This window comes from Schistocerca cancellata, chromosome 8, assembly GCF_023864275.1.
Source record: "Schistocerca cancellata isolate TAMUIC-IGC-003103 chromosome 8, iqSchCanc2.1, whole genome shotgun sequence".
Lineage (NCBI taxonomy): Eukaryota > Metazoa > Arthropoda > Insecta > Orthoptera > Acrididae > Schistocerca > Schistocerca cancellata.
The window spans coordinates 491,864,184-491,936,272 of record NC_064633.1 but is presented as its reverse complement, the minus strand read 5'-3'; positions in this window follow the sequence as shown (position 1 = coordinate 491,936,272).

Sequence of the window (72,089 nt, the reverse complement as noted above, 5' to 3'; positions counted from 1 at the left end):
CTTTAATCAACATGTAAACGTCTCTACAGATATTTGGATCTAGGTTATGACATGTTCGATATGCCTGACATCATTGACGATGATGTAGCGCAGACGAATAGCGAAATTTTGCATCACCCGCTGAATTGTCGGAACGTCGATGCTGTCGATGACCTCCTGCATGGCTGTTTTCAACTCGGCAATGTTCTTGGGGTTATTGCTGTATACCTTGTTTTTAACAGAGCCCCAAGAAAAGGAGTCGCATGTGTTCAGATCCCGAGGACAAGGCGACCAATCCAGGACCATGTCAGTGGCCACTGGGTACCCCAGAGCCAGAATGCGGTCCCCAAAGTGACCCTCCAGGACATCAAACACTCTCCTGCTTCAATGGGGTCGTGCTCCGTCTTGCATGAATCACGTCTTGTTGAAATCAGGGGTACTTTGGATAATGGGGATGAAATAATCTTCCAAAACCTTCACGTACCGTTCGGTAGTCACCGTGCCTTCAAGAAATATTGCAGCGCTTATTCCGTGACTGGACATTGCACACCACACAGTCACCCGTTGAGGGTGAAGAGACTTCTCGATCGCGAAATGCGGATGCTCTGTCCCCCAAATGCGCCAATTTTGCTTATTGACGAACCCATCCAAATGAAAGTTGGCTTCGTCGTTAAACCAAACCATGCATGCGCATACTAATTGCCATCATGCCCCGCTGCCAACCGCCCAGTTTGAACGTTCTAACGCAAATCGTTCAGAAGTTATGATGATATTATTTCATATGATTCAATAATTGTCACCTTGTATCCAGGGGTCAGAACATCCTCATGAACTTGTACAATACCAAAGAGATTCCGCAAAATTAAACCTTTCCTGCGCCGTGTCCCGACGTTACTAACTAATTGACGTCAAGTGTACGAACCTTTTTTTTCCCGCTGAAGGTACCGTAACAAGGGTGGGCTATCTGGATATGTTGTAAGAACGATTCTTTCCCCAATTAGGGGGTGAACCTGAGAACTTTATTTGAATACAAGATGGAGCCCCTCCCCACTGATATCTCTTTGTAAAAGAGTGGTTGAACGTCGAATTCTCTGACCGTTGGATTGGCCGTAACGGTCAATGCGACAGAGCTCTTTTATATTGGTCTCCACGTTCACTTGACCTCACGCCATGCGCTTATTTTCCTTTGGGACTTTACAAACGATCGTGCCTACCTCTCGCCACTACCCAATCATTTGCCAGAGTTGAGACACAGAGTTGAAGAGGCTGTTGCTTTACTCCGGACGTGTTAATCAAAGTGTGGGATTTTAGGATGTATGTGTGTCCATAACTAAAGATACACATATTGAAAATTTATAAGAAAATCCGGGTTAGTTTATATTCAGTTTCATTTATTATTTGTGGTAAATACTCTAAATTAAATTGTTGTGATATACCATTGAAACTGGAACATTTTTATGGACAACCTGTACTTCGAACATCTTAATACATACATCAGTTTCAAAAAGGAATATCTTTACTACTTTAGCATACAAAAAACCCAAAAACGAAAATTTCGTCATTTTATGGATCCGGGTCCCCTTAAAAGACTGAGGCCGAAAAAGATAGCTTCGTGTAAGGATATACTTTTCTGGTTGTAAAAGTGTCTTTTTAACGACTGTTCCCGGGAAAAAGACATCAGTAAAAGAACTACGACAGCTCGGCGTGTTGCTGCGAGAGGCGAAGCCTTGTCTCCCGAGTTAATGGCACACAAGAATGGGCTTGCCAGCACGTGTCTTGAGTTGTGTCATCCCTGACACAGATGTGGAAATAACCTTCTGAGAATGCTAACCACAGCAGAGCGAAGCGGTCACGTGATGAATCCGCTACAAGCTTTGTTCGCCTCCAACACAAGCCAGTGGTCATTATTTCAACAACATTTCGACTGGCTTGGGCCGTGTTCTATTTCCATCTATCCTGTGTCAATTGCCTCATCTACGGATGATAATTATTAGACACAATATCCTTAATACGAGACGGTCTGTTATTGTTGCAGTCAATAATTCGTGCACTTAGGTCCTTCAAAGGAAAATGAAACCGTTGTAATCGAATGTGGAGACTCTGGGGTATTCGTCACAATGAATTAGTAGACGGTTTACCATGATACAACTAAACCGGCACATAGACAGCTTCCGGATTCTGACTGTTTCTAAACTTCCAACATACTTGTAATGAGAGCTGAAGTGGCAAACAGAGAAGACGATAAGCAGTCGACGTACGCTTCAGTCCTGTGTATCTTACCAACAGAACCATAGTTTAGCTGGAGATGTCTTCCGAGCAGACATGTGATGTCAGTTATTGTAATATGTTCGATGAATGCATGTCACTCTGCTCTCCTGTGTAAAATCAGTGTGACAAGACTCTCCCACATGCAGTGCACAACCAGAAGACAATGGAGATCTCAAGTATGTTTAATACTGATCCGCCAAATATGGAAGATTAGGGTGTAACCTCCCGTCGACGTATATATTATCAGAGGCGGAAGTTAAGCTTGGAATGGGGAAGGAAATCGGCTGTGCCCTTCGAAGAAACACCCTGTTATTTTCATCGAGTAACGTAACGAAATCTGGGCGGCCCGACACGGATTTGAAGCACCGCTCTCTCGAATATGAGTCCATCGTCTTACTTCTGGGCCACCTCGCTTGTTGCACTAAATTCAAGTGTGCACAAAAGGAGGCAACACTAAAAACGCAACACATTACCATATCTAATATGGTGCAGGAAACCCGCTGGCATTCATAACAGCTTCCAGTCGTCTCGGAATGAATAAATACAGCTCCTACAGAGTTTTCAGTGGAATCATGTACCATTCTTCCTGCAAAATAGTTTGCAATTCGGCTAACGATGATGGAGGTGGATAGCGATCATGTCATCTCTCCAAAGTAGGCGACAAAGGCCCAATAATATTGTGATGTGGTGGACAGGGGAGATGTGACGATTCACCCTCGCCCTAAAAAAACACTCCTGGACTGTACGAGTTGCGTGAACAAGAGCCCTGTCGTGCTGGAGCTCAGCGTCACCATTGGGGAATAAACATTGCTGCATGGGACGACCTGACCAGCAAACGTGGTCACGTAATCATTGGCAGTAATGCGGCCTTCCATGACACCCACGAATACCACGGAATGGCTGCCCAAATCATAACTTCCTTTCGGAGTATGCTGATGCATTAGCTCCATACCTGACAATCATATACAACCGTTCGCTCGACGAAAGATCTGTACCCAAAGACTGGAAAGTTGCACAGGTCACACCGATATTCAAGAAAAGCAGTAGGAGTAATCCACTAAATTACAGGCCCATATCGTTAACGACGATATGCAGCAGGATTTTAGAACATACATTGTGTTCGAACATTATGAATTACCTCGAAGAAAACGGTCTATTGACACACAGTCACGGGTTTAGAAAACATCGTTCTCGTGAAACACAACTAGCTCTTTATTCACATGAAGTGCTGAGTGCTATTGACAAGGGATTTCAGATCTATTCCGTGTCTCCGGATTTCCGGGAGGCTTTGGACACTTACCACACAAGCGGCTCGTAGTGAAATTGCGTGCTTATGGAATATCGTCTCAGTTATGTGACTGGATTTGTGATTTCCTGTCAGAGAGGTCACAGTTCGTAGTAACTGACGGAAAGTCATCGAGTAAAACAGAAGCGATTTCTGGCGTTCCCCAAGGTAATGTTATAGGTCCTTTGCTGTTCCTTATCTATATAAACGATTTGGGAGACAATCTGAGCAGCTGTCTTCGGTTGTTTGCAGATGACGCTGTCGTTTATTGACTAATAAAGTCATCAGAAGATCAAAACAAACTGAAAAAGATTTAGAAGAAATATCGGAATGGTGCGAAAAGTGGCAGTTGACCTTAAATAACGAAAAGTGTGAGGTCATCCACATGAGTGCTAAAAGGACTTCGTCAAACTTCAGTTACACGATAAATCAGTCTAATCTAAAAGCCGTAAATTCAATTAAATACCTAGGTATTACAATTACGAACAACTTAAATGGGAAGGAACACAGAAAATGTTGTGGGGAAGGCTAACCAAAGACTGTGTTTTATTGGCACGACACTTAGAAAATGTAACAGACCTACTAAGGAGACTGCCTACACTACGCTTGTGCGTCCTCTTTTAGAATACTGCTGCGCGATGTGGGATACTTACTAGACAAGACTAACGGAGTACATCGAAAAAGTTCAAAGAAAGGCAGCACGTTTTGTATTATCACGAAATATGGGAGAGAGTGTCACAGAAATGATACAGGATTTGGGATGGACACCACTAAAAGAAAGGCTTTTTCGTTGCGACAGAATCTTCCCACGAAATTCCAATCAGCAACTTTCTCCTCCGAATGCGAAAATATTTTGTTGACACTGACTTGCATAGGGAGGAACTATCACCAAGATAAAATAAGGGAAATCAGAGATCGTACGGAAGGATATAGGTGTTCATTCTTTCCGCGTATATACGAGATTGGAATAATAGAGAATTGTGAAGATGTTTCGATGAACCCTCTGCCAGGCACTTATATGTGATTTGCAGAGTATCCATGTAGATGTAGATGTAGATAACCGAACCCCCTCCATGTTTCATTCTTGGGATGAAACTTGGCCAGAAGTTGAAACAGTGTGCAGCAAGTTCATCCGACCAAATGACTTCCATCCATTGCTCCATACTCCAGATTTTATGGCTTTGGCATCACGTTTTCCTGTTGCGGAGATTGACATCACTGATTAGTAGTTTTGGAAATCCAACTCACCTTGCAATTTTGTGTTCGTGGAGCTCTTTTCATGTCGTTTTGATGCTAACAGGGTTCGCGTGTGCGACATTCAGTTCTACAGTGACTTTTTCAGATGTCATCCTCTTATTTTTTGTCAGAATTCCCTTCAGTGATCGTCGTCTCTCACGATCAATCAATAAACACTTTCCTTCGCGTTCTGACTTAGTGGTTGATGTTTTCCCGCTTTTCTTGTATACGCTTTAAATATTCGATGCAATGCCTCTTGGAACATGCTATATATGCTTTCACTGATCAAATATTAAATGCAATGAATAATCGAACATCACCCATTGGGATATTTTGTGATCTCTCAAAGGCTTTTGATTGCGTGAATCATGAAATTTTTCTAGATAAGCTTAAGTATTGTGGCATGAGTGGGACAGTGCACGAATGGTTTAATTCATACTTAACTGAAAGAATGCAAAAGATTGAAATAAACAGTACAGATAGTCTACAGAAACCAGCAGAGTCCTCTAACTGGGGAGGTATCAAGAATGGTGTCCCACAGGGTTCAGTCTTGGGTCCCTTATTGGTCTTAATATATACCAACGACTTGCCACTCTATATTCATGAAGATGCAAAGTTAGTTCTTTTTGCTGATGATACAAATATAGTAATCACAGCCAAGAAGCAAGAATCAGCTGAGGAAATTGCAAATAATGTCTTTCAGAAAATTATTAAGTGGTTCTCTGCAAATGGACTCTCACTAAATTTTGAGAAAACACAGTTTATACAATTCTGTACAGTAAATGGCATAACACCATTGATAAATATAGACTATGAACGGAAGTCTGTTGCTAAGGTAGAATACTCAAAATTTCTGGGTGTGTACACTGATGAGAATTTGAATTGGAAGAAACACATCGATGATCTGCTGAAACGGTTAGGTTCAGCTACTTATACTATTAGGGTTATTGCAAATTTTGGTGATAAACATATCAGTAAATTAGCCTACTATGCCTATTTTCATTCACTGCTTTCATATGGCATCATATTTTGGGGCAATTCGTCATTAAGAGAGAAAGTATTCATTGCACAAAAGCGTGTAAGCAGAATATGAGCTGGAGCCCACCCAAGATCACATTGTAGACATTTATTTAAGGAACTCGGGATATTCACAGCACCTTCGCAATTTATTCACTTATGAAATTTGTCATTAATAACCCATCCCAATTCAAAGATAACAGCGAAGTGTATAGCTACACTACTAGAAGAAAGGATGATATTCACTATTCTGGATTAAATCTCACTTTGGCACAGAAAGGGGTGAATTATGCTGCCACAAAAATCTTTGGTCATTTGCCAAATAATATTAAAAGTCTGACAGATAGCCATCCAACATTTAAAAGCAAATTAAAAGAATTTCTGAATGACAGCTCCTTCTACTCAATAGATGAATTCTTAGATATGAAGCAGTAACTGTAAAAAAATTAATTAATTATTTTGTGTAAAGAAACCTTATGTTAAAGTGACACGTTCCACATCATTACGAAATGTCGTATTCATGATCTGTGGAACGAGGATTCATGTATGTATGTACACCTAACACTTCGGTTTCCTTGGTTACAAAAGCACCCACCATATGAACACCAACAATATACAAATGTTCGAATAAACGTAGCTTCGACATAATGCACTCACAACAACACAGAATACTGTTCTGATCACGACTGATGGGGAAAACACAGCAAAATTTGGGTTACTCTACCACTGAACATAGTAATCATAATGAGACAGAACGATATCAATATTAATCATGAAATAACATGTTCGTGCAAGAAGCTCATACGAACCTCTGACCTATGCACTATATTGATCTGATGGAAATATATTTTCCTGGATACATATTGAGTCTCAACTTTATCTTTGATCAGAATGACCTTCCTACTCAGTAGCTATAGAGTCCATGAAACATTTAAACAAGTGGATGTAGTTAAGTGATCAAGTTAACGTAAAATATGATGCCGTATGTGAAAGTCAAACTTTCAAAGGTTTTTTTACAGTGTTTATAAATGTTCTAGGTATCCACCTGTCGGCACATGGCACACATATGTTGGCAGTCCAGTTCTACCCTGCAAGATCTAGCCTATCAGGAGTGACAGTAAGAGCAGCTGCTGTGATGTGGTGTCGCACATCTTCGAGATATTTTGCAGAGGTCGAACATAAACGCTGTTCTTTATGTAACCCAGTGGGTCAGTTGTACTGAGTGATTCCAATACTAGGCTTTGAGCCGTGACGTCATGTGATGTCATGAGCTTACGATGCGAAGCATGTAAACGACCTGTTATTAAATACGATCTGTCGGTTGCTTAGTAACTGGCGCAAGCTATGCTGTTTATTCCGAACATGTCACGCTTTCCGAGGGTGTGGTGTGGAAGCAATCTAAGAACACAGTTCACCTAAATTGCTGCGAGTGAAGTGAGAAGCAATTATATTTGCAATCTTGTTTCTCACAAATATTTGCTGATTTTTTCCGAATGTGGCGCTATTTTCTATGGTGAGGTTGGATAGTAAACAAAGAGCTAAGCTTCATTGTTGCTAATGAAACGCGTAGCAGTTATATTTATAATCCTCGTTCTCACAAATATTTGACTGTTTCTTTCTTATATGGCATGATTTCTTTTAGGATTCATGTTTTTGGTATCGCTCTGTCTACTTGAGCCATACAGCTCATTTCAAGTTTTGGATTCCACGGTTTTGCGAATTATCGTCAGGTGTGTAGTGTCATCTCTTTTAGGAATCTTTTTTGGTTTCACTTTGTCTGCTTCAGCTGTATACAGGGTACTTACAATTAAAGTGCAGCTACGCAAGGAGGTCCAGTGTGGACTGTAATTATCGTATGGCGGCGAAACTTGGTAGATATTCTAATGCGTTAATATGGTACTGATTTACGCTGAAAAAAATAGTTCCAGTTTTGGCCATCAGGTGCAAATTTGGCACTGTGAATGCAAGAAATTTGTATAGAAATGTTTCCATATGTAATGAGTTAGGAACCGGACGAGGGCAGAAAAGGTCAAACGAGTGAGAAAGGAATAATGTGATTTTATTATTAACCACACAATATGTTGACTATCAGCACTGGAGATGTCGGCGAGATTGCTTCATCCGTAAAATTACGTAATCAACAATCGTTCGCAGCAGTTCCAGTGAAATCTGAGCAATGTGATCTTGTATATTGGCCTTTAGATCAAGTGGAGACCGAACGTATCCCTGGTAAAAGCGTTCTTTCAGATATCCCCAGAGCCAAAAGTCACATAGATTCAGATCAGGTGATTTTGCACTCTACGCGTCTGCAAAACCTATGGAGACAGAACTTTCGTGGAAGATTCCATTAAGAATATCATTCACTGGGCGAGCTATACGAGGTGTTTCCTCATCTTGCATGAAAATAGTAGTTTCCACACACTTGCGCTCTTCCAAAGCAGGAATCTCGTGCTGTAGAAGAAAGTCTCGATAACGTGCAGCTATCACCGTACACCTGACCAACTCTCTGGGTGTATTCTCTTCGAAGACGAACGGACTGATAGTAAAGGCGTTTGTGAATCCACACCACAGCGAGTGCAATGGCTCGCGGTTCAATAGTACTCCAAATTTGGCAGTGCTGTGTCTTTATTGCACCCTATAGCGGTAAATTGTACCTTCTTACAGCATAGAATATTTCCTGGCCACATGTCACCAACGTCGATCCATACCAGAGACCGAAGAGCAAATTCAGAACTGTAATTGCTGCCGTTCACATAAAACAGTCTCTCTTCTCGATAGCAATGCTGTTCACTCAACGTTATGGTTAGTCAAATTACAGCGTGAATGTCGTACCGTGTCAGCCGTGAATAGTTGCACTTTAATTATAACTACCCAGTAGGTCAATTCAAGTTGGCACTTCCAAGTTTCGTTATTTTTCGTGGTTCTTAGCTTTATATTGTTAGTTTCTCTGTTGCGTTTCCTATATTTTACTATTACAATGATTCTGGCGTTCCTACGTTACATGTTAGTTTTTTCCCATCCAGGACTCCATTTTACCGCGGTTATTCCATTAGTTTCTATATTTATTGTTAAGAATTTCTGCGATACTATAATTCGTGATTACATTTCAATGCCGTGGAAGCGTGTACGAGCCGGCCGTTGTGGCCGAGCGGTTCTAGGCGCTTCAGTCCGGAACCGCGCGACCACTACGGTCGCAGGATCGAATCCTGCCTCGGGAATCGATGTGTGTGATGTCCTTAGGTTAGTTAGGTTTAATTAGTTCTAAGTCTACGGGACTGATGACCTCAGATGTGAAGTCCCATAGTGCTCAGAACCATTTGAACCATTTTGAAGCGTTTAGGAGTGTTGGTCGCCCTTTCGAAACCTTGTGTCTGTTGCATCTTCGCACACTGTAATTTATCCGAAAAAGTCGCGAGGCGCTAAGTCTGGCAACCGTGGTGGTCACTCGATTAGCGCCTGATTCAGCGGCCGCAACTCGGGGTACAAGTCTAGATCAGGGCCAGTGGCGTACGTACTTAACGTGTTTCGTTCAGTAATGTTAGCAGAGCTCACCATGAGATATGATGGGAAGGAAAGAAGGTATGTCAGTAGCTGGGTCAACGCAGCCAGTCAGAGAGCGGCGGGCAGACTACGTGTTTGGAAGGAATATTGGCACATTCTCACGTCAATACATCAGAACTTCCGAAATCGTAATTTAATATAATATTTTGACAACCATCGTTATTAATTTAATTTAAGCTGTGCTATTAGGTTCCAGTCTAGCCATAACCTCGTATGTTGTTGTGGTCTTCAGTCCTGAGACTGGTTTGATGCAGCTCTCCATGCTACTCTATCCTGTGCAAGCCTCTTCATCTCCCAGTACCTACCGCAACCTACATCCTTCTGAATCTGCTTAGTGTATTGATCTCTTGGTCTCCCCCTACGATTTTTACCCTCCACGCTGCCCTCCAATGCTAAATTTGTGATCCCTTGATGCCTCAGAACATGTCCTACCAACCGATCCCTTCTTCTAGTCAAGTTGTGCCACAAACTTCTCTTCTCCCCAATCCTATTCAATACCTCCTCATTAGTTACGTGATCTACCCACCTTATCTTCAGCATTCTTCTGTAGCACCACATTTCGAAAGCTTCTATTCTCTTCTTGTCCAAACTGGTTATCGTCCATGTTTCACTTCCATACATGGCTACACTCCATACAAATACTTTCAGAAACGACTTCTTGACACTTAAATCTATACTCGATGTTAACAAATTTCTCTTCTTCAGAAACGCTTTCCTTGTCATTGCCAATCTACACTTTATATCTTCTCTACTTCGACCATCATCAGTTCCCTCAGCATCACCCGACTTCCTCCTTTCAAGACACTGTCCATTCCGTTCAACTGCTCTTCCAAGTCCTTTGCTGTCTCTGACACAATTACAATGTCATCGGGGAACCGCAAAGTTTTTACTTCTTCTCCATGAATTTTAATACCTACTCCGAATTTTTCTTTTGTTTCCTTTACTGCTTGCTCAATATACAGATTGAATAACATCGGGGAGAGGCTACAACCCTGTCTCACTCCTTTCCCAACCACTGCTTCCCTTTCATGTCCCTCGACTCTTATAACTGCCTCTGGTTTCTGTACAAATTGTAAATAGCCTTTCGCTCCCTGTATTTTACCCCTGCCACCTTCAGAATTTGAAAGAGAGTATTCCAGTTAACGTTGTCAAAAGCTTTCTCTAATCCGTGGCATATTCGAGAGAAATAAATGTGTTTGACAACAGAGATTATTAATTAAATTTTTCCGAGAAGAACTGTCGTATAACAACATAACCTAGCCCTCGGGTTCTTACAAATCAGTCTGTCACCACACCTAGGTATTTAGCTGTCACATTCTTTGACTTCGCCAACTTACAACCTAACTGTCACGTTCAAACCGAACCTAAACCTGGGGCTAAGCTACAGATAGTTTGTCACCACAACCAGATCTTTCCGGTTTCACATTTGTTGACTTCGCCAACTCACAACCAAACTGTCACACTGTGACCTAACCACAACCTCTTAGTTCTTGAATACTCGGAAAAAAAGTCAAATATTTGTGACAACGTAGTTTATATATTTAATTGCGGCTCGTTTCACTCGCAGCATTTTTATCTGTGCTTTTAGGTCTCAACGTAATACAACCTCGTAATTCGTGTCATTCGACAAAATACTGGCAAATATTTACAACAGCGAAACAGAGAATGGTCTCGATTTCGGCGCTAGATATTCATTGCCTCGTATCTCACCTCTCATCGTTCACGTGAAGGTATTATGGTTCAAATGGCTCTGAACACGATGGGACTTAACTTCTGAGGTCATCAGTCCCCTAGAACTTAGAACTACTTAAATCTAACCAACCTAAGGACATCACGCACAACCATGCCCGAGGCAGGATTCGAACCTGCGACCGTAGCGGTCGCGCGGTGAAGGTATTATCCAATTTGGTACGCGAACCTTACGCGTTGTCGACATATGGACAGTAGAGAAACATCGCCGTGACAGCTGCTGGTCCTGATCCAAACTTTACACCAACAAGGCCTATCCATCGGCGTGCCAGCATCTCATCAGGTAATATCGTACACAGTTGCGGAAGTGTGGAAATGCCACATCTTCTTGAAAGATGAAATTCCCGGACTATCAGTTTCAAGTTATGGTTCAAGATGGATCATATCATTGATAGTTCTTTCAGCGAAACGACATGCCCACTGACAGTCTTCTTGGAATGGCACAAGAACACATTAACTTTCTCAGACTCCCGGACGCGTTTGACTTTTGCATGTAGGTTCTCTGCCTCTCATATGCGTGTGTTGTGTCGATTGACCTTTCCCGGCAGATGAAAACTGGCTTCTCACTGAAAATTAATTGTCTTGCGAAGTCGTCATTTTCAAGATGGTTCATCATGCCAATTCACAACTGCAGACGGCGCAATTTGTCGTCATGAGTTACGGATTTCAGGAGCTGCAATTTATACGGGTTCACTCTTAAATGCTGGCGAAGGATTTTCCACGCCGTTGGCTGAGGGCTGTTCAGTTCTGCACTAACTCGATAGGCAGCCTTTGGAGGCATTCGCAACATCACATCCCTCAACGGTCCACTGTCTGTTCTGACAAGCGAGATCAGTCCGAGCGCTTTGCTTCGCACAACCATCCTCGAATTTCTTGTACTGCTTCACTACGCTGTTGCGAACTGCTGGTGTCTTATGAAACTTGCCATGGACAACTCCTTGGACCCGCACTACCGATTGTCAAATGGAAAATTATAGCACGCAAAACACTATCTCTGCCTAGATTACCGCCATTGTCAGCATATATGGTCGGTGGCAAACCTGAACCCTTGAGAGTTTGTCTTTTACTTACTGTGTGATTTGTGACGTTATGTGAACGCTGTAAACAAGATCGATATCTGTTTGTGAAGTTATCGATTACGAGTAAGGTAAGCGAAATTACATGTAATGAAGTCATTCGACGATATTCATGCCTGGTCGTTTTTGTTGCCAACGGTATTTTAACCAAAATCCATTTCGTTTATATTTTGTCGTCGTAGTTGTCATCGTTGTAAAGAAAATCAATATCTGGCTCCGTGACAGTCGCGCCTTCGATGTACAGGGTGAGTCAGTGGCCCCTACCGATGTCGTTTTATGCAACTCGCAATATTATAACCGGCCTTCAAAAACCACTAGCGAGATTTTCATATTCTCTTACTCTCTACACGCAAACTATTAGTCCTGTAGTAAAAATGAACAGGACCTTTTTATATGAAATTTTACGCAATTAAATTTTGTACTTGGGTACGTTTTCGCTGAAGGTCACGGTTTTCAAGTTATTCAAGTTCCTTCAAACGCACACGCACCACCACGCTCATCCCTCACCAGTCGTGATTTCTACTGTGTTGTTCGTGGAAATCCCACTATAACTGCACAGAAAATTCTGACTACACGAGCTATTCCCCATATCGACCTTTTTTGGTCTCTTTTGATTGGGCTATTATGCCACCAGCATTATCTGCTACTTCGTTAACATTATTAATTTAAGCGTGCCAGTGGGTGTCATTAAAGAAAATCGACTTTTGAAAACGTTACACTAAAACTAATTACGTCGACCATTCCATCGAAACGTAACCGTTACAAGCACTGTAGTTTCGTAATCAGAAGGCCTGACGAATTTTACAATCTGTAAGTGCTCGATTAAGCCGGTGGCCAATCAGTGAAGACCAAAATTGGCAGAACGTGGGAAATAATTCATGCAGTCACAAATTTTTGTACAGTGGTAGGAGGAAGTGCCATGAGCAATATACTGGATATTCTGACCGGTTGGAGCTGAGAGTGGAACAGGGGGTGCCTTTGGAGCTCACCTTTGTATGTTCGCCTTGAGTAACCCCTCTACCTCAACATATAATACTACTTTGTCTAATGTCTCTAATTTTATTCCGTAGCATCTCACTTACAGTGACTCCATTTTCTTCTGTCTTGCTTTTCCCCTTCCACTTTTCACGTCCGTACATACATACAATGTTGTGCTTCAAACTTACGAGCTTAAATTAACTTCTATTTTTATTTTTATAGAAATATTTGTTAGCAACAGACTTCTTAGCCGCTGCCAGTCCGGTCATTCTTTGTCAAATTGCTCACATTGATTTTTACAAAACATATTTCTGTTCACTGCAAACGAATAATTATCTTTCTCTTATGTAAAAGAATCGTGAACGAAAAACAATGTGAACACATGTTGTTTGCAGCCACTAACACTACGTGTGTTAAAAAGTAAGCGGAATTTTTTAATTTCGCATTTTGCTTAGTCCGATTCGCACGACTTTTTCGTTGTTGCGTCGGCAATCGTGGCTGAAAAATTTCTGTACAGTGTTAGCCATACTGAATATTTAGTTTGTTGTGAACTGTAAAAAATGTAACGTGTGGTTTAATAGTACAGGCGGTCACTTATTTTGTACAAAAATGGATCAGAAAATTTGTATTAAATTTTGCTGCAGGCCTAAGAACGAAGTAAAGTTTCAGAAATCTAAATATTGCTTTTAGTAAGTCTGTTACGAGTGAAACAAGGATTTATGAGTGGTATAAGCGGGGCTATGATGACCATGAAGGCACTGAAAATAACGAGCGCCCTTGGAAGGCCCAACACATCAACCGACGAAATCGTCGAGAAAATCAAAGAAATAACAATGAATGAATGACCACAATCAGAGAAGTCACTGATGATGTTGATAATGTAGAAATATCAACTGGCAAGCAGCACGAAAATTTTTTCGGTTGTTATTGGTAGAAAAAGTGTGACAGAAATTTTTTTTCCAAAATTGTTAAATTTCGAACAGAAACAGTGACGAACACAAGTCATTCATAATTCGCTAGCTGAAGTCAGCAACCATGCAGAACTACTGAAACTTGCCATAAAAAGTGATGAAACATGTCTTTACGGATATCACATCGAATCTAAGGCCTAATCGTCCCCGTGGACGCATTGTGGATCGCCGAGCCCGAAAAGAAGCGACGTGTCCGGCCAAACGTGGAAGTTAAGCTCCCTGTGTTCTTAGATTTTAATGGCACAGTGTACAAGTTCTTGCGGCAAGATCATGCTAGCAGTAAGGAGTACTACTTAAAAGTTCAATGCCGTTTGCGTGAAGTTGTTAAAAGACTGGATTCGTGGCGAAACGATTCATGGGTTCTACGTCATAGTAATACTTGCACTTCGCTTCATGCTTGTGACATTTTGGCAAAAAAAAAAAAAAAAAAAAGAGAGAGAAAGAAAGAATACTGTAATGATTCTCCAGTCTCCATATTCTACATATAAGGCCCAAAGTGACTTTTTGTGTTCCCAGAATTAAAGAAAAACTTAAAGGGCTGTCATTATACAAGCACAGATTGGATTAAAAACGCATCGCTTAGAGAGCCAAAAACTATCTCAAAGATCGAGTTCCAGCAGTGTTTAGGGGGCCAGAATAAGAGCTGACATGAAAGTATATTATATAATAGGGATTATTTTGTAGGTGACGAGATTGATGTACACTGCTCAGCAAAGATTTCGAATACTATCGTAAAATGTAGAGGTCTTATTGACCAGTTAGAGCCCACATACTTGACGGCGTTTTACTACTGGCATGCTTTGTGGTCGTTTCCCAGTCATGTAAACATACCGCTGCCACAGCGGCACACTGCGAGCAGTCCAGCATCAACAACAGCTTCATTCAGTTTGTGTTCAGGACTGGAGTAACATGCCACGTAGAGGCATGTACACTTTGATGTAGTCAGAATAGTGGCTTTACTTTCAGCGTGCTATACACAGGAAGATGTTGCCGATCGGTTACATCTCATTCAAAGTGGTGTGTCTAAGGTGTCGAGAAAGTACGGAGAGATGTCCGCAGCTCGTGGTCGTGCGGTAGCGTTCTCGCTTCCCACGCTCAGGTTCCCGGGTTCGATTCCCGCGGGGTCAGGGATTTTCTCTGCCTCGTGATGACTGGGTGTTGTGTGATGTCCTTAGGTTAGTTAGGTTTAAGTAGTTCTAAGTTCTAGGGGACTGATGACCATATATGTTAAGTCCCATAGTGCTCAGAGCCAAAGTACGGAGAGACGAGAAATGGAACGATAGACCACGCAGTTGTCGTCCTCGTATGACAACACCAATGCAGGATCGTTTCCTTCAACTGTCGGCTCTCAGGTGGCCAACGTCAGCTGCCATAAATATTGGAAATGACTTCTCCCGGAAAACAGGGATTCATATCTTAGAGCAGACAGTGCGAAGAAGATTGCATCAGAATGCTCTTCATTTCCGGAGACCAATGGGAAGTTTTGCACTGAACCAACGGAACCGACGCAATCGAAGGACCTGGGGTGTTGCACATCAACATTGGACCATTGCAGAATGGAGTAATGTCATGTTTTCTGATGAGACCAGGATTTGCAGAATTGAGTAATGTCATGTTTGCTTTTGAGACCAGGATTGGTTTGCGACCGGACACTAGACACGTTAGGGTTTGGAGAAGACCTAGACAATAACAGGAATGTCGGCACTTTGAGGAATCCCATCCGTTTCTTTTTTAAAGAAAGTCCTTCCGTTTGCAGGTGGATGTGTAATGTTCTGGGCGGCAATAATGATGGGACGGTGGACCCCTCTAATTCCCATCTATGGCAATTTGAATGGTCACCGATACCTCCAAGAGGTCCTACAAGGCCCTACAGATATGAAATCTGAGACAACTTCACTCTAGACAATGACAATACAAGACCGCACCGTACTATAGCAGTGTCTCGGTATCTTCAAAGATGCAAAATCAACTGAATGCATTGGCCAGCACATTCCCCAGACATGAATGCAATTGAACATGCATGGGACCTGCTGAAGGTGGCCACTGTACAGCGTCCGAATCCACCTGACAATTTTCAGGACCTCAGTGAAGCTGCCATCGAGGAGTGGGACCTCACACCCCAAGATAATCTTGATGATCTCATTCATAACATGACCCACAGAGTGGAAGATCTCATCCGTGTGAAGGGAGGACATACTCGACACTAAGACTGATAATCACCATCATGGAGATAAAGATTTTCACTGTTTTTGTTTTCAAGATGTACGCTTAGGAGTGAGCGTGGTTTATTTTATAATGATTTTTTGTTACCAAGCAAATTCCTTTTTGTTTTCAGAATGAATTATGTTTCCTTTGTTAATAAAGTATTGTACAAACCTCAGTGGGTGTAGTATAAGAAGTCGTTGTAGTGAACTCTAAGATACTCCAAACCTCCGTTGAGATGTGTAGATGATGAAATGAAATCCTTTCCAGGAAAGAAAAATTCCGATTACTTTTTTAACACACTCCATTTAGTTCTGCTACAATATTTTATGTTGACCGATACATCGATTTCCTTATGGTCGCTGCCTGTCTTTCCATTCCTAGTTGCCTACCAGAATAGGGGTCCTATAAGAACTGGCGCTATTCCTTACAATTTTTCTTCCTACATCCGTCGTCACAACCATGTCGAAAAAAAATCGTGATTGCCGGCCGGTGAGGCCGAACGGTTCTAGGCGCTACCGTCTGGAATCGCGCGACCGCTACGGTCGCAGGTTCGAATCCTGCCTCGGGCATGGATGTGTGTGATGTCCTTCGGTTGGTTAGGTTTAAGAAGTTCTAAGTTCCAGGGGACTGCTGACCTCAGAAGTTAAGTCCTATAGTGCTCGGAGCCATTTGAACCATTTGAACAAATCGTGATTACTTTTGAATTCGTCCCACTTCTCCGCCTTTCTATCACGGAAAGTCTCTAAAACTTTTACCCTTTCTTCATTCATCTAACTGCTCTCTGTTTCCGGCATCTCCTTCGTTATTAAAATTCGCATATAGGAATGTACTTTGCAAGGTTCCAAGGTTCTCTTCTGCGACTTATCTAGATGTGACGTTTAACAATCATGTAGAGCTGTGCTTATTTCGCAGCATTTTCCCTAGTTGCATCATCAGTAGTCCGCTTAGTACACTTCATACTGTATGTGTGTTATTTTACTTTCTATTTCTAACTACAATTATAGTTCATAATTTTGTTTTGAACAGCAGAATATTTCGTTTTTTTCTTCAAGAGCCTAGATCTGTTATCTATTTATTTACTCGTTCGGCACTTACAAGGGCAATGATCACATAATGTATTACGACAGTGCTAAAGGAAAAGGATGGCAAGGGGGGGGGGGGGGGGTGAGAAAATTAGAGTAGATGAAAATGAATGGTTTTATGGAGTTGCCATCAACCAAAATATTAAGTGAGCTAAGTATTGAATGTGACGATTTTAGTCTGTCCAAATCAACACTCCTTTCCCACATTAATTCTTCCATCACTTACCCCCCTCCGTGTTACTACGAATTACGAATACTGTCTCCATTTGTACTGTAAATGCAGGATATGCGAGCGAGACAGTCGTTTTCTGCCGCTTCAAGGCAGAACACATGATCAGCCTGAAAAAAAATGCATGGTTGATCGCATACAGCTAATTCAACAGTAATATCAAAAAGGCGGGAAATTGGTTGGATATCTTATGCTATGCGTCTCCTACAAGGTCATCTGTTGCCAACGTAAACATTCCTGCCGATTAGCAACTCAGTTTCCTACCATACTGTCTTTTGTTTTGAATTTACGTTTATGTGACTTTTGGCTCACGTGTATGTAAGCGCGGCAGCGACAACTGGGGAGTCATTCTAGGTAGGTACGATACGGGCCGAAAGTGACGAAATCTGAGCGAATCTGAGAAAGGGCACGTTGTTATGGCCCGGCGTGTCGGAAATGGCGTAGCTAGCTGGTCGGCTGTTCGTGCGCTGCTCTCGTGAGCGCCTGTGTGAAGTGGTTGCAGGAGAGCGAAGCCACGGGTAGGCGACGAAATGTTGGACGTCCACGTCTCGTCACAGAACGTCCAAATCGGAAGCTTGCCCGATCCGCAAAACAGTGCACTGGATTTCACGTGACAATACAAAAAGATGTTCCGTGTAAAGATCAATTACAGAATACAATGCTTGTGCAGGTATAAGTATTTCGGAACACATTTCGCAGATCACATTGTTGATCATTGGACTCAGCAGCAGATGACCCGTGCGTATTCCAATATTGACCCAATGGCATCGTCAGTTACGACTGCAATATGCACAAGACAACCGAGGTTGTATCGTGGATCAACGGTAACGTGTCGCTTGGTCTGATGAATCCCGTTTCTTGTTACATCAGGTCGACTGATCGTGTTCAGATACGCCGTTATCCAAGCGAGCGGCTGGTCGTAATATTCACTGCACAACACAAGCAGACTAATGGGGTCAATCTTATGCTAAGCGAGATATTCACCTGGCCTTCATCTGAATCTACATTCATACTCCACAAGCCACCCAACGGTGTGTGGCGGAGGGCACTTTACGTGCCACTGTCATTACCTCCCTTTCCTGATCGAGTCGCGTATAGTTCGCGGGAAGAACTACTGCGGAAAGCCTCCGTGCGCGCTCGAATCTCTCTAATTTTACATTCGTAATCTCCTCGGGAGGTATAAGTAGGGGGAAGCAATATATTCGATACCTCATCCAGAAACGCACCCTCTCGAAACCTGGACAGCAAGCTATACAGCGATGCAGAGCGCCTTTCTTGCAGAGTCTGCCACTTGAGTTTGCTAAACATCTCCGTAACGCTATCACGCTTACCAAATAACCCTGTGACGAAACGCGCCGCTCTTCTTTGGATCTTCTCTATCTCCTCTTTCAACCCGACCTGGTACGGATCCCACACTGATGAGCAATACTCAAGTATAGGTCGAACGAGTGTTTTGTAAGCCACCTCCTTTGTTGATGGACTACATTTTCTAAGGACTCTCCCAATGAATCTCAACCTGGCACCCGCCTTACCAACAATTAATTTTATATGATCATTCCACTTCAAATCGTTCCGCACGCATACTCCCAGATATTTTACAGAAGTAACTGCTACCAGTGTTTGTTCCGCTATCATATAATCATGCAGTATAGGATCCTTCTTTCTATGTATTCGCAATACATTACATTTGTCTATGTTAAGGGTCAGTTGCCACTCCCTGCACCAAGTGCCTATCCGCTGCAGATTTTCCTGCATTTCGCTGCAATTTTCTAATGCTGCAACCTCTCTGTATACTACAGCATCATCCGCTAAAAGCCACATGGAACTTCCGACACTATCTACTAGGTCATTTATAAATATTGTGAAAAGCAATGGTCCCATAACACTCCCCTGTGGCACGTCAGAGGTTATGGCTCTGAGCACTATGGGACTTAACTTCTGAGGTCATCAGTCCCCTAGAACTTAGAACTACTTAAACCTAACTAACTTAAGGACATCACACACATCCATGCCCGAGGCAGGATTCGAACCTGCGATCGTAGCAGTCGCGCGGTTCCGGACTGCGCGCCTACGTCAGAGGTTACTTTAACGTCTGTAGACGTCTCTCCATTGAGAACAACGTGCTGTGTTCTGTTTGATAAAAACACTTCAATCCAGGCACATAGCTGGTGTGATATTCCGTAGGCTCTTACTTTGTTTATCAGGTAACAGTGCGGAACTCTATCGAACGCCTTCCGAAAGTCAAGGAAAGTGGCATCTACCTGGGATCCGTGGGATCTGTGGTAGTAATCGACGGCGCCATGATAGTTGTGATCTACGTGTTCCGTATTGCGGGCTGTCTACATCCCTTCAATCTTGATGTCTTCTCCGTCAGAGATGGCATCTTCCAGCATGATGATGCCCCTGTCAGAAGCCCGAATCCTGCTACAGGTGTTTCAGGAGGAAGATAGTGAACTTATGTTGATGTCTTCGCCTCCAAATTTGATGATCTGACCCATATGGAACACATCTGGGACATTATACGGTGCCAGCTTAGCCACAAATCACCGGTCTGTAGTTTACAACTGCGTTACCTGTGAGTAGTCGTCATGTGCCACATTCCTCAGAAAACTTGCCAAGGTCTTGTCGAAACCCTGCCATATAGAATAGCCATTGTATAGCTTTCCAAAGACGGAGCAAGAGGCTATTATGTAGATGGTAATAATGTTTTGGTTCATCAACTTGTAGTAGACTAAGCGCAGATATTCCAAAGATTGGAATATCTCAAACAGAGAATCGAGGACGTGGAGTGTAAATGCTATTCTGAGATGAATGGGATGGCACGGAGAGGAAGGCGTGGCGGGCCACATCAAACCTCTCTGAAAGTTGATAAAAAATCAAGCAGGTATAACAGCAGCCATCGAAGCTGCTAGTGTCATAACAGGTCGCGGTGAAGCTCATACAAAACTGTAACCGAGATGCTCGTGGAAGTCAAATGGGAGTCTCCAGAAGAAAGACAACGCTGTTCTCGTGGGTAATTTTAGAGAACCAATATTCTAGGAAGGCTATGTGGAAATTCTGATGCCACCATCGTACACCCCTTTTAGACGGAGAAATATAGTTGGCCATTTCCGCCATTCAGTGGAAAAGGACAGAAAATTACTGATACTGATACGCCACGAATGTAGAATGTCTTGCCTGGTAGTCCGGAACCGCCCTGCTGCTACGGTCGCAGGTTCGAATCCTGCCTCGGGCGTGGATGTGTGTGATGTCCTTAGGTTAGTTAAGTTTAAGTAGTTCTAAGTCTAGGGGACTGATGCCCTCAGATGTTAAGTCCCATAGTGCTCAGAGCCATTTGAACCATTTTCTTGCCTCGTATACACTGATCAGCCAGACCATTATGACCACCGACCTACAATCGATATAGCAACGTCACCTGGCGAGGGATGACTGGTAGTAAAACACACGAACGGTCCATATAGTATCAGTGAGCGAGCTTTCCGTGTGTAGAATGCGGAAGGCGCGCGATGTGTCTGAGTTTGACCGAGGGTAGACTGTGACGGCTCGAAGGCTGGGAACGAGCAGTTTGGAAACTACGCGGCTTGTCGGGTTTTCGAGCAGTGCTGTGGTGAGTGTCTTAAACACGCGGCGAAACCAAGGTGAAACCACGTCCAAACGTCGTGGGGTTGGGGGTCCACCCCCCTTTGCAGACGTCGGACATCGTATGTTGGGCAGACTGGTAAAACAGAACAGGCGGCGAACTGTGGCAGAACTAACGTCAGACATCAATGCTGGGCAGAGTACAAGTGCGTCGGAACACACAGAGTACCTAACACTCCTAATGAAGGGCCTCCGCACCCTACGACCCATGCACTTGCCAAAGTTAACACCACGACTCCGGCAACTACGACTGAAATGGGCACGTGACCATCGGCACTGGACGTTGGCGCAGAGGCAGAGCGTTGCGTGGTCTGCATGGTCTGATGATCCCCGATACCTTCTTCATCATGCCGATGGGAGGGCGCAAATCCGTCGTCTTTCAAGGGAACAGCTCCTTGACACCTGTATTGCGGGACGGGCCCAAGCTGGCTGCGGCTCTATAATGCTCTGGGGAACATTCACGTAGACATCCCTGGTTCCAGTGGAGCTCATGCAAAGTACCATGATGACCAAGGAGCATCGTACACTGGTTGCAGACCACATACACCCCTTTGTGTCGATTATGTTTCCAGACAGCAGTGGCATTTTTCAACAAGATAATGCCCCATGTCACGAGACCAGGACTGTGATGGTTCGAGAAACACAGTGACGTGTTCCAGTTGATGTGCTCGCCCCCCCCCCCCCCCTCACGAACTTGCGAGATCTGAACCCGATCGAACGCGTCTGGGATGTGATTGAACGAGGCGTCAGAGCTAATCAACCCCCCTTTCCGGAATTTACGGGGATTAGGTGGTTTGTGTGTGCAGATGTGGTGCTAACTCCTTCTAGCGACCTACCAAGGCCTCAATGCTTCCATGCCATGACGCGTCGCCGCTGTTATCCGTGCCAAATGTGGACATACCGGGTATTAGGTAGGTGGTCATAATGTTCTGACTGATCAGTGTACATGTAAATTTAAATGTAGGTGTAAGATGAACCCCGGAATAATTTCTCGAATAGGCTAACCCACATGGACAAGCTTTCAACTGTAGTCATCGTTCCGGGTCTTCCTAAGCTGTTAAAAATCATCAGACGCACTGCCGCGTACATGTGATTATTGAACTAATATTGCCAATAAATGAAACTAGAAGCAGTGTTAGGCCTGTCGAGATGAGCGAAATGATACACGTCATAAAAGGAGACTGGCCTTTATATTCGACTCAGGGCTTCAGTAAGCCAATTGCTTCTGGATGAGAAGTGAGCAGACACGGTGCAAGATGACGACTACCGGCTTGCATGGACAAGTTAATGGGCGTGCTATTAATAAGCAACCGTTAGCGGAAGTGTGCAGCTGTCGAGAGGGTTGCGACAGAGGACATGGGGCCCGGTGTGACCTTGTGTTAGCTGTTTGTGCACAATCTCGGAGAAGATCTGTGGTAGCGTTTGGTCGTTCTGACAATACTAATACCAGACGCGAAATGAAGCATGGAGCTACAGCACAACATTTCGTCCCCTGATGTGTGCCCTGGAGCAGAGGAGAGAGGAAGGAAGGAAGGAAGGTTATGGTTTAACGTATCGTCGACGTTTGCGTCATTAAAGACAGGTTTCTATCCTTCACCGAATCCTCTTCTTCATATCTTGTAATATGGTGGCGTGAGTGCCAGCCGAGAGAAGTTGTTGTTGAGCAAAAATGGTTCAAATGGCTCTAAGCACTATGGGACTTAACACCTAAGGTCATCGGTGCCCTAGACTTAGAACTAAGTAAACCTAACTAACCTAAGGACATCACACACATCCATGCCCGAGGCAGGACTCGAACCTCCGACAGTAGCAGCAGCGCGGTTTCGGGCTGAAGCCCCTAGAACCGCTCGGCCACAGCGTGTTGTTGAGCATTTGCGATGCAAACTCCAGAGCACTGCCGATGATAAGTCAGAGTTGTTGGGTTTTTGAATGCTCAGAAGTTGAAATTTACCGCCAAGCAAAGGAAGTCTATGGTAATATAATAATGAACGAAAGAAATGTAAGAAAATGGCATGAAATGTTCAACGATGGAGGAGCAAATGTGGATCACGAAACTCAGAGCGGAATTCTATCACTCGCGTTATCACAAATGATTTGAAGTACCAAGCGAAGAGCGAGAGCAAGCGAGACAGCTGTTAAAGAAGTCCAAAAAATTGTCAGGCAGGAAGCGTTTTGGTTTAATAGACTGTCGGCAGTCTTCTACGGCACGTAGGCTTATGGACAGATGTGACAAAAGTTACAATAACAGAGTAGATTATGTACAGGAATAACGCAAGTTTCAGTTTTGTACGTGACATACTTTTTGTTAGTAAAGTACATTTCTTGAATTTCTTAAAGTCTAATGGTCACTTACTTTCTAGATTACTTTTGTATATTAATGGTTCCAAATGTATACATCACGACCACACCACAAGTAACGTTGTGTATATTTGTCTGAAACCGGAAATAAACAGCATCGAAAAACAAAATCCCGTTGGAATACACAAGGTGAACGAGAAACTCCATCGACAAACTTTCATAGCTGATACAATGGATCAAAACAGAAGAAAAATGTCTATTTGTAGTGGACAGGGCTTAAGAGCTATGACCAGTTGTCCATTTTCCCTACTGTGAAACAAATCTGGCCGGCCTGTTGCCGTGCGGTTCTAGGCGCTTCAGCCTGGAACCGCGTGACCGCTACGGCCGCAGGTTCGAATCCTGCCTCGGGCATGGATGTGTGTGATGTCCTTAGGTTAGTAAGGTTTAAGTAGTTCTAAGTTCTAGGGGACTGATGACCACAGATGTTAAGTCTCATAGTGCTCAGAGCCATTTGAACCATTTCTTTTAAACAAATCTCTTCTCGTGAAAGCTCTTTGCTTTCCACATTCTGAGAGGTGACAGGATGGGCCGAAACAAGAAAGAACCCAGAAAACATGGAATCAGAACTGAACTATTTAAGTGCTATGAGCACTTGTTCAACTTCGCTGCTGTGAAGCACATTATTGTAGTAAATAAGTGCTCATAGCTCTTAAGGTATGCATTTCAGAGTTCATGTTCATTGGACATTTTTTTCTTGTTTTCGCCCACACTACCTCCTCCCAAAATAATGAAAGCAAAGCTTTTTACAGATTCAAAATGTGATTCTGGTTAAAGGTAAGTAACAAAGGTGGGTCCCGGCTCCCTTCAGATCACCGAAGTTAATCGATGCCAGATGCCTGTATTTGAACGGTAACCAAACGAATACGTCATGTGCAGTTGGCGATTCTCCCTTTGCCTTTCCCGCAAAGGCGAGGAGGGATGGTGGAGTAAAGTTCCTGATCACTAGACTTTACGCCGGCGCCATGGAATAAAATCCAAAACACCCCGCAGTGAGGGCATGTGATACCCTTGGTGGTGATCCATCCGTTGGATGAGAACCTTAAGTTTGACGCCCCCCTTGCTGCTATTCGAGAGGAGCAGGCTACACGCCGACACCGGGTTTCATTCTCTCCCTTCTCTCATCATCGTACAACGCAAAAGTGACACCACACTACAGAACACCCATTACAGTCACCTACTCATCCAATTAACACAAATCTCTCGCAATTTGCGAAGGGAAGATGCCAGTGTGCGCCAAGGACAGGAAAAACCTTACGAATGAGGATGGTGAACCTGCCAGTCATGCCGCACGACTTTACTTTTAAAGGTGGGCCTAAAATTGTAATCGGATGCTTTTATAGACCACCAGTGTCAGGAACTGCAGTGTCAGAGTGCTCCACAGACAAGGAGGAGGGAATCACAAGTAGGTTTTCTAGTCATGCTGTTGTAATTGACGGAGACCTCAACATGCCATCTATAGACTGGGAGTGTCATCCAATTAAAACTAGTTCCAGAGACAGTACTCCGTGTGATATTTTGCTGAATGATTTGTTTGAAAATTTCTTATTACTTTGGGCGCCGACGTGAGGACAATGTCTTAGACCTTTCAGTTACAACCCGAACGTTTCGAATCAGTTAACGTCGAGCAGAGAAACAGTGACCATATATGAATGATAGCATCAATGACTACAGCTATTAACCTTCTGTCAGGCACTTAAGTGTAAATTGCACATTAGTTATTACAAGGAATGTTAAAACCGTGGGAGAATGTTTTTGGTTACCAAGAGAGACACAAGACAAACTGCAGAGTATCTAAGCAGTAATCATCAAATATTCTGCTCTGAGGAGGAAAGCTTGAACCACAAATGGGTAAAACTCAAAAGCATTGCCAATATGCCTATACAAATAAGTGCCTAGCGAGGTTGTGAGAGACGGCAAAGATTCGCCGTAATTAAGTATGCGTATTAGAAGGTCGCTGCGAAAGCATATACAGATTCATCTCTGACGAATAGAAGCTAAATGTAGCCAACATGAGCATGAGGAGAGAGATGTGGGAAGCATTCAGTGAATTTCTAAGCAAAATGTTGACAAACTATATGACTAAAAATTATAAGAAGTTTTACTCTTATGTAAAGCCAGCATGCGGATCGAAATCACAATTTTCAATTGCTCAGTGACCATAATGGCTCAGAAACAGAAGATGACAGAGAGATAGCCGGAATACTGAATTCGTTCTTCGGTAATTATTTCACCGCGGAAAACGGTGACTTGATTCATCCTTTCAGTCACCGCAGTGATGCGCAGGGATGGAAGATATTAAGAGCTGTAGAATTATAGAACATGTTTTATGCGCACGCATAGTGCCGTTCTTGCAGAACTAAAATTCACTCTATAAAAATAAACATGGTTTCTGCAAAAAGATATGTTGCGAAACTCAGCTTGTAACCTCCCCCTCACTTACCGACCTTAATGACAGTGAAAAATGAAACCGCGTGTACCTAATGGGAGTTTTGGAAAAGCAATCGTCACCGAAGTTAACCTGTCGGTAAAGAGGGAGGAAAGGGTTACATCTAAATGAAAGGAAATGTGCTAATGAAACTGGTGGAAATTAATTTTGAAAAGGGGTAAAGTTAATAAAGAAAGTAAATGTGCAGCCGTTACGTTAACAATTAACTAGCGGTAATTAGGTATTTGAGATTTGGGGGAAATCACGGTCGCCAGTCCTAAGGACAATTACTATAGTAACTGAAAAAGAAAGGTTATTACACATATAATTAGCACTAGAAGCGTGGCAACTGAAGGTTGACACGTGTAGTGTGAAAACTGAAAGTTTGTCAGAAGTAATAAATTTCGCTACACTCTGACTTAATTTAGCAAAAGAATTAATAAAACCGGAAAATCGAAAGTTAATTTAGTGACTGAAGTTAATAGTGAGCTTTCTTTCCGAAGCACATCGAAATTCAGTAAAATACGGTTAGTCTTGGACTACCTCAACAATCATTTCAAAAACTACTTGAATCTACGCAATTTAGAAATAAGAGATTTAACTTTGAACTTGAATTAAATGATTCTGAACAATTAACAATAGTAAAATTTAGTACGTACCAAGCTGAGCTGCAGTCACAGGTAAGCTAAAATACGGTAACAAAGCTCGCACTCTTAATTCGTGCTTGTGTAATCTGAATATTGTAGCCAGCTATTAATGCCATAATTGAACTTTGAAATTAAAGCAGTGAAAACGAGTTAGCTGTATTACTTTAATGCTGGCGTTTGAATTTCAACGACACTCGGGTTCATTTCGGAAAAGGAAGGGACTCTGCTTGGTAATGCAATTGGGACAATGAGCAACAAAAGTTCATGCTAAGTTGCTGTAATTATAGTGTCGAAAATGGAACAGTTTGAAAAGCTGAGGTCTGCCATACAGTTCTAAAACTTTACGTGCGTCCAGTCTTCCTCGTCGGTTGATTGAAGGTTTGAAGCCGTCGGTCGAGGAGGTGGCGACAGTCACTCATTGCCGGCCGTCGCTGTTGCAGAAGCTGGATGTTGGCGCGCCTTCTTCTCGACACGGTCACCAGACGAAACGGGCTCTTGATGTGCGCTAGTTAATGTTTCCCGTCCGCGACACCATGTCAGAAACTATCATCGCAAGTCGAGCGCAATTACATGCTGCCAAACCCCGAAAGCGCGGCAACTCGCGGGAGCGTCACACAACACACCTGCTCCACTCGCTACTCCAGCCACCCTCTCTCTCTCAGCTCAGCCCGCGCTCCACGCGGCAGAGTTAACACTACCAAAGATCCTACACACTTTGATTCTTCACACGACCTATCGATGTAATCGTTCGATAGCAGTTTTCCCTAGGCAAGACCCAGCGTAAAAATACAAATAATATTTACGAAACAAACCAATTATACATCGACATAAATGTATAAATATATATATACAAACAGTAAAACAATTACAATATACAAAGAGACAGAAATGTCATATCTTGAGGTAACAAAGCAAGGAAAAAAAATAGTACAATAGATGGAAACAGGAGGATATGCATTTCCGGCGTTACACGTGCCCCACATTGTCTGAGGATGTTCGTGTAACGTAAACAGACTCAGAAAATGTCCCAAAAAGGAAACAGCGGAAATGCATACGCCCAAAACATAAAAAAAGATTTAGCATTCGTCTAATTAATCATAAACCAATTTTTATACAATAATAATTGAGTGGAGATACTCCTAATCTTATTCCACTATGTCATCTTGCACAAAGTAAAACAGGTTGACAACATATCAAAATTCATAAAAAACATAGAAAATGGTTTAGCTATTCCAAAATCATTAAAATTCGTAACACTATAAGAAATGGAATACTATTTGCAAAATTGATCAGAGTACATGGTCATAAAAAACAGGTATATCAAAATACGCAAACTAATAATTAATTACATAGAATACACATTTTTATGTAACCTTTTCATAATTAATATTCTCGTCATGTCCAATTAACGCTAAACAAGAAAATAATATACAGCAGATGAAATGAAACATAAATATTGACAGCAGAATTCTTTCACATCAGCTGTCCGGGAAGAAAAACAACTCCACCTTCCGTACTCGCAAGTACAAAGGATGCCGACAGCGGCACAAGAGCCGACAGCGGCTTCGCCTCGCAAGTATTGTTGCGCCCGCCTGTGCGGCACGCTTGATCTCACTCGCCCTTGTAACGGCGTTTCCAGAACGTCCGTTTCACTGAATTCTTTCGGAAAAACTCAACTCCCGAGTAATCTCAAGGAGTCCATAAACACTATCACAGCGGATAACTCAACACTGTCCATCATGACACGCATGTACTAGCCTGAAACTTAAAACAGCGTCTAAGTACATCGGCAATGACTAATAAAAACACACATTCATGAAATATTACAGCAAGTTACAATATCATATTTACATTCCTTAATCTACTGTGACTCAGCTGAAAACTTAAACTAGCAGCTTGGATTTTTCAGATGATTACTAATCAGCTACTCTTAAATCATTTAGTCAAAATTAATTACTTATTAATTACAACTTCTTTAATGACCTCTAGGTCAGGCAAAAGCATCGTAACATGGCATATCCTTAAATCTTACACTCTATATTTACATACTGTACAAGTTACCCATTGTGTGGTATTAATCGATCCTAGGTTGGTACAATTTCAAGTCTACAATATTCCGTATACCTAATCGTTTTCCAGAGCTTGGATACTCTAAGCAATAAGCATTTGTGTGAGGTATACCAATGACTTTATATGGTCCATTATAAACAAACTTAAATTTAGAGATTTCATTGTCTATCTCGCTCGATTTCTCATGAGCTTTTACAAGTACTAAGTCTCCGATTGCAAACTTAGCAAAACGCGTTTTAGCGTCATGACGACGTATGCGAGCATCGGCTTTTAGCTTCATTACTTCTCGCAAACGATCTTTTTTCACACCAATACTAATGTCAATCCGTGGAGGGAATTTGATTATCTCTTCCACTAAACTTTTACTTCTGTCATCCAACAGGATTTCCTCTGGAGAAAATCCCGTCGATTCATGTCTCAAGGTGTTCATAATTCTCTCAAATACTGCTACGTATTTGCCCCATGCCCTATGATTGTGATGGCAATAGGTACGGCAAAGTCGGCCTAGCTCGCGCATATACCTCTCAGCAGGATTTCCAGCCGGACAGTAAGCTGAAATATGGATCAATTTGACCCCATTACTTTCCATGCCTTCATTCCACAACTTAGAAGTAAATTGTGCCCCATTGTCTGATAGAATCGCCTTGGGCTTACCAATATGAACAAAATAATCGTTCACAAGCTTGCTATAGACCGCTTTGGCCGTAGCTTTCCTAATCGGGTATAGTTTGATGAACTTGGAAAATGCTTCTAGCACTACTAAAATGTAGGCAAAGTTTCCTGATGACTTGGGCAAAGGTCCGTACAAGTCCACGCACAGTAATTCAAAGGTGTCGTTAGGCCTTATACTTTGCATAGGACCACGACTCGTACAGTTGGTAACCTTCACCTTCTGACATAAATCGCAAGTTTTCACTCTGTCATTAACGCGTTTTAACATGTTGTTAAAATGCACTACTTCACTCAGCTTTTCCGTACATTTCTTAGGTCCACAGTGACCATACGCCAAATGGTAGTAGTCTATTATTTCCGTGACGTATTTGGTGGGCCAGCATACCCGCCAAATATTACTATCTTCACCCTTACGTATGTACAAGATATGATTGTATATCTTGTAATACTTTCTTAATTTCTCTCCTTCTGAACTCCTTTCGTCATATCGGGTTTTCACCATATTTAAACAACCGTCCTCGTTCTGATGACGACGTAGATTCTTACAGATGTTCACTACTAATTTACGTCCCTCAACTTCTTTAAAATAGTATAATTTGACCACTCCATCTGACTCATCTTTCAATACATCTTGATTAGACTCGGGCAACCGCGACAGCGCATCCGCTACGCAATTGTCGGTCCCTTTTACGTAACAGATGTCATAGTTAAATTGCTGTAAATACAGCGACCACCTAGTCAGTCTTTCGTGAAGTAGTTTACAATCCTTCAGATAAGTGAGTGCCTTATGGTCCGTATGAATAATCACCTTACGGGCCCATAGGTAACCTTTGAACTTCTTGAATCCCCACACGATAGCGAGACACTCTTTCTCAGAAATCGTGTAGTTTCGCTCACTTTTTGATAAAGTTCGACTCGCGAACGCTATCGTCCGGTGTTCCTTGTCCTCTCCTTCACCAACTTCTTGGAACAGTTCTACCCCCACCCTGTAATTCGACGAATCCGTTCCCAGATGGAAGGGTAGCGATAAATCAGGATGAAATAGTATGTTAGATCTTACCAACTCGTCTTTTAATCTCTCGAAAGCGGCCTGACACCCGTCAGTCCACACAAACGGAACGTTTTTGCGTAAGAGGTTATTCAAATTTTCATCATTAAACACTTGTCCTTTTACAAATTTACGATAAAATCCTGTTAACCCTAGAAAACTTTTTAACTGTTTCCTAGACTTGGGTGGAGGACAATTCCTTATTGCCTCTAGTTTCTCTGGGTCCTTCGTAATACCAGCAGTGGTAATTACATGCCCTAAAAATTTCAGTTCCTGCTTCACAAATTCGCATTTCTTTAACTTTAGAGTCATTCCGCCACGGCGCAATGCTCTAAGAACTTCATCTAACAGGTCACAATGGTCATGCCAAGTGGCATTGGCCAACAATAGGTCGTCAACATATACAGTTAATCTTGAACTCAAAGCCGGTCCTAGCACTTTATCTAGGGCCCTGATGAATACGGACACAGATATATTAAGTCCAAACGGCAGTACTCTATACTGATAACACCTGCCCGCAAACAAGAAGGCGGTGTATGGCCTAGATTCTTCTTCGAGTTCTATTTGCCAGTAACTAGCCGTCAGATCGAGGCTAGTCATGAACTTAACGTCATGAAAACGTTGCAAAATCTCCTCCATACTCTCTGGTCTGTCTGTTTCGCGTTGAACGACCCTATTCAACGTGCGTGCGTCAATCACAATACGCACATTACCATCCCGTTTTGCTACAATGACCAAACCGTTATTGTATGGACTCGTACTTCTTTCAATCACTCCCCATTCGATCATCTTATCTATCTCCCGTTGCACTGCTTCCTTTTTGGACAGCGGTATAGCATACGGTCTCACGAAGAATGGTTCGTGCGGAATTACATGCAACTTGCATTTATATCCTTCCACAAGTCCCGGTTTGTCTGAAAACACCCTCTTATTCCTCATTATCACTTCATACAGGCCTCGTCTTTGTTCGTGTGTTACGTTTGACACACCGTCTACAATACTTTCCAATTCACTTTCTACACTATTGTCAATGCCGGGATTCCTCACATTACAGTAGTTCAAATTCATACCTATGTCAATAGCATCCGGCCAGTTAACAATGTGTATAGGCTGGTATTGCCTATGCACACCGTCTCCTGCCTCGTCAAAACTAACTACTATTGTTTTATCTTGTGACGTACATGTCAAAGTTTTGCTTTCGCAATTAATCACTGCACGGTACTTTAATAGCCAATCTAACCCGATAATTACTTCCGTAGTCAAGTCTGGCACGACGACAAACTCTTGTTGAAATCGTGCCCCACATATCTCGAAGGAGTTCTGCGACATAAACAAAAGTTGGTAGGCGTGTTTCTACATCTGAAAGATGATGTATCATCAAATTTCGCGCCGTCGCATAAAAGTGGCGCTTGTAGGTTCACGCTGCAACGGTCTTGACCGTAACTTACCTTTGATGCTGGACGTGGTGAGTCGATGATAGTCAAGAATGACTTTAAGGCGACAAAGAAGCTACTATCAGCACCTCACAGAATTTGAACGAGTTCATGTAATAGGGATAGGATAATCTGGATGTTCCTTCTGTAGTACCGCAGAAAGACTTGCTAGGGTTGTAGCCACTGTACTTGAGTCCTGTCTGCGGTGGTCACGGGAATGTATGGTCGCAAGAAGACAGGGCTCCGGATGGCCACATGACGCTACCGAGAGGGAAGACCATCGCGTTCGGCGTATAGCTCTGGCGCATCGTACTGCATCTACAGCAGCTATCTGAGCAGCAGTTGGCACCACAGTGACACAACGAACTGTTAGAAATCGATTACTTTAAGGATAGCACCGAGCCGGACGCCCTGTAGCTTGCATTTCATTGGCCCCAAATCACCGCCATTTGCGACTTCAATGGTGTTACGCGAGAACTCATTGGAGGACAGTGTGGAGGTCTGTTGTGTTTGCTGCTGAAAGCTGGTTTTGCCCGGTGCCAGTGATGGCCGTGTGTTGGTTGGGAGGAGTCCAGTTTAGAACCTACAACCAACCTGTCTACGTGCTAGACACACTGGATATACCCCTGGAGTTATGGTCTGTTGTTCGATTTCGTATGTCGGAGATTCGACATGTTGTGCTGCCATTCACTAAAAACATTCGAGTGGTGTTTCCCGACAGGATAACGCTCGCCGACATACCGCTGTTCTAGCTCAACGTGCTCTACAGAGTGTCGACGTGTTGCCTTGGTCTGCTCGATAACCAGACCTGACTTGAGAACATATGGGACATCACCGGACGACAACTGCAGCGGCATACACAAACAACATTAACTGCCCCTGTATTGACCGATCAAGTGCAACAGGTATGTAACTATATCTCACAAACTGACATCCTACACCTGTAAAACAGGATGCACACGGTTTGCATGCTTGCATTCAGCATTCTGGCCATTACACCGGTTATTAATTTACTGACATTTCATGATTGCAATGGCTTATCTGGCTCTTACGTTTACCTGTGATCTTGCAATGTTAGCCACTTAAATGTGTTACCTAGACAAATGTATTCCGGAAATTTAATTACTCTACTTAAATGTGTTGCCTAGACAAATGTATTCCGGAAATTTAATTACTCTACATTAATTATTTTTTGGTTTTACGTTTCTTTTCCCTCTGTGTAGGAGGGTCCGCCCCCGGTAGCTGAGTGGTCAGCGCGACAGAAAGTCAATCCTAAGGGCCCGGGTTCGATTCCTGGGTCGGAGATTTTCTCCGCTCAGCGACTGGGTGTTGTGTTGTCCTAATCATCATCATTTCATCCCCGTCGACGCGCAAGTCGCCAAAGTCGCGCCAAATCGAAAAACTTGCACACGGCGAACGGTCTACTCGACAAGAGGTTCAAAATGGTTCAAATGGCTCTGAGCACTATGGGACTTAACTTCTTAGAACTACTGAAACCTAACTAACCTAAGGACATCACACACATCCATGCCCGAGGCAGGATTCCAACCTGCGACCGTAGCGGTCGCGTAGTTCCAGACTGTAGCGCCTAGAACCGCTAGGCCACCGCGGACGGTTCGACGGGAGGCCCTAGTCACACGACATTTACATTTTTTACTGTAGAAGGAAACTCAAAATTCATTCGGAGAATATTAAGCAAATGCAGTTCATCCACAGAAGAAGTGTCTTTCAACGCACTCGTTTTACCAGTTCTTGAGTATTGCTCATCGTCCTGGGAGCCTTACGAAGTCAGATTAATGGAAGGTATAGAGAAGATCCAACGAAGATCGGCCCGTTTCGTCACGGGGTCGTTTATTTGGCGCGAGAGCGTTACAGAGATGCTCACCAAACTCCAGTAGCAGAATCTAAACGAAGGCGTTGTGGGTCTCGAAGAGGTTTACTGTTGAAATTTCTCGAGCTTACCTTCTAAGAAGAGTCGGGCAACATATTACATCGTCCCACACATGTATCGCAACACAATTACGATGAGAAAATCAGCAAAATTAAATGTCATACGGAACTTTACAGAATGGAACTGGGAAGGGTTGAACAGATAGTGGAACCAGAATTACCCTCCATGACACACCGCAACTTGGCTAGCGAAATATAGATGTAAATTGAGATATATTTTAAAACGCTTCTCATAAAATTCCATCACCCGTTTCATCGAATCACTGTCGAAAACTAGTTCTTAAAGTCCAAAAAGAATATTTTAGCATTGGACACGAGGTGGACACTATAAAGGCAATGGCAAAATAATTTACCGTCAGATATTTTAAAATGGTTACATTGCGATCATAAAATAATTTATCGTTTGATTTTTTAAAATAGATACATTGCTATCACCAAAACACCACAAATCTCTTTTTGATCCTGAATAGAGCTGTTATGATTTCCCTTTGGGAATGAATCTGTATAATTTATTTTTGTGTTTGAACGACTTGGAGTAACTCCCCTGCATGGAAAAGTACGTTAACACTGCATGATTTACTAAATCCCCGTTTCCGCAACAGCGAGAGATAATTATAATTTTTTGTGGTAAGTCTGTGAGAGTGCTGATCAACATTTATAGCACGTGTTGTCTTACAATTTATCACACTTTAGTGTATCAGTTACAAAATTAATCAATGTTTCATGAAAGTTTTTTGAAACTTCCACGGAAACCCGACGATTGTTCACATTTTTACATTCACAGTCTAAGGGGAAAAAAATCAGTTGTTTAAAGCAATTACACTGTGAATTTTTATTTCTTCATACTGCCATTTGGTAGAGCCACATACTGAAATAGTGAGATTGAGCGTATGGTGGCACATAGGCGAACTACTTTGAGGTGGTAAAGCGAACTGCAGACAAAAATGTTTTGTGGATGGTGTAGTCACCTCAAGTGATATTATGTGAAATAATTTGACTGTTGTGAACTTCACTGTTAAAGAATACTTTCAAGACAAAAATAATCACAAGATATTTCAACCTACGGATAGTATTGATGGATCAAGTGTCGGTCGGGGACTGTTGCCATAAAGATGAGTTTTCGAGTATATACCACGTGTGGAATAAAATTAAGAAGAATGTTAATTGTTGTGAGACACGTCTTCAGTGGATACATGGACGCTGAGGAAAGATAACAAAAATAATCGTATAGAGTGAGATTAACAAAGTCATATATGACTTCAATGGACATCGAGTAACTTCACAGCTGTGTCAGACACGAGTTGTGTACAAGTACGGAATTAACTGCTGCTGAATGCATAAGGCGAATTGAAATATATAGAAGTTTCAATGTTGAAGACAAAATCGCTTGCAAAAGTCATCTTCAAACTGGGAATGTTAGGGGTAGCCCTCTTTGAAGGCACGAAAAAGGGGTGATTTTCGTGATTTTTTAAGTAAAATAAAAGTAATGCTAAAACTGATGACGTAGTTTTTTTCCATACACTTTTGTCTTTAAGAAATAATTTTTGTGCCCACATCGCACGCCACGCTCCCTGTAACCGCTGCACGAGGGGGAAGAACCCCTTTCAGCCGGAACATCGGCCTTCGGCGGGAATTCCTGAAGTCCTCGTACTGGACCTGTAACAAAATAATTTATTATAAGTCATTTTCAATTTATTTTTTATCACCAGACATAGGATAATTGAAAAATATTATGTTGTAACAAAATGGTGACGTGTTGAAACAAGTGTCATTTTCTTCGCCCACAAAATCGAGACAAAAGCATGCATCGAAAACAGACTTTTGAAGATATCGCAAAACGGCTACGTACGCTGATAGAGAATTCAGTTTAGAGTGCCGGCATCAACTTCCGATCAAAATCGTATGTACCGTTCTCAAAATATGTTCTCCAATCCGAAAAATTCTGTTTCGAGAATAAGGTATTTCAAGTTTTGCGTTACATTTTTTTCTAGTTACGTTAAACCTCTAATGAGCGACACCTGGACTATACAGAAATTCCTCTATATCCAAAAGTAGGTACTCTTCTATTTTCATCTGGCTATGGTGATTCTACGGGCCTCTTTGGAAGATTCTGTCATCCTCTGCTCTGCTTGCTCAATAAGCTTTTCGTCCGCTTTTGTGCAGAAGTTGTAACAGGCTTTTCCGATATCAAGTTTGAGCACGTTCATACCTTCCATACTGTCTGTTAGGTGGCTGTTGAAATCACATATGCACTATTTTTTCCTGCTGTGAATGGTTTTCGGAGACACTTTTTCACAAATCGCCTTGTAATTCGATAGTGGAGACGGTGGCAAACGTGGGATGAACACGACAATAAAGCAGATATCCCAGAAAACATTTCGAACAAAAAAACAAAGAAAATGGATTTCTTGAAACTTTCAACGAACAGTATTTTCAGATTTTTACGGATGAATAGTTAATTGAAGCAGAAAACATTTTACATCAACACTTGTCTTTTACAAGCTTCCTGAATTCTTTTTTGCATGTTCGTTTTGGACTGTGCTTGTAGTTGGTTCAGTAGCGCCTGTATATTGATAATGATTTCTATTGTAGTTATTTCACTTTTTATAGAGGTCACTTCCAGCTTCACTAGTTCTGGACTTATGACGTTTTCTATTGGTGTAGTTTATTTGTGATCAGTCATTTACACATTGAGGTGACAAAAGTCATAGGATAACTCCAAACATCACATCGGACCTCCTTTTGCCTGGTGCAGTACAGCAACTCCACGTGACGTTGGAAGTGCCCTGTAGACATATAACCATCCATAAATGTGAAAGTGTTGACCCGCCAGGCTAGCTGAGAGCACTAATGCACTGTTTCCTGCACTCAGATAGGTGTTCCGGCCCTGCATCGAATCCGCCCGACGGATTAACGACGTCGGCCTGTGTGCAGGATAGCGTGGATGTGGTTTTTAGGCGGTTTTCCACATCCCGCTAGGTGAATACCGGTCTGGTCCCCATGTCCCGCCTCAGTTACGTGGCTCGCAGACATCTGAATATGTTCGCACTTTTCCATGGATTACACTAATCGCAGACAGTTGGGGTGCACTCATTCCGTCCCAGGGGGGTTCGGGGTAGCGGCAGGAAGGGCATCCGGCCACCCCTTAAACTAACCTTGCCAAATCCGATTAACCATGCCGACCCTGCATGACGCGGGAAAAAGGCACCAGTGATAGACAGATAGATAGGAATGCAAAAGTTTTGTCAGTTCAGGATTTTATGCACGAAATGACCTCTCGATATGTCCCATGAATTTTGGATGTGATTGATCTCAGGTGATCTGGGTGGCCAAATCATTTGCTCGAATTGTCCAGAATGTTTTTCAAAGCAGTCGCGAACAGTTGTGTCACATATAAAAATTACATCGTTGTTTCGGAACATGAAATCCATGAATGGCAGCACATGCTCTCAAGTAACCGAACATAACCATTTCCAGTCAATGATGGGTTCCGCTCGGCCAGTAGATCCCGTCCATGTAAACACAGCCCACACCATTATGGAGCCACCATCAGCTTTCACATGCCTTGTTGGCAACTTGGGACTATGGCTTCGTGGGGTCTATGCCACACTCGAACCCTAGCAGTTGAAATCGGGACTCACACGACCAGACCAGGTCATGATTTTCCAGTCGTCTAGGATCCAACTGATGTTGTTGCGATCCCAGGAGAGGCGCTGCAGGGCCATGTGGTGTGGTTAGTAAATGCAATTGCGTCGACTGTCTGCTGCCATAAACCATTAAAGCTATAACTCACCACACTGCTCTAACCGATACGTTCGTCGTGCGTCCCACATTGATTTCTGCAGTTATTTCACGCAGTCTTTCTTCTCTGTTAACACTGACAACTCTAAGCATACGTCGCTGCTATCGGTCGTTAAATGAAGGCCGTCGCCCACTGCATTATCTGTGGTAAGAGGTCATGCCTGAAATTTGGTATTCTCGGATCACTCCTGACTCTGTGGATCCTGCAGTATTGAATTCCCGTGCCTCTAGCTCCAACTACCACTGTATGTTCAAAGTCTGTTATTTCCCGCCGTGTGGCCATAATCATGTGGGAAACCTTTTCACATGAATCACCTGAGTATAAATGACAGCTGCACCAATGCACTGCCCTTCCTACCGCCGACTGCAAAAAATGCACATCGTTATGCAATGACTTGTCACCTAAGTGTATATACAACTATGCTATTCATAGGAGTGATTCGGTCGCCTCACTAACTGTGAAACGTCCCCTTAGAAAAATTATACAAGACTGTGCTTAAACTGACACACAATATTTTTAGCGCAACGCAATCTGACTTTCAAAATTCCCTAAAAAAGAATGGCCCTGACTAACATTAATCTATACCTTTCACAAATCACTTACCTCACAAAAATCTTCATTACTCGAACTACTGCAATACAGCGAGCGCCACTACTGCCAGCTAAATAAAAGATTCAAACTACGGAAGGCACTAACTACTGATACGGATAGTTAGCAAATGAAAGATTTTAATAGAGAACAAACAATGTATTTACCTTAATAGTCATAATATATGATATCCAGTATTACAAACTTCGAAACTCCTCCATCTCTCTCCCCACATCCACCACTGCCGGCGGCTCACCTCCAACTGCGCAACGCTACGCGCTGTTAACATCCAGCTGCCGCTGCCCAACACTACAATGGCAGACAACAATGCAAACTAGCCACAGACTGCACACAGCACAGCCAGTGATTTTCGTACAGAGCGCTACGTAACGTTGCCAATAAGAAAACATAAACAGCCTACTTACATAGAGAAAACATAAACAGCCTACTTACATAGCCCCCATGCTCCCCACAAAAAAATTTTACAAATTGTTTTGGGCAGTGGCCAATAATGATTTGAAAAAATTTTTCATAATTACAATAACAAAGATATCAAATGCACACACTTATTGATACAATGTTGGTCAAAAGCTAAAATTTTCTCACATTCCATAAAGACAGTCCAGATTGTTCATCACAGTAAAATTTCAGTGTTTTTTGTTTCAAAGTCTGAGCAGTAAAAGAAAATCGCCTCACTAACTGGACTAGTGAACCTTTAACGAAGTTTGCTGGTATATCCTTAAACTATTTGGACAATATATTTTTAATGTATACCTACAAAAACCAGTTAAAATCTTGATTTCGCTGTAGCTAGTATCGATAGTTTACGCATTACATGACAGACTAAAGTTGTGTATAGAATATATTCATTTTTGGTGAACCCAACTTTAAACTTTAAAGTCTGCCAGATAACGTCAAAAACTTTCGAAACTAGTGGGAGCCCAATAAATATTTTTGCCACTTTTTGATGGTTTACATAGAATGGGAAATCTGGTGGAATGCACCCTCGGGGAGGATCAGTTTGTTTTCTGAAGAACTGTAAGAATAGGCGAGGCAATACTGACTATACATATCACTTGTCTTAGGAGACAGAATGAAGAAAGGCAAACATACTTTCATATCATTTGCAGATTAAGAGAAATATTTTGTCGATGTTGACTGGAGCACACTGAAATTCTGAAGGTAGCAGCGATAAAATAAAAAGACCAAATGATTCCCTACAATTTGTACAGCAACCGGACATCAGTTATACTTGTCGAATACCATGAAAGTAAAACTTTAGCTAAGACGAGGGTGACAGGGTTATATTCTGTCCCCGATATTATTCAATCTGTGTATTGAGCAAGCAGTAGAGGAAAACAAAGATTAATTTCGGAACGGAATTATAGTTAAGAGAGCGCATCATAAAGATAAGTAAAACAAGGGTAATGGAATGTAGTCGGATGGTGATGGAATTATATTATGAAACGAGACACTAATAGTAGTAGATGAGTTTTGCTATTTATGCAGCAAAATAAAAGAAGCCCCAAGTAAAGAGGATGTAAAATACAGACTGACAATAGAGAAAAAGTGTTTCTGAATCAGAGAGATTTGTTAACATCGAATATCCAGGGTGTTTGGAAATTCCCGTTACAATCTTCTAGTACTTGTAGACGGGAGTGAATACATAATATTTTGAATAGGAACCCATGTCCGCAAATGTACTACTTCCGAACCACAGCCGTTTTAAAACCTGTTTGCTAGGTAGGGTTGCAACAGGGTAGTCATGGTGAGTAATGGTTACCTCGGATTGGCTTATGTCATATGACGTCCATCCCACCTCTCTCATTTGATTGGAACCTCATTTACATATCTGTAAGTATCAGAGAGGGTATGGAGTTTTGGAGGTAGTATGGATGTAGTTATTGCTCATCCACGATATACCAGACGGTGCTGGGAGCAACATCCATTGGACCCGGATTTGGTCGTGTACTCCTTGATGGGTTCTCTTCAGCATGATGCAGTACGACCTCTTCCAGTCCGGGTGTGCGGCATCTTCTTGGAGCACCACAGTGAGGCCTGCTGACGGCGAAGGTACTCCTTTCTCGAAGCTGCTGCGTAATTGTGGCGAAAAAGGTACGCATTGGAGTCGGACTTCGTGAATAACGATTTTGATAAAGGCGACGACCCTTCCATTACCGTGAACTTCGCCATATATAAGGATCATGTCGGTGAATCGTGAAAGTGTGTACCCAACCAAGTTCCTCTAGCATTCACAGACACGTGAAAGAGGCTCGAACCAGGTGAGAGAGGTAGGACAGACGTCATATGGTATCAGCCTATCCGACCTAAGCACCCCTCTCCTTCCCCCCCCCCCCCCCCCTCCACCACCATTATTACCCTGTTGCAAACCTACCTAGCAAATATGTTTTAAAACGGCTGTCGCACGGAAATACGTTACCGGAAATGGGTTTCTTTAAAAATATTATGTACTCACTCCCCTCTACAAAGCCTAGAAGTTTGTAACGGGAATTTCGGAACATATTGTAAATTTAAATAGTCGACGTGTTTTCCGAAGATGTCTGGATTGTATCATTGAATAGAAGTAAAACGTGAACGATAAAAGTTTCAGACTAGAAGAGAATAGAAGCCGTTTAAATGTGGTGCTACGTAAGAACGTTGAAGATTAGATAGGTAGATCGAATATCTAATAAGCCGCTAATGAACTGAATCGGAGAGAAAAGTAATTTGTGGCATCAAGGAATCGTCAATTCGGTAATGGAGCCAAGTTTGGGGGCGTAGAAATTGTAGACGGCGACCACGGCCTGACTATAGCAGGCAGGTTGAAATGTATGCAGGTTGCCGTAGTTCTGTAGGGACGAAGAGCATACACTAGCGTGGAGAGTTGTATCAAACCTGTCTTCGGACCGAAGACCACAACAAAAATGGTTCAAATGGCTCTGAGCACTATGGGACTTAACATCTGAGGTCATCAGTCCCCTAGAACTTAGAACTACTTAAACCTAACTAACCTAAGGACATCACACACATCCATGCCTGAAGCAGGATTTGAGCCTGCGACCGTAGCGGTCGTGCGATTCAAGACATCTACATCTACATCTACATCCATACTCCGCAAGCCACCTGACGGTGTGTGGCGGAGGGTACCTTCAGTACCTCTATCGGTTCTCCCTTCTATTCCAGTCTCGTATTGTTCGTGGAAAGAAGGATTGTCGGTATGCCTCTGTGTGGTCTCTAATCTCTCTGATTTTATCCTCATGGTCTCTTCGCGAGATATACGTAGGAGGGAGCAATATACTGCTTGACTCTTCGGTGAAGGTATGTTCTCGAAACTTTGACAAAAGCCCGTACCGAGCTACTGAGCGTCTCTCCTGCAGAGTCTTCCACTGGAGTTTATCTATCATCTCCGTAACGCTTTCGCGATTACTAAATGATCCTGTAACGAAGCGCGCTGCTCTCCGTTGGATCCTCTCTATGTCTTGTATCAACCCTATCTGGCACGGATCCCACACTGCTGAGCAGTATTCAAGCAGTGGGCGAACAAGCGTAGTGTAACCTACTTCCTTTGTTTTCGGATTGCATTTCCTTAGGATTCTTCCAATGAATCTCAGTCTGGCATCTGCTTTACCGACAATCAACATTATATGATCATTCCATTTTAAATCACTCCTAATGCGTACTCCCAGATAATTTATGGTATTAACTGCTTCCAGTTGCTGACCTGCTATTTTGTAGCTAAATGATAAAGGATCTATCTTTCTGTGTATTCGCAGCACATTACACTTGTCTACATTGAGATTCAGTTGCCATTCCCTGCACCATGCGTCAATTCGCTGCAGATCCTCCTGCATTTCAGTACAATTTTCCATTGTTACAATCTCTCGATACACCACAGCATCATCTGCAAAAAGCCTCAGTGAACTTCCGATGTCATCCACCAGGTCATTTATGTATATTGTGAATAGTAACGGTCCTATGACACTCCCCTGCGGCACACCTGAAATTACTCTTACTACGGAAGACTTCTCTCCATTGAGAATAACATGCTGCGTCCTGTTATCTAGGAACTCCTCAATCCAATCACACAATTGGTCTGATAGTCCATATGCTCTTACTTTGTTCAATAAACGACTGTGGGGAACTGTATCGAACGCCTTGCGGAAATCAAGAAACACGGCATCTACCTGTGAACCCGTGTCTATGGCCCTCTGAGTCTCGTGGACGAATAGCGCGAGCTGGGTTTCACATGACCGTCTTTTTCGAAACCCATGCTGATTCCTACAGAGTAGATTTCTAGTCTCCAGAAAAGTCATTATACTCGAACACAATACGTGTTCCAAAATTCTACAACTGATCGACGTTAGAGATATAGGTCTATAGTTCTGCACATCTGTTCGACGTCCCTTCTTGAAAACGGGGATGACCTGTGCCCTTTTCCAATCCTTTGGAACGCTACGCTCTTCTAGAGACCTACGGTACACCGCGTAGCACCCAGAACCGCTCGGCCACTCGAAGACCACAATATAAATATAAAAATGTCTTTCATGAACTGTGGAGATTCTGTTTGCAATAACTGGCTGAGGTTCCACCAATTCGAAGTTTGCAATGGTCATCGCACTAGGGCTGCTTGTGTTTCGTGTCTAGCGTGTCTGAACCTGGGACATCTAACATTATTCGTCTTCATCTACATCTACATCTACATCTAAATTATTATTCTACAAGTCAGAAATAAATACCTGGCAGAGAGTTCATCCAACCACCTGTAAGCCAGGACTCTCCTGTTCCGCTCTCGAAGAATGCGAGAGAAACCAACACTTACGATAAATCTTTCCGTGCAGGCTCTGATTTCTCTTGTCTTATTAAAATGATCATTTCTTCCTGTGTAGGTGGGCGCCAACAAAATATCTTGACACACTGAGGAGAAAATTGGTGATTGAAATTCCACGAGAAGATCCTCCCACATCGGAAAATGTCATTGTTTTAATGACTGCCACCCCAGTTCGTGTATCATATCCATGGCACTCTCTCCCATATTTAGCGATAACAGAAAGCGAGCAGCCCTTCCCTGAACTTTTCGATGTCCTCCGTCAGTCCTATCTGATTCGGATCCCACACCGTACAGCAGACTCCGGAAGACAGTCTGTTCAGTAGATCTGTTACATTTTCTAAGTGTTCTGCCAATAAATCGCAGTCTTTGGTTTTCTTTCTCCACAACATTATCTGTGTGATCTTTTCAATTTAAGGTATTCGTAATTGTAATTCCTAAGTATTTAATTGAATTTACAGCCTTCACATTTGTGTGATTTATCGTGCAACTGAAATTTAGCGGATTCTTTTTAGTGATCGTTTGGTTGACCTAACACTTTTCGTGATTTATACTCAACTGCATCTTTTTGCACCAAACATATCTTGTCTACATCATACTGCAATTCGTTTTGGTCATCTGATGACATTACACTACGGTAACTGTCAGCATCATCTACTAACAATCTAAGAGGACTACTCAAATTGTCTTCTAAATCGTTAATGTAGGTCAGGAACAACAGAGAGCCTAAAGCACTTCTTTGGGGAACGCTTGATACTACTTGTGTTTTACTGGATGACTTTTCGTCAGTTATTACGAACTGTGACATTTCTGACAGGAAATCACAAACCCAGTCAAAAATGGTTCAAATGGCTCTGAGCACTATGGGACTGAACTTCTGAGGTCATCAGTCCCCGATAACTTAGAACTACTTAAACCTAACTAACCTAAGGACATCACACACATCCATGCTCGAGGCAGGATTCGAACCTGCGACAGTAGCGGTCGCGCGGCTCCAGACTGTAGCGCCTAGAGCCGCTCGGCCACCCCGGCCGGCTCCAAATCCAGTCACATAATTGAGACGACACTCCACAGGCACGCAATTAAACTAGAAGTCGCTTGTGAAGAACAGTGTGAAAAGCTTTCAGGAAATCTAAAAATGTAGAATCAATTTGACGTTCCCTGTCGATAGCACGCATTGCTTCGTGAGAATTAAGAGCTGATTGTGTTTCATAAGAACGATATTTCTTTAATCCGTGTTGACTGTTTGTCAATAAATCGTTTTCTTCGAGGTGATTCATAATGTTCGAGCACAGTATATGTTCCAAAATCCTAATGCAAATCGATATTAGTGATATGGATCTGTAATTCAGTGGATTACTCCTGTTTCCGTTCTTGGATATTCGTCTGACTTGTGCAACTTTCCAGTCTCTGAGTACGGATCTCTCTACGAGCGAGTGGTAGTACATGATTGCTAAGTATAGAGCTATTGTATCAGCAATCTCTGAAAGGAACCGGATTGGTATACAATCTCGACTGGAAGTCTTGCCTTTCTTAAGTGTTATAAACTGCTTCGCTACACCAAGGATACCAATTTCTGAGTTACTCATGTTGGAATATTTATTTCACCTTCTTTTGTGAACGAGTTTCGTAAAATCGTGTTTAACTCAGCTTTAGTGGCACTGTCATCAGTGACACAACCATTGTGTTTTACTTGATGACTTTTCCGTCAGTTATTACGATCTGTGACCCTTCTCACAGGAAATCACGAATCCAGTCACACGATTGAGACGACACTCCACAGGCACGCAATTTAATTAGAAGTCGCTTGTGAGGAACGGTATCAACACTGGGACCAAACTGCTGAGGTCATCGGTCTGACACAACCATTGTTATCGCGGAGTGAAAGTATTGATTGTGTCTTGCCACTGGTGGACTTCCCGACCAAAACCTCTTTGCGTTTTCTGCCAGATTTCGAGACAGAGTTTCGTTATGGAAGGTATTGAAAGCATCTCGCATTGAAGTTCGCACTAAATTTCGATCTTCAGTAGAACTTCGCCAATCTTGGGGATTTTATATTCTTTTAAATCTGACATGTGTTTTTTGTTGCTTCTGCAATAGTATTCTGACCTGTTTCGAGTACCGTGGGTGGATCAGTACCATCACGTATTAATTTATTTGGTCTATGTCTCTCAATTGCTGTCGATACTATGTCTTTCAATTTAAGCCACCTCTTGTGCGTAGAACTGCAGTAATCCCTACGTGGTGAATGACGTTTGGTGTGAGCACTGCGTCAGAAAGGTGGAGCCTGTCATCCAACACTGCTCCTCCACATTAAGTAGTAGGTATGCTAGGTGGGATGGGGAACGCTTCTTGCGCCTCCTGAGCTCTTCTGCTAGCGATCAAAAAACGGTTAGCTAACTGTTTATGACGAGAACGTTTCCATGTTCTAATACAGGAGGTGGACAGAAATATGGAAACACCAAAAACGGAACGCATTACCGTGCCTAATACAGTCAACAAAATCCGTTAGCACTCAGAACGACTTCCAGTCGTCTCGTAATGGATAAGTAAAAGTCCCATTTGGTTTTGAAGGGAGTCTTATTCCATTATTCTCGCTAAATATTGGAAAGTTCAGGAAACGACGATGGAGATGGATAGCGATTACGCACACTTCTCTCCAAAGTACGTTACAGACGCTCAGTAATACTGAGATGTCGTGAAGGTGTTGGCCAGCGGATTTACGACAGTTTATCAGCGTGTTCACAATACCAGTCCAGGACGACGTGAGCTTTGTGAACAGGAGGCCTGTCGTCCTGGAGCAATGACCGCCATTGAGGGACAAACATTTTACTATAGGATGAGCCTAATCAGCCAAAATGGTTGCATGAAGCTTGGCGGTAATGTGACCTTGCAGAGTAACTGTGGGGTCCACTGAATACCACGATACGGCTACCTAAATCATCGACGAAGCAACTCCTTGTTTCACCAATAACAAATGCCTTTTAGGCCTACTACAAGCAAAAACTTTTGTGTTAGGAACTAGTTTCACATTTCATTCATATGCTCCAGCTTCTCAAGCATGAGATCGAAAAGCAGTAGTAGTACGAAATTTTTATTTCTATTCGGAATTGTCATTTTCTTCCATACAATTTTGTGATGTCCCAGTTTTTTCTCCTTCCTCGTTCTAACAAACGATCTTGTCATCACTAATTCTGTAACTTTGCCTGCCAATGTTAAAACTTATTCTCTGGTTAACTTCACTAACCCTACCAGAATTACAGATTTAGTTATACCACGCTTATTCTCCGAATAGGCGTTATTACGTGTTGGTACATCGTTTTTTCCGCGTTATTCCGAGAATGGTAACCAGGGACTGTAGAACTGGCCCTTAATAGTGTAGCGCTCTGACAAATATTTTCTGTCAAAATTTCATTTTCTTTGCTGCACCGATTAGATAATATGTAGTCTTTCTTACCTGTTGTTCCTTTATTTCCGCACTGGTGGTCTGAATCTATGGATTTCGCTGATAATTATAACAACGCATATCATTCGCACACCGAATCAACCGCATAAACAAAAGGCGATTGGCATTCATCCGTTTGAGTTTATTCGGCTCAGATTGTATAACCCTGACCATTTTTGTCTGTGGAAAAGTTTTTTTATTTCTAGATGCGGTGGGGATTCCCCTGGCAGAGACATTACGTACACTACACACGTGAGCCGTGGCTGGATCATGCTATGCATTGGATTAAACCTTGGTTGCTATTCTGTGTTTAGTCTTCCGCGGTTATCGCGATTATGCTGTTATCCTCTCTTTCTGCATGTGGCAGCAGCGGTGTGTATCGATATTCGCACCTTGGACTATCTTTAGCCTGGCGCTTATAGTTTCCAGCTGGGCTGTGTATGGGCACTTGGTCGGTTGGCATGGAGCAGTGAGGAAATGTCCATGGCGCATAGTTTGGCCGGGCCCGCTGGTGGCCTCTATGCGGTGTCGGAGTGTGTGGTGCTGTTCTCATTGCTACGAGGTTCGTGGCTCACCGATCCTGGACATGAAAGTTGAGTTTTGATTTAATCTACCAGCAAGTCACGACCGTTCACATTGTGTCGTTTGGAGTTCGTTGTCGGCTGTTGGGATATTCCCACGAGCAACAACGTGTGTTTTCAAGTTGGCAAATTTTAGCCACCCTCCAGTGGAGTTTAACTGTACTTGGTTATTTGAATTGAAGTGCACGAGCGGAATCTTCTGCCTTGTGGCCACTGACGTTCCGGTTACCTGCCCTGGCTGTTGACGTAAATTCAGGCAGTGTATTTTCCTCATCGTGTTGTCGCTGTCCAGCATGGTGTGTAGTTTGACAGCTCAATGTATTATTGGTTGTGGGCGCCAATACCTTCTACGTTGTTCCATTGAACTCCCTATTGTGTGGTGGTTGGGTGAAGCACAGGTTATCTTGTCGGTGGGTCTGTTGACTGTCTGTCAGTTGGGTTGTCATCGTATCGACAGTGGTTGGGCCGACTGCCTGTATCACCTAAGCGAGCATTAGTGTTTGAACTCCAGGCCGACCCTTGGAACTTCAAAGCGCCATTTGGGTGTACTGCCTTTTCTTCTTTGTTCTTGTTGTTTACACTTGTATGGCTTTTAGCCGATTTTTAGATTACAGTGGTTTTGCCCTTAACACGTCAGATGATTTGGGCCTTCAGGCTAATTTAAGAACTGTTTTACGTAAAGCCTTTGGCATTTTTAAAATTAATGTTATTGAGTCTTAAGTGTTGGGCCTTCAGCCGATTTTGAATTTAAGTTGTTTGCTCTTAAAGTGTCAGGTTCCTTGGGCCTTGGGCCTTCTGCCTAATTAAGGAACTGTTTTAAGATAAGGCTTTGCCTTTTAAAATTTCTGATTTTGGTTGAGCTTTAAGTTATTGGTTTTCAGCTGTTTTTGAATTAAAGTGGTCTTGCCCTTAAGGCATGAGATTGTACAGCACTTTCAGCTGCTAATTAAGTTCCAAAACTAAAGCTGTGTATTTTTTTTAATTCTTGGCTCTTGAATGTTTTATCAAATAAAAGGTTGTATGTTCGAGTGTAACTGACAGCTGCTTATTTTGGCTCCTTTCCACAACTTAAACAATCTGTCCTGTCCTGTGGGTTTAGTTGGGCGTCTCAACACACACTCAAAAATCAGCTTATGATTCGTTTTGAAATCATCTTAGAATTTGTTCAAAACGCTAGAAAACCAACAGGGGTGCGTTTCAAAATCATATAAATAACTGATAGACCAACATGTGCTGGTTGTTAGGCAATTAGTGAAAAAAGGTTTTTCTTCTTCAAGAATACGAATTTGGCACCACTTGAAATTAGCGCCTGGGGCTGACAGCCCGGTTGCCCCCCCCCCCCCTCCCTCCCCCCTTTTATCCGGGTCTGGGGAAGGCCGGCTCGCCATTAGTGTTACCTGGGCAATGGCGTCACATCTCCTCCGGTGAGCCAAACGTCAAAAGTCGCAACTAATTTTAAACGCACTACAACTTCTGTTACGATAGTAAAACAGTACAGGAACATTTGGTGGAAGAAGAATATCTATGGTACATGAATGCTACAAGTTTAACTCATGCCTTTTATTCCCGTCGTATTGCCAATCTTTCCCTTGAATTATCTGTTTTACAGCTATGTTCACTGGCCGACATCGTCACGTTCTAAGCATTTTTTTGTAAACTGGGAGGTAGTGGCGGTAGTTGCAGCCTGTGAAACACCTGATGCAGCTGCCAGCGCTTGTTCAATGTCCGTAATCCATAACCGCCGAGGTCGTTTTGGCTGCATATTGCGAACACAGATTATAACAAGTAGCGGATGTACACAAAGAGTCCTCTATTTGCATAATAACCAAGCGAGAGACACTTGTCCGCCGGCGATCACGTAAAAGCAGAATTAATCAACGGGAACTGCATTGCTGGAAAACCTGCAACGCCTAGATTGTCACTCAGCAACTGAAGATAAACCAGTCGGAAGTTATATGTTTAATTATCTGGAGGTCGCAATTTAGCAAAGGGTATTTTGTGATATGTGACTTGTAGTTCTGGTAGCTACAGCAACAGTGGTCATTTCACGACTTTTTTTGAAGTTCACGAATGAACGTATTAATTAAAACTATTACTTCTTACTTATATCTTATTCTGCACCATCCCGTTCAAAGTAATCCCCTTGGGAGCGAATGCATCGATCCAAGCGATTCTATCGCTTTTGAAATGCATCCTGAAAGCCTTTCTTTGTTACGATCAAAAGTAGGTGTTTAATTATTACTGCTAGGTTGGGTCGCCACATAAAAGTAATTTTACTTGTGTGGAGAATTATTTTCAGCAGGGACACACTTAAAAGTGAGGTGTTTAATTTATTACTTCGATGGACAATTGTTCTGAGCATGGACGCTAAACGAGAGAGCGTTTAATTTAACGTGGTGCATATATTGGTGAATAACAAGCGCTCCCAACTATGTCATATTGACTGCCTCAACGATTAATACACAGAGAGTCTAAAAAAAAAGTTTATATTTGATGTGTCAGAATAAAACAGATGTTGATATCTACCCACAAAATCTTTATTTATTATTGAAATATTCAGTTTAGGAATTTAATTCTTAAAGTCAAAGTCATTGAAATGCAATCCAGCACGCCTACGGCACTCGTTTAGACTATACTGTAGAAAATACTGCAACTAGCCACAAGTTTTCTTGAAATGATTTTATTATACAAGTACTAGTTTCGGGCCTGAGCGCGTCGTCAGATGGTAGCGCCGACTTTTTACAGGTTTTATATTAGTGTCCTAAAATGCACCGAAGCTTTTGTGATATATAGTTTACAAAGAATTTTTCATTTTACAGTTGCATCCTAAAATATAACAAAGTTTTGTGATTCCATAGTGTTACATTTGTATATGCTCTGTACATTGTACTTTCTTCCTGGAAAGTCCCTATTACAAGGCAGAGGTTTAGTTATCTTTCACAATGCATACTGATCCATGAACTGAAAAAAAATTTTTTTCACATCGGCTGCTGATTAGATGTGCCAAAGAATGTGATATGTGAACAGATATGTTACATTTTTGGAGTTACTTCAAAGATACTTCTACGTAGTACAGATAATATTTTATAATAATTTAGGTTTGAAAGGTGCTGGTAATGGCCAACGATGAAACTGATCTTTATCATTTTGCGTTACGGCTCGGCATGTACGAGGGTGGTTTGAAAAGTTCACGGAATCACCATGAGAGATCAGCGCGAGCGCAACCAGTTGTTTATGTGATATTCATTTGACTGTTGCCTGTGAATACTTGCCACGTTACTGCTCTTGGAAGAGAGCTGTGGCGGTAACGTGGCTCTTTTGTTGTTCCCGCTTAGTGATTCGCGAAGATGGGAAAAATCGACATTCGAGCGGTTATTAAGTACTTCGTAAAGAAAGGTATGAAAGCAAAGGACATTCATGCCGGTTTCCAGAATACACTGGGGGACTCTGCTCCTTCATAGTCAACTGTTGCCAAATGGACAAGTGAATTTGAATTTGGTCGGGAGGGCTTAGATGATGATCCGCGCAGTGGTCGGGCAAGATGTGTCTCTACTCCAGAAATCATTGCAAAAGTGCACAAAATGGTCAATGAAGAAAGCCGACTGAAAGTGCGTGAAATTGCTCACGCTTGCCAGTTGTCATCTGAAAGGGTACATCAAATTTTAACTGAAGAATTAGAGGTGAGAAAATTATCTGCAAGATGGGTGACGCGACTCTGACGCGCGCCCGCACACATGTGCCGTCGCCGTGTCAAAATTACACGAACTAAGGTATAAATTGTTGCCACGCCCGCCTTATTCACCTGATATGGCTCCGCCAGACTTCCATCTCTTCCCAAATCTGAAAATTTTTCTTGGTGGACGAACATTCACCTCAAACGAAGAATATATAGCCGGAGTTGACAACTATTTTGCAGGCCTGGAGGAAACTCATATTCGAGATGGGACCAAGGCACTGGAACATCGTTGGACCAAGTGCGTTAATCTACAAGGAGATTATATTGAAAAATATAAAAGTTTCAGTGATGTAAGTACTTTTTTCTATTCTGTCCCGAGAACTTTTCAAACCACCCTCGTAGACACTAGGATGGCTGCCACTTCGCTAAAGACATTTGTTTTCAGTTGCTCCAGAGATGTCGGGTTGTTGACACACACTTTAAAAAAATGGTTCAAATGGCTCTGAGCACTATGGGACTCAACTTCTGAGGTCATTAGTCCCCTAGAACTTAGAACTAGTTAAACCTAACTAACCTAAGGACATCACAAACATCCATGCCCGAGGCAGGATTCGAACCTGCGACCGTAGCGGTCTTGCGGTTCCAGACTGCAGCGCCTTTAACCGCACGGCCACTTCGGCCAGCACACACACTTTAAATTTGACATATACCTACAAGAAAAAATCGATTGGGATAAAATCTGGACTGGGGCTAATTTATGTCATCCCTCCTGGAGATCAATTTCCCAGGAAAAATTTCAGGAACTCATAGTATAGACGCATTGGACGCGTGTGCTGTGGCTCCGTCTTGCTAAAACCCTGTTCTTTGGTTGTAACCAGGAAAGTCTTGCAATTGGAGCACCAAAAAGTAATTTAACATCGTCAGATCTTTATCGAATTGCAGCCTAATGTCTGGTATCTCGAGGCTTTAATTCTTGCACCAATTGAATTATCTAAGGGTGCAGTTTAAGATCTTTTTGCAGTATGCGGTCCAGTGATGACATACGCACAGTTAAAGAATTTGTACGCTTATGAATGGAGAGGTTAGGATCGTCACGAACAGACTAATTTAGCTCTACACGGATTCGTTCGTTCCTGATGACCTTGGTCGCTGGATTTCGGTTTCGCCAGTATTCGAACCGGTCTCCTCAAACGTTTTGATTCATTTCCGAGTAAGGGGACCAGTTGGACAATAAATTAAGTGATGCAATCCACGAACACTGCAAAATTTATTCCGTGTTACAGTCGCCGAACCAACGTTTTTGTAAAATTCTCAGACACAGAAAGCACGGTCCGCTCCCGAGAAGCGCTCCATATCGACTGAATTCCTAAAGGCCAAGAATGCAATGAGCGTATTTCCAACTTTCCTCTGATTATTTGCGCATCCGCAGAGAGCTCTTCATAGATAAACTTTCTTTTGATATACCCTTTACTTTAATATGGTTCCTAAAAAAGACAAATAATTACTCGTATCTCAAAAAGATGCGGGGAAGGTGACGTTATGGAGGCCGCACTGTAAGTTATTTCATGCCACATCTCTTAATCTGCGTCTTAGCTGCTTTCACTTTCACTAATCTTTCAGGCATATAAGAGAAGAGAAAAATCGAAATCCATGGTATGAAAACCATTTGACAAAGCCAGGTGACAAATTATTAAAATCAGCTATATCACTGCCGACGACAAACACATCCGTTATACAGAATATTCAAGACACAAAAATAGTTACGCAATCTAATATTCGATTCCACTTCGGAATTATTTATTAAATTGAGGGTTCCTTAATAAGAATCAATGTGGGATTCAGAGGGAATATTGATTCTATTGTGAAGGATCGGACTCGTATTCAAGGCATCAAAGTTACGAATGATAGGATGAGACTAGTTTAATCCCCAAGCTTTCATATAGTGAAGGAATGGGCAACATTTAATTCTACAATCTACTCCCTCCAACGCGAACAGATAATGAGCAGAGGGTGCATGAGCGGTATAGCATCACAGATGCGTGGTCGCAAAAATTTGGCCACAACTTGATAACAGACAATAAACGTAAATTCCCCACCCACGCGGGTACTCATTTCGTACTCAATTTCGCTCTCTTCATAGTGCATGGTGATTTTAACTGAAGGCTATGAGGTCACTAACTTGTGGGTACCTAAAGGACAGAAGTTATGCCATCAGACACAGTCGTTCATTTGTTAAAATAACAATAAATTTAACATGGCCTGTGCCGCATGGTTCAGGAGGTAACACATGATCGAATTAGCAGAAAGGGTGCTCACACTGTCTAGTGTTCAAAATGGTTCAAATGGCTCTGAGCACTATGGGACTTAACATCTATGGTCATCAGTCCCCTAGAACTTAGAACTACTTAAACTTAACTAACCTAAGGACATCACACAACACCCAGCCATCACGAGGCAGAGAAAATCCCTGACCCCGGCGGGAATCGAACCCGGGAACCCGGCACTGTCTAGTGTTTCTGACAAAGTCTACACAAGGTGGTAATTCATAAGGAACAACGCACACGCTTCAAAGTACAGTTAATCCACGGAACTAAGTAAAGGAATCGAAAAGAAGGGGGAATGTAGGGCGCAAGCGGTCGTGGATTATCATCGCAACTTCTGTGGATGTTTTCTAGTCAAGTCTTTCCTCAAATGTCTTAGAACATCACGGCGGTCAACACATAAAATTATCTTCTTGAAATTATTCCCTAGGTGTTGCAGAAATTTTGGATGGTCTGTTTAGGTCTTGCAGGATCAAATTCCTGACTTTCTGAACAGTTTCAGATATGATGCCACCTGACAGCCAAAGGGGACTTCGTGCCGATGGAAACTGTCCAATTCTTAAGCAGGTGAGAACCACTTCCTTGCGTCGGCGTGGCTGGCATGAGGTTCGCCACTACTCTGTAGTCTATTTGATCGACCACAGTGTGTTATCACCTCCAACCACTCATCGTTTCCAAATGTTTATCCGTTTTTCTGGACTGTACCGAGATAACGACGTGAATAACACGAACTCCACCTTCATTCTCTCAGCTGTCATTATTGTAATAGAAGCTGAGTCACTGGCACCACTAAGTCGGTATTCGTACGTAATCCAAGATGGCGGCCGTGACTTCATCTGATGACGTCATCCACCATGGCGGCTTTTGGTGGGAAGTTTGAATTTTGGCGGGAAGATAGGTCAATTGGGTTACCTCCACTAACCTAATCCCCTCCCCCAGAAAATGACGGGAAGTTCACATTCCATCAGGATAATGCAGCCTCTACTAATGTAAGAAAAAGGGCGGGAAAGAAAGGGCAGATGGAATACCTCCACTAACTCAAGTCATCTGACCGCCACCTATTCCTACGGATTGCTACGAAGTTTCAATTTTGGTGCTAAAGAAAGATCACTTGGGCTCAAAAAATGTTCAAATTTGTGTGAATTCCTAAGGGACCAAACTGCTGAGATCATCGGTTCCTAGACTTACACACTACTTAAACTAACTTATGCTAAGTACAACACACACACCCATGCCCGAGGGAGGACTCAAACCTCCAGCGGGAGAGGCCACACAGTCCGTGACATGGTGTCTCAAACCGCACGGCCACTCTGTGCGGCTCACTTGGGCTATCTCTTCTAACCTAGGAAAATGGTGGGAAAGAAAGGGCACTTGTGCTACCTCCTCTAACCTAAGTCACGTGACCGCCACCTCGGGTACAGATTGGCTGGGAGAGGACTTGACATGTGCTGGACATAAGTCTTTATTTTGCATACACTATTTATTTAAACAATTTGATGCAGTACAGCCATCCAGTGTGTTCTCTACTAGGTACAGAGTCCAACTGACCTAGTACACAGTACTGCCACCAGAGAACACTGTTGTCCATTGTGTGACATAATCCAAGATGGCGAGGGTAAACAGCGTGACAGAGTGCTTGCCATGGGGTCCAGAGTCCATCTTACCTAGTATGCAGAACCACCACCAGATGGCGCTATCGTCCATTCCATGACATAACCCAAGTCGACTGACTGGTGGGGAAAATGACTCAACCTGCGTGGGCTGCTAGAGAGAGGAAGAAGTGTACTTCATTTATTTTGGAACAATTTATTTAGGGATGGATTTGGGATACTGTATTTATCACACTGATACAAAACACATGCTCTGACATGCTTGGGGTCATGCCACACCTCCCACAGACCTGTAAACTACCCCTAAATAACGCTCTGCAGACACACAAACAACTCCTAAATTACCGAAAACTTCCAGTACAGACATGCAAACTCCTCCTAAATAATGCAGTACACTGATGTTCAGACACGAAATCAACTCATAAACTGTCCAGATAACGCATAGCACTGCCTACAGATCTGCTCGCAAAATAATGCACCAGGCATGCAATCAAATACGCAAGCACCTCCCACCATCCCCTGTCCACTGGGCCACACAGGAGGATATGGCAGCACCCCCCCCCCCCCCCCCCCCCCGCGTATTGATGGGGCAGTCAGCTGCCAAACCACACACAGATGCCTGTTCAGGTCCTTCAAGCATGAGACAGCGGCGTCCTTTCCATATTTGACACCTCAGAAATTCCTCTCGAAATACATGATCACTTAGACACTGTTGCTGATGCGACCAGATGGCAGCAAAGGCCTATTTGCAGAGTGCAGATGCTCCAAGGGGAAACGGGTGTCAACACCACCGCCAGACGCAAGCCAGTACGATCCATCGCTCTTGTGCTACTGCTGCCTACAGCGAGCAGGTGGAAGTTGCATCACTGTGCCATTAAGACATCTCGAGACCTGTAGCTGTAGGGTACCGAAGATTCCGGCCATTTTTCCTCTTCTGTCAGACAGTGCCTCGAACTCTGTTTGCGTAATTGTTCTGATTTCCCCCTGTCTATGCTTAGTCAGTGCTCTCTTTCCAAACAACAAGAATGCTTTTATGACTAACTGTGTTTTCGCAAGTGTGCACAGGCTTTAAGTGGTGAGAACTTTTAACATGTCTAATATGTATATTGATCGCATGTTCCGTTAGGAACAATGCTCCCTGTGCTATTCTGTGACATCAGTATCCATAGGTATCGCACCAGCAATGGTAAACACACGTGCTGCGTAGAGGTGTCTCGCATATGGGGCCGGGGTGAGTACGCCTTGTTGTTCTGTGACCTCAGTATAACACCTGAAGAACTTTAACTGTATACCCGAAAATAGAGGCAACTTTCATCTGCTCACTGTAGGCAGCCGTAGCATGAGAGCGATTGCTCGCACTGGTTTGTGTCCAGCGGTGGTGTCAACACATGTTTCCCCTTGGAGCGCCTGCCCTCTGCGAATAGGTCTTTTCTCCCATCTGGTCGCATCAGCAACAGGGTCTAGGTGATCACGTATTTCGAAAGGAATTTCTCAAGTGTCAGGTGTGAAAGGGATGCTGCCGCCTCATGCTTGAGGGACCACCTGTGCATGGCTTGGTAGCTGGTGGCCACGTCACTTCGCAGGGGAAGGGTCTACTGGTAGCCTCCTGTGCGGTCCAGTAGACAGGGGGCACTGAACAATGCATGCCCACGTTGATTGCGTGTATGTTGCATTATTCCGCAAGCAGGTCTGTAGGCTGTGCTATGCGTTATTTGGACAGTTCACGAGTTGATTTCGTGTCTGCACATCGGTGTACTGCATTATTTAGGAGGAGTTTGCATGTCTGTACTGAAATTTTTCGGTAATTTAGAAGTTGTTTGCATGTCTGCAGAGCGTTGTTTAGGGATAGTTTACAGGTCTGTGGGTTGTGTTTTGTATCAGTGTGATAAATATACTATCTCAAATCCATCCCTAAATAAATTGTTCCAAAATAAATAAACTACTCTCCTTCCCCTCTCCAGCAGCCCAGTGCAGAATGAGTCATTTACCCCACCACTCAGTCATCTTGGGTTACTTCATGGAATGGACGAATGCACCTTCTGGTGACGGTACTGTGTACTAGGTCAGTTGGACTCTGGACCACATGGTTATCACGCTGTTTCCCCATCATTTTCCCTCGCCATCTTGGGTTATGTCATGGAATGGATGATAGTGCCCTTTGGTGGCAGTACTGTTTACTAGGTTAGTTGGACTCTGGACCTAGTGGTGAACACACTGGATGGCTGTACTGCATCAAATTGTTTAAATAAATAGTGCATGCAAAATAAAGACTTAGGTCCATCACAGGTCTAGTCCTCTCCCAGCCAATCCCTAGGACGAGGTGGCGGTAGGGTGACTTAGGTCAGTGGAGGTAGCCCAAGTGCCCTTTCTTTCTTACCATTTTCTTAGGTTAGAAGAGATAGCCCATGTGACCTTTCTTTACTGCCAAAATTCAAACTTTGCGCCAATCACTAGGAAGAGGTGGCGGTCAGATGACTTGGGTTAGTGGAGGTACCCTAACTGCCCTTTCCTTTCCGCCATTTTTCTTATGTTAGTAGAGGCCGCATTATCCAGATGGATTTTGAACTTCCCACCATTTTCTGGGGGAGGGGGTTAGGTTAGTGGAGGTGGCCCGATTGACCTATCTCCCCGCCAAAATTCAAACTTCCCACCAAAAACGCCATGTTGGATGAAGTAATCAGGTGACGTCACGGCCGCCATCTTGGATGCCGTCATCTCCGCCTTCTTCTATAACAGTACTTTGTGCTCGTTTCCCCTTGTCCCAATACTTATGAGACGTCCCCTTAGAAAAATTATAAATAACTGTGTTTAAACTGACACACAATATTTTTAGCACAACACAATCTGACATTCAATAACTCTACAAAAGAATGGCCCTGACTAACAATAACCTATTCCTTTCATGAATCACCTACCTCACAAAAATCTTCGTTACTCGAACTACTGCAATACAGCGAGAGCCAATACTGCCAGTTAAATAATGGATTCTAACTACTGAAGGCACTAACTACTGATAGGCATAGTTAGCAACTGAAAGATTTTGATAGAGAACAAACAATATATTTACCTTAATAGTGTTCAAAAGTCATAATATATGTATCAGTTCATGATATCCAATATTACAAATTTACTCTTTCTGGCAGACACACGTCCAGATCGTCCACTCTTAAAATTCTGGCATCTCTCTCCCCACATCCACCACTGCTGGCGGCTCAGCACCAACTGCGCAATGCTATACGCTGTTCACATCCAACTGCCCATCACTACAATAGCGACTATTCCAACAATGCCAACCAGCCACAGATTTCACACAGCACAGTCAGTGATTTTCATATAGAGCTCTACGTGGCGTTACCAACATAAAAACCTAAACAGCCTACTTACATAGCCCCCATGCTTCCCACAAAAAAATTTACAAATTGTTTTGGGCAGCGGCCAATACATATTTGAATTTTTTTTTATAATTACAATAACTAATGGCTCTGAGCACTATGGGACTTAACTGCTGAGGTCATCAGTCCCCTAGAACGTAGAACTACTTAAACCTAACTAACCTAAGGACATCACACACATCCATGCCTGAGGCAAGATTCGAACCTGCAACCGCAGTGGTCGCGCGGTTCCAGACTGTAGCACCTAGATCCGTTTGGCCACTCTGGCCGGCCAATAACAAAGAAATCAAATACACACACTTATTGATATACTGTTGGTCAAAAGCAAATATTTTCTCACAGTCCATAAAGACAGTCCTGATCGTTCATCACAGTGAAATTGCAGTGTTTTTCTCAAAGTCTGAGCAGTAAAAGAAAATGCACACAGAAGTAGTGGATTTCCATACAGTCTTGAAGAAGTAGTGTAGTCCTTCCAAGAGAAAGACAGTGTTAACTCTTGACATGCAGATGGGTAATGGACCACAACAGAGCAAACCCACAGCAGAGTCAGTCAAAGTTGAAGAATATTGGTAGGTAGGTCATCACAGAGCAGACCCACTGTAGTCCTGGTAGAGATTATGGTATTGGTGGGCCACCAGAGGTGCAGACCCACTGCACTCCTTGTAGAAATAATGGTATTGGTGGGCGATCAAAGATGCAGACCCACTGTAGTCCTTGTAGAGATGGCCAGCAGCCATCTGTTGCGACTGTGCAGGTGCACAATCGCCATCGAAGAGTCTTGCGGTCAATATAGCAAGTCCATAAACCACCACTTGTGCACTCACAAACTTTTTGGTATGTCCTTAGGACCAGCAATGCTGTTAACCAGTCCCTTGCTGAATTATCAACACATGTGCAAACACTAACAGTCTCAACTTCTCATCTATTGTGCATATACTATGACCAACAGAAACGTGTGCAGTGAAATGTAGCTTAATTTGAAGAACTGGTGTCTATACAATTATAAATTTACAACATAAGAATACAAATACAAAGGTACAAAATACATCATTAAAGAACATAACAATACAGATAACATTTGTAGTAGTACAGACTTTACAAAAGAATAGAAATAAACAGATACATTAGTGTTACAGAAATTATGACAAGTAAATAATAAAATAATGAGAATAGTTTTCGAAACATTAATTTCACACATGAACATTAAAACAGAACAGAATAAATAATGTCTAAACATCTTTACAAAGTAAATAACACATTATTAAAAAAATTCTACAACATAACTCTTATCAGATAAACACACAAAGACAAGAAGAACACAAATACACAGAGTACACAAACACATAGCGGAATAACACAAAAGGAAAGGGCAGGGTTTGTTTTCAGTGAGATGCCTGGTACTGCAGTCCAACCCAAAACTTCATTCCATAGATCTTCCCCCTTATATCAACATTTGCTCCTGCCAAAAAAAAAAAAAAAAAAAAAAAAAAAAAAAAAAAAATCCTATCTAAGCCTGTTGTCCTTAAAGCCTATTGTTTTGTTCATATTCTCTTTCAAAATAAATATTTCTCATTGTACAATACTCATTTTTGCCCAAATCTTTTTCATATAACTTCTCAATGCATACTTTCCCTATTCTTCATAGTTACTTTCTTATATAGTCTACCCCCTCTTAAGCTAACTTAAATCTACTGAGGTCAGATATATATACCAAGGGATGAGGCAATGCAGTAGCACATAACAAATTAACACAAAAAGCAATGACAAAAAATGCAAATTGGCAAAGCTATTAGCAATAAAAATAAATTAGCAAATCAAATGCAACATCAGAACCAATATGAGCCAATGTGCAGCAACAAGAAAAATAAATCAGTAGTAAAACTAGCTTAACAGAGTAATACAAAGTAAAATTCAGTAGCACTATGCCTGACAAACAGCAGCAGCAAATGCTATAACTTATACCCAAACATGACAAAGCTCAAGCAGACAAAATATTACAGTAAAGATGGCCGTGTCTAATACGCATGTCACATCTTAACACTAGAGTGATGGATCATGATAACTTACTCTAGCAGACAAGTTACCAAATTGTTAAAAATTATTTATGCAATTCCTGTGAAGGGAAATGTCTATTTGTGTTCCCTTTTTTTTGAGAAAGTAGACCATAAAATTATTATTTAATGGATCTGTAGACAGAAAATATTTACATTAGTACATATATTAAATTTTATTTTAACCAATGCTGCAGTGCAGCTAGAAACTAGATATTAAACAAAATAGGCAAATATATATGCAAATCAAAGCATGAAAATCATTCACTAGCCATATGGCATTTCATAAGGCAGTAAAAAAATCTCTCAACTTGAAAGACAGTAGTCATAATCAGGTGTACAGACATAAAATATTTCTCATCATTTCATTAGAAATTTCAGTAAATATCAGAAAGTACAAGCTCAAAACTGAAATCATATGTTTCGAGTACGAGTGTGTCTTATTTGAAATGCTTTCTAAAAAGAAATGTCAATAGCAAGGTTAATGGCCTCTTTTTTTCTCCACCTAATGGCTTTTTCGCCACGTGACTGGCACAGCTGGGCGTCCACAATGCATTACGTCAAGATCACTTAGCTTTCTTAACGAAATATTTACGACAGCAGTTTGCCCTACAGTGACAGTCTCATATAAAAAATTTCACAGGTCGAGAATTTGCGTTACAAATGTGTAGAAACAAAATCCTATAAATATAACAGCGTCCAAAAAATTTTCGTCGGCATTGTGATACATTCATGCATTTACACACATTTCATAACTCTTAAAGTACGATTCTTGCTTTTCAGCATCCTTTTTCACAAATCAGAGTCCCCAGCCACTACTCATTATTCCTTACTTTGTTACACATATACATATTCGTCGATACTTCTTCAATATTTCATCATAATAAATATGTAGCATAATCAAATTCCTCATATAGCATCAGCTTATTGATCATAAACATACCTCAACAGTATAATACACATTGTCGTCGTAATAATACCATCATAACACCTCAGTCAAATCTCAAAAACATCGTAGCTTTCTGCAATAATTTCAAAACCTAAAAAAAATTCTCTGCTCATTTCAGTAGTGTCATCTACCTCGAACATACTTTAAAAATCATGATCCCATACCAAATACATCATTCAAAAATCTCATAGTATCACAATGGTTCCGAAAACATATGAACAGTTCACAAAGTACAGACAAAATACAATTTCATAAGTGTGAAGTTATCGAACTGTGTAATTACGTAAACATCTGTCACTGATGTAGTAAAAAAAATGTTTGTCTCTCTCAGTTAAATGATCAGATGGCTGTGTAATTTATGTGTTAGAGAAATATGGTAGCGATGTGTAAAGTTGTATAAGCAAATACCATATTAGCTAGGGCTCCTAGCGCTCGCTACACACTTAGTACACAAAGTAGGCGTGTACCCCCTGAGGATTAATGTAATTATACCCTCAGGTGTTACAGATTAAGCAATAGAATGAAATATATCACCAAAAACTTTCTTTGTATCTTTGTGATTCAAAAATCTTTAAAAATAAATGTTTTAATTACAAAATTAATCACTCAAATACGTGTACTGCAGCGCTAAACTGTGCATCTTGTTGTAAGATAATGTCTGTCATTACTTAACGGTAAAAATGTACGAAGTGTCGTAATTATCGTCGTCCATAAGTGAAGTTCTGTAGAAGTCAATGTACTTACCTCATAATAAACAAAAATGAAATGCTATGCGTATAGATATCATAGTTATTACGTACAGTACCATGATCAAGAAAGTACTATACTGTAATGTATTGTTGTGCTACGAAAAGGCTGTCTCATTGTAGCTATACCAAAAAAGTTACTACTAAAACATGTTTTACTTTCCAGAAGAATTCAGAAAAACTGAGCAGATATAAAACAGATACACCACAAAAGCAACAATATAAATTGTGTCACGCATTAGTAGCATCGTGATATAATCTTATAGCTGTCAAATAAACTAACCACTGTGTCATCTGGTATCTCTCAGAAAGTACTTTAAATCCAGAATGTATTTTCAAGTAAAACAAAATGTTGCATTAAAATCTCATTACCAGTACCAGTATATGTTCTAAGTATGTGGGCCTTATAGTCATTACATAATTGTGCAACTAACAAGCAAGAATGTACACACACAATAACACTGTGTCGTCTGTTCACTATAACAATGCATTCCTAATTACTGTCTAAATATGTCCCCTAGGTTCTAGAATGGATAGTTAACTTCAAAACATTGTTGCATGTTAATAGTTTCTAAGTATGACAAAGCGTTCTAGTAGCGTGAAGTGAAAAATTTTATGGCAAAGACTAAGTTAAAAAGCAGATTATCTTTCAATAAACGGTTTTATATGTGAAATATGGTGTAAACCTTTACTCTTCCTAATACGCAGAGTTTCAACTTAAACACAATTATCATGTGCTGTATACGTCGGATTCTGTAAGGTCCATTGTAAACCAGAAAGAATTTGTGACTCAAGTGTTTCTTCTTATGTGACAATGAATGAACTTTAACGAGAACTTTCTGACCAATATATAGTTTCTTTGCACTTGCTTTACTGTGTAGTTTCCTCCTTTTGTCTGCAGCAGAATTTATATTAGTAATAGCCAAATCAATTACTTCTTTGTGTCGAAGTTTACGTGTATTCGGAAAAAATACAAGCTCTCTGATTCTGTTCGGTGGTTCATCATTCTTCAGTACAAGAATAGGTGGTAAAGCAGTGGAGTCATGAGGCATTTCATTCAGCACGTTTTGAAATAAGTGTAAATATCTGTTTCTCTGATTGTCTCTGTAATTCCAGATTCTGCAAAAATATGTAACACACTGTTGAAGATGCGATTATGTTGTTCCCATGAGGCTTTTGCTACCAGAATATCGTCCACAGATAAGGTGATGTTACGTTTTGAGAACTCAGGTAATATGGAATTTAGCCCACGAATGAATGCTGCCAGAGAAATGTTCAAACCAAAAGGAAGTTTCCGAAATTGATAACAAACGCCAAAACAAAGAAAAGCTGTGTATTTTCTACATTCTGGATGAAGTTCGATCTGATAAAAGCTGGATATGAGATCAATGGAAGACAACACTTTTACACCATTAAAATTTTGAAGAAGTTCTCACCAACGTTTGCGGCCTGTCTGTTTCAGGAATGATGATAGTATTGATTTGTCTCGAATCTAAGATAAGCCTGATTGTTTGAATTTTATTCTGAATTAACTCATTAGTATCAAATACGCCATCGATATCATCCCTGTCAGTACTTGCAGAGTGATTGTTAGTGTCTAGTTCCGTCGAAAATTCCGAACTGTTGTCTAACAGAAGGCAAAGCCGATTAATTTCCTCGTCATCGTTTGAGTGCCAACTTCAAATTTCAAAGCTATTGACTTACCTTCTTTCTCTAAGCTTATTTCAGCATCGTGAAAGTTTAAGATTGCTTTGTATTCATTAAAAAAGTCTACTCCCAATATAATTTCCGTCGAGAATAATGGAACAATAAGAAAGTTAATAGAGAAGCTGTGGCTTAGACAAAAGAATTCTAAGTTGGTTTGTTGGCGTACATTTACACTTTTTCCAAAAATTTCACCTTGTAATTTAATCTTACATAAAGGAAGTGTGGGGCAATCGTTCGATTTGTTGCATTTGCTAAAGGCTGTTTCACTAATTACTGAAATGTCACTGCCAGAGTCAAGTACTGCCGTAAATGTTACGTCATTTACAGTAATGTGAATTACAGGGTATGCAATATTGTTATTTTTTACGTCATGTTCCTGGAGTAAGATGTCCCTAATGTCTTCCATTTTTACATAATTACTAGCCACGGCAGCTACGTCGTCAGCTTCATAAGTATATTTTGTGGCTGCCAGTGGTGAGAGTCATTTCCTATTGTCTCTTTGTTGGCGTGCGTCGTTATTGGGATTTGGAGATCTAACTTCTACAAATTCACCTTGTCGAGAGGGCCCTGCCCTGTTTGAATCCCGCCAGTTCTGATGAAATTAAGGTCTGTCGTTTTGTCGGTAGTTTACATAGTTTCTTTTTTGTCGGTCATGTGGTGGAGAATATCTCCAGGAATCATAACTGCACGGTGGACCGTTGCGTCTAAAGTTATTCTGTCTCCCTTGATAATAATTATTTTGGTTCCCATATTGTCTGTTTCTCTGATTGTCTCTGTGATAGTCATTACTGCGGAGAGGTGATCTTTCCCTGTAATTATTACTACACTGCCAATGGTTGTCATATGGGTGGTGTCTGTTTAGGTCACGATTTACGTTGTAAGAATAGTCTTGTCGTCTCCAGTTATTATTTCTGTCATCGCGAAATTGTGACGGATGTGACCTGTAGTAGTTGTGTTCCTATTTTCGTGTCCCGCGATCAAATGGTTCAAATGGGTCTGAGCACTATGCAACTTAACTTCTGAGGTCATCAATCGTCTAGAACTTAGAACTAACTAAACCTAACTAACCTTTAGGACATCACACACATCCATGCCCGAGGCAGGATTCGAACCTGCGACCGTAGCGGTCGCTCGGTTCCAGACTGTAGCACCTAGAACCGCACGGCCCCTCCGACCGGCCGGCCTGCGATTGTCAGTGTCAATTTCCAATTCTTGTAAGAGTCCCTCAAAAGCTTTCGTGCCGTCTTTGCAACATCCTGCCAAAATAATATGTCGTAAATGTTCAGGCAATTTGATTAAGCAAATGCGGATAAGTTCTGAGGGGCTGTATGGGTTTGACAGGTACTGATTCTTGTGCAACATGTCTTCAAAATATTTCACAAGACTGCAAAATTCAGATTGCTCGAAATGTTTTATCATTATGATGCTATGTTTTACTCGGTCTTGTGTAGCTTGAGACCAATATGTTGAGAGGAAGGCATGATAAAATTCTCCTTCACTGTGACAATCGTGAATGACCGATCGCATTCTTACAACTGGTTTATTCTCTAAATAGCCACACATAAATTCTAATCTATGCTCTAATGACCAGTTGGGAGGAAAAAAATGAGAGAATTGATGAAGCCACGGTTGTGGATGAATGTCGTTGCCGGAATTCTTAAATGTTTTGAATTTACGTGTAGTAATAAACAGCTTATAGCCAAAATCATCGTGTCGGCGAGTAGCATGTCGGTCATTGTTACGTCGTTTCAGCGGTTCCATCTCAAAATTCGGTGTACCTTGCCAATTTCTTTCATAATTTCCGAAGTGCCCTGTGTTATTTTTTTGTGGCTGTTCCGTATTTCTATGTCCCTCTTTCCGTATTTGAGCGCGAGTGTCCTCTGAAATATGTAATTCTTGTATTACCTGTGTCAACTGATCTTGTACTTCCCGGATTTCTCTTTTGTACTGTGTATTGATTTTATTCTGATTTTGTTTGAATTTTCTAATTTGTTTGCACTCTTCTGTGTCATAAAAGACTACCGGTCTTGTGTCATTCAGAGTATCATCCACCTTCATAGATAAATTATTTAGCTGATTCAAAAGTTCGACTACTTTCTCTGATAACGAACTTATTTCCTCCATGTGTCTTTCTGAACCAATTTTCAGAGTATCTACTGTGTCCTTTAAGTTTTCCTGAGTTTTTGCAAGTTGCGTAACCGAATCGGTAGATGCAACTGAGTCAATTTTAGCCCGCAAGGTCTCGTGATTTTCATGAACAATAGTTTGCAGTTCATTTATGGCTGCTTCGTGATTCTGTAATGCATTTTCATGCCGCGAAAAAATAGGTTGAAAATGCTCACAAATTTGTGTTTTTACGTCATTACAGACTTTTCGATTCGATGTTATGTAACTCAGTAGTTAAATCTTCACGTGTTGTTTGAAGTGTTTCTTTAATTTGTTTCTGATTTTGTTCCATTTGTTGCTGTGACTGTTTTTGATTTTGTTCCATTGCGTCTAACTTTCGAAGATTTTGCTCCATTGTGTCTAACTTTCGAGGATTTTGTCCCATTTGTTTCTGATTTTGTTCAAGCGTTGTGTCTAACTTTTGTATCCTTTGTTCCATTTGTTGCATTAACTGTAATAACAATGCACTGGTGTCTGAAACATATTCCTCAGTGCTATTCGGCAGTGCATTTGAATCGGCAATATTCGCATTTTGAAAAGCAGAAAATGTGTCTTGACTTATTTGAGAAAACGGTGAGGAAGCAAAACCTGAATCTACAGTATTTGCAAAATTTTGTCCTGCCATTTCGGATTCCTGAGGTGAGCTGTTGCCGACCGATCGATCGGCAATGCTTCCCTGTTCACTAATTGTTTCACTGTCTACACCATTATTTATTGCCTGGTCCATTTCCCTATGCACAGTTACCAAATTACTATTCTGAGTATTTGTTAATTCATTACATGGTGGCGGTAACACACTACTCTCGTCTTCACTGTCATTTCTTAATTTACTTTGGAGCCTAGTGTTACGTTTTTCACACGTCATAATTATCACGTATTTCACACGATAACAAGAAAAGCACAATTTGAAGAGCAAAAAGAAGAAAACACATTACCATAGCACTGAAAATAATATCTTGTTAATTGCAAGCGCAGCTGCGAAATACTGGGTCAAATCTACATCCATGCCACAACTGTTTTACTGTACAAAAAAGAAAATCTACAACTACAAAGGAAATTCTCTCTATAATTATGCGCTAACAATAAACAATAGCTACACTAATTACACAAACTACAAGAAAAAAATCAGAAGATTCCAGTGAGGTATCCTTGGCTAAGGGTCGACATATGAAACGTCCTCTTAGAAAAATTATAAATGACTGTGCTTAAACTGACACACAATATTTTTAGCGCAACGCAATCTGACTTTCAATAATCTCTACAAAAGAATGGCCCTGACTAACAATAACCTATACCTTTCATGAATCACTTACCTCACAAAAATCTTTGTTACTCGAACTACTGCAATACAGCGAGCGCCAATACTGCCAGCTAAATAATAGATTCTAACTACTGAAGGCACTAACTACTGATAGGCATAGTTAGCAAATGAAAGATTTTGATAGAGAACAAACAATATATTTACCTTAATAGTGTTCAAAAGTCATAATAAATATGACAACCAATTAAACAAATTTCCTTTTTCTGACGGACACACGTCCAGATCGTCCGCTCAAAATACTGGCATCTCTCTGCCCACATCCACCACTTCTGGCGGCTCAGCACCAACTGCGCAACGCTATCCGCTGTTCACATCCAACTGCCCACCACTACAATAGCGACTATTCCAACAATGCCAACCAGCCACAGAATTCACACAGCACAGTCAGTGATTTTCATATAGAGCGCTACGTGGCGTTACCAACATAAAAACCTAAACAGCCTACATACACTTACGTTGCCGCTCTTTGGTAGCTTATACTCACTGGATTTCCAATTGTAACAGCATGTGACAACATTTCTTGGGCCTGGAGTGTGACTGCTTATGACAATACTTGATGGCATCTCAAGCCTGTCTTGAGATCAGTTAGCGATGTCATGTGATATCATTCTGTAGCACACCAGAATCTTGAACTGTGATAATGACTTAATGTATGGACTCTTTTTCAGAACTGCATACTCTTTTAAGTCACAGTGGTCGTCGCACATGAAAACACTTAAGAGCACACACAGTCTCTCTTACGCCAGGTTGATGACTGCTTAAGAAACCATTGCACGCATTCCCAGACTTAGCTGTGTCCATGGTGTGTGACGCAAGTTTCGCCGCAGAAGTTGATGGACCTGGCTACTGGGTGCTTATGTTGACAGTCGTGGCACACCCATCCTCTCTGGCGCTTGTTTGTTCACAACAAGTGGCATTCCTGTACACATCTCAATCAAGAACATGACAGCACATAGTGATACTAGGCAGCAACCAATGTCAGGATCTTCTGAATCCAGGTTTCGATTGTCGGAAGTTAATATTTCAAATAACATGCTTGTCAAACCAAAAGCTTGGTTTTCCAGTATAACAGCTGTGGAACACTGTGCTTTTACTTTTAGTTTGGAATGGTGGCTGGATAGGCAGCAGTGTGTAAAGTAATCAGAACTATGGAGTACCTTAAAGTTTTTGGATGTATACCATTTATTTATTGTATAATTAAAAGAAATACATACATTCAATTTTATGGACAAATGTGCACACTCACAAGCTTGTGCCATCTTACACCTCCAGTGATCACTTCATCAGATGCATGACGAATGCTCATTATCATGCCTTTGTATGCTCGAGGAGGAAAGACAGTGATAATTTGGTGGATAGACTGTAAAGAGGCACCACAGTCACAGTTTTCAGAATAAGCCCATCACCAAAGGTACATTAGATAACTGAGATGTTCTAGGAACATCTGTACCTATCACTATACAGAGAACAATACCTGGAGGGATGCTGCGGGGCTAGAGGCAATGAGTGCAGACAGTTTGCCTGCTACTTCTTAATGCTGTGTCTGGAGTACTGCACCTTAGATAAATGTTGTGGAGTCACAGTCAATAAGAGCAGGCAGTTTGCCAGACACTTCTCGCTGCCATGTAGGGAGTAAGGCAACCGGATGGTTGTTGTCGAATCACACTCAACAAGTGCAGGCTGTTTGCCAGACACTTCTCACTGCCATGTATGAAATATGAGACTTTGATGGATGTTGTGGAATCGCAGGCAACGAGTGCTGGCTGTTTGCCAGCCACTTCTCGCTGCCATGTAGGGAGTAAGTCACCTGGATGGGTGTTGTGGAGTCACAGGCAAAAACGGTAGGCTGTTCGCCAACCACAACTCAATGCCATGTACGGAATATGGCACCTGGATGGATGTTGTGGAGTCGGAGGCAATGAGTGCTGGCTGTTTGCCAGACACTTCTCGCTGCTGCGTATGGAGTAAGGTGCCTGGATGGTTGTTGTGGAGTCACAGTCAACTAGCACTTGCTGTTTGACAGCCACGTCTCACTGCCATGTATGAAATATGAGACTTTGATGGATGTTGTGGAATCGCAGGCAACGAGTGCTGGCTGTTTGCCAGCCACTTCTCGCTGCCATGTAGGGAGTAAGGCACCTGGATGGGTGTTGTGGAGTCACAGTCAACAAGTGCAGGCTGTTTGCCAGACACTTCTCGCTGCCGTGTAGGGAGTAAGGCACCTGGATGGCTGTTGTGGAGTCACAGTCAACAAGGGCAGGCTGTTTGCCAGCCACTTCTCGCTGCCATGTACGAAATATGGCACTTGGATGGATGTTGTTGAGTCACAGGCAACAAGTGCAGGCTGGTTGTGAGCCAGTTCTCACTGCCGTAGATAGAAGACGGCTGTCACTTTCTGATAACAATAGATGCGAAAGTGACCTTGAAAGGGTACAGTACCGCCCGACATTGAAAATAGGTACAACATTCTTCGTTATTCTTGTCAGAACAACATATTTTTTCTAATAATAACTCAATTTCAATTAATATATCGAAGCCGGATACCAGTGTGGGAAAGAATGACAATTTATTTATTTAATTGATCACATGTGCACTCCCACAAAATGAATCCCTACATCCAGTTTGGTGAGATCTGTGAAATGAATGAATGTATGGTCGTCTGCTAACCGCAGATAGTGAATGTGAATATATGATCATCTTTGAGAAGATGAAATTTACCTGAGCTTTGAGTGCCTGAAATGTGGCTGACCAATACGGTAGCAAGGTGCTCCCCACTTTGGCAGAGGTGCGAGAGAACCTGAAGAACGGCCATGTTTCAGCACTCTGCCGCTGGATCTAGTGTTGGTAAGACCTGTCTTAGCCGTGCTCCATAAGGACAGAAGAGTGGAGACATGGTATGCATGTGAAATACTTAAGAGTAGTTTAGAATAATAATTTCTCTATTTCAGGAACTTTTGTGGGGAGAATTAAATGTCAGGCAGGTAATATTAATGGGATCGTGGTAATCTTCAGAAGTGACCAACGGTCACAATGAAACCACGTGTAGCAATAAGTTGAAATACTTCTGAGTGCTTAAGTTAAGCTGAATTACTAGCTTGTGTACTATAAGTTGGAAATATTTAAGAAATGGCGTGTGCAGGACTTGAAATTAGAGACGAGTACTTCGACGTGGTGAGTATTGTGTGAGTCTCAATCTGTGTATGAGACAAAGGATAAAGAGAAGTACTCGTCCATGGTATCAGTTGAGGACTCGCGTGTGTGATGAATATGTTCTTAATATTACTTTGCATGTTGTGTTTCCGTGTGACGCTTGATTCAAACTATAATACTCTGAGAGAGAAGCAAGGTGAGTCAGCCGTCTATCCAGCAACGCCACTTGGCTTGCATTGCACAGGAAGACGTGCATATAACGCCCAGAGTTCGTAGTAGGAAAGAAAAGTTACGAAGTGGGGCAGTGTCGTGTGGAACTGGGATGAATACTTATTGAAGTGGGAAAGCTGAAAGTGATGTGATTATGATGTTGTGACTATTCCTTATGTCGTATTCCATGTTGCAGTGTGGTGTATGTCATGTAATTTAAGTATGTGTGGTTTGCATGGGAGAGTAGCAAGGTAGTTTCAGAGGTAGTGGCTTATGCATGTTCCTTTTGTACCGCTCGGTCTGGAGGAAAGTTTCGTGATGATGGCTGTGAGATTCGAAGTGTGAGATATAGAAAAAGATCCACCATCCTATCCAGAAAGTGCACTGTAGCATTAAATAATTACGAGACCAATGTAAAGCCATGCCCACTGGGTGGAATTTCTCATGTGTTATTGTTGTAGGTTATAGAATTTGTGTGTTTAGGTTATAGAATTTATCGGAATAAATAAGATAGTGAAAAGAAAAAGATTGGTGGCCTTTTCCTTCGAACTGTATGTTGTCATGATATCCAGAATTTATAATGTGTGCGCCATTCATATGCAGTGCGATGGCCATGTGTTGATAAAAGCCATTAAATAAGAAAGAAAATGTGGTATTGCCAGTGCGTAGTGAACAGTCAGTGTTGAGTAAATTACTAATAGTCAGATGTGCGTTTCCGTTGCGTAATATCAAGCAGGAGAATAACTTTTAACTTAATTGTGAGTACTAGAGTTTATGTTACTTGATAAATAAAAAATGAATCCACTCGCTTGGCAGACCACTCATCTTGCAGGCCTGACTGCTTGATGCCACAGTATGAGCAAGGCATGTGGGTGGCTCTCAACCTAATCACGTTACCATGGTGCGCTACTGTGTTCGAAAGAGGACAGATACCGCCACACCATGAACTCTTTACTCACGAGGTGCTATCTCTCAGACCGCGCGAAAATTTTCGAACACGCTCTCCGAGTTTCTTAAATTGCCAAGACTACGATGTTTTGTTGTTGGTTGCATTATCGCGTCTGTGTTTATTGTTGACACGTTTTATTTATAGGTGTTGGAGTCTCCAAGACCGCGCCTTGTGAACTACGTACCTGCTTTTTTCATTACGGTACCGTATAGCTCAAAGTGTGTTGGCAAGAATGTGTCATTTTTAACTTTCCCGAGTTTGATGAAATTGTTAGTCGGTCTATGGAGGAGGGTGTCAGTAATACAGATCAAGAAATAAACGAAAAAGTCGACGATTTTACATTAGCCAGTGATCACAGTTCTGTTATCAAACAATAGTATTCTGAGGAAGAACTTCAGGAAAGTTTTAATGGGGATCTGTCTGTTTCTTCAATGAAATACTTAAAGTGTCTGTTAAAATCGAATTTGTTCTGAGTGAGTGGTGATAAAAGTGTAGTTCCCAGCAATGAACGTCAATTTGACAGACTTTTGTTTTTTATACCTATCAGGTGGAATTTTTATGCGCAAATTTATACCACGGAATTTAGTATTATTTGGAAATTTATTTGCTACAGAGATTATTTAATTTTTTAAAATGTAAAATTCAGTACTCTAACAGTCTATTTATGTGTATTATCTAAAAGAACCCCACAAAATTATGTGCTTTTGTGTGATAAATAGTAA